Genomic DNA, 72,089 nt, shown 5'->3' with positions numbered 1-72,089 from the left:
ACAGCGGAGGTGGAATTCATTTTCTTGGAAAACGTTCGGACAGCAGACAGGTTTTTTTTAGACAGGTTTTTAGGTACAGTGCCTTCAGAAACGTTTCACACCCTTTGACATTTTCCACATTTTGTTGAGTTAAAACTAACTCTGTGTGCAATAATGGTGTTTAACATGATTTTTTGAATGACTACCTCATCTCTTTACCCAACACATTACAATTATCTGTAAGGTCCCTTAGTCGAGCACTGAATTTCAAGCACAGATTCAACCACAAAGACCAGGGAGGTTTTCCAATACCTTGCAAAGGGCACCTATTGGTAGATGGGTAAAAAAAAAAAAAAGAAGCAGACATTGAATATCCCTTTGAGCATAGTGAAGTTATTCATTACACTTTGGATGAGTCAATACACCCAGTCACTGCAAAGATACAGGCGTCCTTGACGGAGTTGACGGAGAGGAAGGAAAGCGCTCAGGGATTTCACCGTGAGGCTTATGGGGATTTTAAACCAGGTACAGAGTTAAATGGCGCTGCTTGGAGAAAACTGAGGATGGATCAACAACATTGTAGTTACTCCACAATACTAACCTAAATGTCGGAGTGAAAAGAAGGAAGCCTGTACAGAATAAAAAATATTTCAAAACAGTCTCTAAGAGCTTTGCAAACGTGGACTGTACAATATTTTCACATTCTTTTTTAAATTCTTCAAGCTCTGTCAAGTTGGATGTTGATCATTGTCAGACAGACATTTTCAAGTCTTCAAAGTAAAAGACACACAAACAAAACTTAAGAACGGGACGCATAGAAATAGCACACATAGAACAGATCTACCACTTCTTAGAATTGCTTTCAAGTGGAATGATAGATCTAGAACCCATATTTCTAAGTGAATTTGGTCGGCTCGCCCAAAAGTTACATATTGTCACAATCAATTTTAATCCCAATTTGTAACACACCAAAACGTGGAAAAGGTCAAGGGGTGTGAACACTTTCTGAAGGCACTGAGTGCTTTGGGTAAGAGTTTTATGAAAAAGTTTGGGAATGTTGCATAGCAGTGTTTTGCAGTTTTGGCGTATATCACAGAGGAGTTGGACGTTGTTTAGAAATGTTGCTCTTCAGTGGTTGAATGGAGACACTCTGAAATATTATTGACACTTACACTCCTTGGACATGCCCGCGGCGAAGCACCTCTGTAGCCGGCAGTACTGACAGCGGTTCCTGGTGATCTTATTGATGATGCAGTTACTGTCCCGGTGGCACGTGTAAACCATGTTCTTCTGGACACTTCTACGGAAGAAACCCTGGGAGGCACCAACGGAAAGGATAATAATATGTTTTCAATAGAGAAGACATCTCCCTTGTACTTTCAGCTACCAGCAGTTAACATTCTATAGACGTCTGAAAGGAGCTCGAATGACTTTGGAGGTGGTAGTGTTATTACATCACCCTCTGAATACATATATCCTTCTAAAATGAGGACGTTAAAGGGACACTTCGGGAATTTTGGTATCCACGATTTCATCTGACTTTGGGGATGTAGATAAAGGGCCTCATTGCCAAAATCCCCAAGTACCCCTTTAACATCAACATGTGTTTTCCATATGCAAAGAAGAAAAAAAAACGACTTGTAAATACCTCATACCTAATGAATGACTGTTATCACACAATCACAATGAAATTAGAGGAAGAAAAAAAACACAGGCCAAATGGAACCGGAATCATGTTGTGAAACACATCAATAGTGTAGGGTGTAGCAGGGTAACACCACACGTGTTGTGTCTGACGCCTGTCCATAGTCAGTCGATAGTATTGACTGGTGCTGTGTGATCCCGACACATGAGCTGTTTTATCAGGGCCAAGATTCAGGCCCTTTAGTGATACTCGTGTTTGCTCTGGGTAAACACGGCAGTCAAACAGTCCCTAGTGGTCTTGAGTCTACTCTTTAGGGTTAAATACAGTAGGTTGAGTAACGTTACATAGTTATATTGTCATTTGGGTTACTTCTGGGTAACCCCAGGCCCCCGTCCCCGCAGGAGGCCTATTGCCTTTTGGTAGGCCGTCATTGTAAATAAGAATTTGTTCTTAGCTGACTTGACTAGTTAAATAAAGGTTCAATAAAAATGTAAATACATCTATACGCTTTATTTATTTTACAGTTCAAATATATATATTTATTTATTTATTTTACAGTTCAAATATATATATTTATTTATTTATTTTACAGTTCAAATATATATATTTATTTATTTATTTTACAGTTCAAATATATATATTTATTTATTTATTTTACAGTTCAAATATATATATTTATTTATTTATTTTACAGTTCAAATATATATATTTATTTATTTATTTTACAGTTCAAATATATATATTTATTTATTTATTTTACAGTTCAAATATATATATTTATTTATTTATTTTACAGTTCAAATATATATATTTATTTATTTTTTATCTAATTAGATATGCCAGGTCAGATCGACACGTGTATCAACAGACACCAACTGATATTTCTAAAGTATGCCATTTCCACTTTCGACTTGCTACGGTTGAGAAGACGAACAATCGACAAATCTCTTTCATGCTGCTCCAGGGGCAGGCTTGTGAAGGTGATGAGAGAGATGAGCTCCATGCTCACTTTCTGCACTAAACAGTCAGCGAGACGACTCTGTAACTAACGCCACTTCTCGTCTCTAACACAGATGTGATCTCACACTTAATCTATAATTAGGACCATTGCCTTTCATCTTGCTCTGAAAGACGCTGAGGAGAAAATGTCATCTGTAGTCATGGTCTCCTCCACGCTCTTGGTCTTGTTCACTGTGCTGCCCATCAATTATTTACCGTCTCTTTGTGGAGTCTTCTGTTGCCCGAGCGTTCAGCGCAAGCGGAGGGCCAATCGGCCTAACTTTCATGAACAATTGTGTTACACCTGCTCACTACAGCTCACTGCCAAGGACCATCAAAGAGTGGTAGAGGGGGGGACATTTAAGAACCCCAGAGAATAGTGGGAATTGTGTGCGTGTGTGTGTGTGTGTGTGTGTGTGTGTGTGTGTGTGTGTGTGTGTGTGGTGCTTGTTGCAGTTCCTTCCTTTACATATCCATTATCCATATCACAGGTAATTAGATCTGGGATTGAACTCCAAAGTAGAAATGAACATGGTGAACACGTTGAAACCGCTGATGAAAAAAAGGTGGAATTATGCATCATTTGAGCAGTCAGATGTGTTTCTTGGGATATGTACATGATCAGTCTGGCCCCTTACCTTACAGCCCTCACAAGCACTGACGCCATAGTGGTAGCCTGAAGACTTGTCTTGGCACACGAAGCAGGGCTTGTAGGTGCGAGGAGGGGGCGGAGGTGAGAGAGGACTGGCGAACAGGTCCTCTGAGCTGGAGCTCTGCGTTTCCACAGCTGCTGACACACAGGAGGGATAAAGGGAGAGAGGGAGAGAGGGAGGGAGGAAGGAAGAGAGGGAGAGAGGGATGATGAGGCGCTGGGAAGAAAGACAGGCACTGAGTGTTGGGAGTGAGATGAGGGCTGCCACTGTATAAACTCTGAAATGGCCTCCTTTCCTTATCGTCTTTCTATCATAAGCTGTGTCTGAGTTTTCATCATTTTTCTGTCACTTTAATTCGCAAAATTCTCTAACGTGAAGACAAGGAGGAGAGAAAAGTAATATTCGGACAAAGCTGGGTGAAGGAGAAAATTCCAATTGCAGCTGCTGAAAATGCAGTCATACAACAAATTTATGTAGCTTCATGTTCTTCAAACAGTAATGTGTTGAAGTAAAACAGTATTAAATCCCTAAAAACTGTTGAAATGTCAAACATATTGGATTATGTCTTTGGGCCTCCTCTTTTATTCGAGGACCAATAGTTATTTCTATGGTCAGTAAACATTCTGCAAAGCGACTACGCAACATAGCGTTCAATCTTTCTTTTCTTTTTTTTTACCAAACAGAAAAGTGCTTGGGCATCTTTCATCGGAGAACAAGTACTAATTTTCTATGGCCAGTAAACATTGTACTGAGTGACTCAGCAGTAGAACTATCTCTATGGAAATTGACTCACGAATTTAATGCAGATGAGTTTAAAACATATCTAATGTCAGCCCGTGGTTCCAAGTCCACTTGTGTTCCCAAGGACATGTTGAGGCCTTGTGTTGATCGGCGTATCTGACTGAGATAATGTTCCGCTATTCTTTTAAGATTGCTGTGTCGTCCTTTTCACAGAGAGTGCAACGGTGAAGAAGAGGCAAGATACAGTCATACTATTCCAATGCCATACTTTGTGGGAAAATGACGACAGCAGACACTCTTAAGACATCTCTTCAGTTTTATAGAGAGCCTCCACTGCCACAGGGCAAGCATCCCCGCTGGCTTCTTATCGCCTCCACTGCCACAGGGCAAGCATCCCCGCTGGCTTCTTATCGCCTCCACTGCCACAGGGCAAGCATCCCCGCTGGCTTCTTATCGCCTCCACTGCCACAGGACAAGCATCCCCGCTGGCTTCTTATCGCCTCCACTGCCACAGGGCAAGCATCCCCACTGGCTTCTTATCGCCTCCACTGCCACAGGGCAAGCATCCCCGCTGGCTTCTTATCGCCTCCACTGCCACAGGGCAAGCATCCCCGCTGGCTTCTTATCGCCTCCACTGCCACAGGGCAAGCATCCCCGCTGGCTTCTTATCGCCTCCACTGCCACAGGGCAAGCATCCCCGCTGGCTTCTTATCGCCTCCACTGCCACAGGGCAAGCATCCCTGCTGGCTTCTTATCGCCTCCACCGTTAAAGCACACAGGGCCAGTGACAGATAACTTAAAAAGCCAAATTGAGGGGACACAAATATAAAGAGTGCTTATATCCATCCCCTTGAACCCATGACCTCCAGTTGAACCTACCCTCGCCGGGTCAAACAAGAGAACACACCCATTAGCAAGTATTCTCTCCACTGCAAAACAATGGCGGAGGATGCCACAAGATCAACTGACTGAGGATGAAGCAGTGGAATATTAAGCTAGACTCGTTTGGTTTGGAATGGGGAGGGAGGCACTCACCAATATTTAAGAGAGAAACTGGTAAAGAATAAGGTTTTAAGATGTGTGCCACGATCTGCTTCCACTATGTCAAAGGAAAGTCACTTTCTCTGCACGCTATCATAATACTATCACAATGCTATCACAATACTATCACAATGCTATCACAATACTATCACAATGCTATCACAATACTATCACAATACTATCACAATGCTATCACAATACTATCACAATGCTATCACAATACTATCACAATACTATCACAATGCTATCACAATACTATCACAATGCTATCACAATACTATCACAATGCTATCACAATACTATCACAATGCTGTCACACTCTCAACTGAGGTCTTTTGGGGGACTTTTGGGGCTAGATGCTGAAAGTAAAGGCAATCTGTGGTGAGGAAATGTCTGTGGTTCTGAGTAGGCTACTCAACATGTAAACAGGAACAATAATTATAGTTATTAGGATATCATCACTGGCTCATACAACATTAATGTGCTTATAGAATAGCCTAAGTGATGAATAAGGTAAATATATTATTAGGCTTTGCTTGCAGAGTTTCCCAACAACTACTATGCTGTGAGGGAGACAAGCCAAGCAGTCTGGGTCTCGTCTGACCTCCTGTTGGTGACCGTCCAACGAACCCTCGGTGACCCCCAGTGACCGTCCTGACCACTGACCACATTGGCTGGGCTTCGGTCGACATGCTCCTCCATCTCAAAACACTGAGCGCTGCCAGAGAAGGTCTAATGTTGTAACAGGCTTTGGTGCTGCCTTCGATACGCCTTTGATATCGCATATAATTTATAAGGAACATAATGTCCTGTGAAGCCCTTGAGACTGACTGTCAGAAGCACACTGGTGTTAGGCTAAATGAAAACCTCAGAAGAGACAGCTAGATCAACCATCAGATAGAGGAACCAAAGGTATCTGAATGGAATTTGACTTCCTAATCTGATCTGTAAATATCAACAACAAGTTGAGGAAATGGGCTCCCGAGTGGCGCAGCGGCCTAAGACACTGCTTCTCAGTGCTAGAGGTGTCACTACAGACCCTGGTTCGACTCCAGGCTGTATCACAACTGGCCGTGATTAGGAGTCCCATAGGGTGTGGCAGAATTGGCCCAGCGTCGTACGGGTTTGGCCGGGGTAGGCCGTCATTGTAAATAAGAATTTGTTCTTGACTGACACGCCTAGTTAAACAAATAATAGAATAAAGAGGAACAGTGAGTGTAGTAGGTGACAACAGAGTCAAATAAGAGTGCAGATTTTATGGCCAATTCATTATCAATGGGTTCACAGTAATAATCCATGTATTATTGATTTAGGATAACAAGTAAGTATACTGATTGATTGCACAACGGTGAATTCATTCCATAAACTAGGAGGTAGGCTTACGAATATTAAATAAATGCAATCAACAGTTGCAACAAAGCAAACAATGTGCACAACGGTGAATTCATTCCATAAACTAGGAGGTAGGCTTACGAATATTAAATAAATGCAATCAACAGTTGCAACAAAGCAAACAATGTGCACATGTAAAATAACAACAATATTGACCCTATTCCAAAGCTTTAAAGACACAATCTGTCATTCCCTTTTCAGCCAAATGGCAGCCGTGTCACTTGGTTTGCTATAAAGCTGAGGGATCGGGCTGGAGAAAAGTAACCACAGTCCAATTATCAATGAAGCTATGGATGCAAGGACTAACAGTTATATCAACATTATAGTTTTAAACATATTTTGAAGCTATTTATCGTTTACAAAGGCATTATTTACAAACGTAAAAGTAAAAAAAAGAAACCTTATATTTTGGGTTATAGTGGTGTAATACACCTGTACTAAATGCATTAGGCATTTGTAAGTTATTCTTCAAGATTCAATGGGTATCATTAACTGAAATTACCATAAAAAACAGTAATATTGAAGATTGCGCCTTTAACATAAACTTTCATGTGTAGGCCTACATAAATGCTGTTGTGTGTTATTTTTTAGTTTAAGCTTGATTTTACTGTGCAGGCTTATATATTGAATTTGATGTAAGCCCTATATCTGAAATCATATTATAATTTTAGTTCATTTGAACTAGATATATGACATCAATGACATATTCAGAAAGATATATGAAGAAATGCCTTCGAACTACAGCCTCTGAAAAAAAGATGGTAGCCTGCATGCAACATGACCTAAATAAATATGTTACATTGTCTTGGATTAAATACGCAATGACACAGGACTGCACAGCGAACAGTTCAGGCTACAATGTACGAACAATTGACGCAAGGAATAGGCTATATTATAAACAGTGCATCAAAGGTGTGAGAAGAAGATACAACTGGATGTATCATGTCAAGTCCCACGTTCAGTATTTCCTGGTGTAACATGATCACAACAAATATTTCGATTTAGTGTAGAGTAAAACAGTTGGCAAGTGAGGGATAATTACTTCCATCCTCAAATAGACCAAATAAAAATAAAGCTTCACCTACATTGCGCGATCCGATGAATTTGCCAATCCGTTTCTGTTAGTCCAGTGAAGCATGCGGTTACAGATGGTTCCTGGAGCATACAAGGACTTGCAGTATAGAAGTCCAGCGTTTCTCCTGGACCAACTGCGAGAAAATCCATATAGTCAAACATGTTTTTTTAATAACATAGGCGTAAGGCCGAGTCCTTATCAAGACGCGTCAGGATCTAATGACATGTAAAAATGGAACCAATGGAATGCAACTGTCCTTAATTCGCACACCCGAGTAGGATTCTGTTTTCCCTCTCAGTCAAGCGTATGATGGACATTTTTGTTAAAAGTTTGTATTTGACCAAAATTATATTTTATTAATTTGAGTCGATGCAAAAAAATATCTACAGCTGTATGCGCGAGAAGATTTCCATCGACGCATTTATCAAAAAAAATGTGCGTCCATCTCGCGCAGGGAGCACAGCAAAATAGCTTGTGAAAACCCGATACAACAGAATAGTAGGCTATTTTACATAACAACGTTTGTTTTGGAGTTCTTAGCTCCCATTTATTGACGAATGGGTTACGCTGTCTCTACACAACCACTTCATACTAGTTATGTCACAGGGACCGATTGAATTACCTAATATATGCTGGTGAACTTTCCATGAACCTTTTTGGCGGCCGCTAACCTTCAAATGACCCAAACACTGTCTGACATCACCAAGTACAAGGATTCCCTCACCAGACGTGATGGACGTCAATATTTTGTGCGCGCTTGGGTAGAATGTTGGGTAGAATGTTAGGTCAGATGGTGGTAGAAATACAGTGTGCGAGCAAGTTGTAGAATTCTGACTTCTTCATTGATTTCACACTTTTTACTGGCAGTAGAAATGGCATGTATTTTATAAGTCTGATACGATAGAACACAATGAAATAGAACAGAACAGAAACGAATCAAATAAAATAGATACTTGGAAAAACATACTTTCTAAATGTAAGCAATCTAGCAACCATCTACATCTGAATAAGTGGAAGTTAGGCTGTCTTTCATATCTGGAAAGTAGGCCTAATATTAATGACCTAGGCCCTACTCTTTTTTCCACAGTAAAGCCAAATGTGTCATCTATACCTAAAAATGGAACTACAATGTAAATCTTGGGTGGGTGAGATAGATAAGCAGTTCAAATATTGAACAGTGTTATAACAAAGACTTCAAAGGCCATTCTCTAAGCTCTCACATCAGCAGAAAATATATGATAAGAAAATGATAGAGCTTTGAGCTAAAGATAGTGATGGAATGAAATAGAAAGGAAAGGTCTGTATAGGTATGTTGATTCTAATTTGAAACATGTAGAATTCCTCTGCTTTAAGTAAAACCTCAAATAACAAGGCATTCTCAGATAAGGAACCTTAAAGCCCCAGTCTGTAAGATTTCCATTCATTTAAACTGAATAATTATACCCCTTGATTTCAAAGGACAGATATGACACGTTAAACAGTTCAATGAGAGTAGCATCACTGCCTTTCCTAACCAAAAAGACTGCACACCTTTGGCAAAACCTTAACATTATTATGCATCTCACAGTGTGTAACTTTAAAGCTGATTTGCGTAGTTGTTTTTAACTTTTTAAATATATTTTCCCTGACAATGCGTGTTTTTTTAATGCAAAAAGGTGGTTAAAGCAAATTTAGAACCTGTAACTGTCAGAAAAGGCCACTTCAACTGTCGCTTTTAAAGGGACGCTCGGAATTCAATAAAATGACAGGAGTCTAAAATTAAACTAATATGGAGGATGTCACAGTATTAGCATTTTGTTATCTAAACTACCATGTCTCTGGAAAATCGATACTCTTTAGCTTCCATTTTTCTTAATCCATGTCTTCTTCCATTTCTCATTCCTGACATAAGGAAGACAAAATCACTGCTAGAGAGCACCATAATTAAATTTAGTGCAGGAGAGATAAAGTAGGCCATCAAGATGGGGGGGGGGGAAATCTGCTAAATTTCAACATAACAGCACCAACTGCTGCGTACATCAACTGGAAATGAAACCAAAGAAAATAGAAGGAGTGGGGGATTAACTCAGAAATATCAACTGGGAATGTATATAAACCTAATGGGGGGGTTGACTGAGAGAATAAATATTAAAATATTAGAATGAGTTTTTTACACGGTAAATACACTTAATAGTTTCCCTCAATGCCACTGCTAACCCCATTCACGGGACCATAGCTCCAGTGTTAAAGGAAGCTAATTACCCAGTATCTCCCACACTCCAGGGAGGAGGGGTCATTCAGAGGACAGGCATGCAGAGCATTCCTGCAGCCTGCTGGCCCCCATCACCCAGCCCAGGCAGCCTCACTCCCTCTCCCTTTACAGTATCTCTCTTTCTCTCTCTCTCTCTCGAAGTTTAAAGTTTCCCTTTATTTTACCAGGTAAATTGACTGAGAACATATATTTTACAGCAACAACTTGGCTCCCGAGTGTCGCAGTGGTCTAAGGCATTGCATCTCAGTGCAAAAGGCATCACTACAGTCCCTGGTTTGAATCCAGGCTGTATCACATCCTGCCGTGATTGGGAGTCCCATAGGGCGGCACACAATTGGCCCAGAGTCGTCCAGGTTTGGCCGGGGTAGGCCATCATTGTAAATAATAATTTGTTCTTAACTGACTTGCCTAGTTAAATAAAATATAATTAAAAAATAATAAAATAACCTGGGGAAGAGTTACAGTGGGAGGAGAGGGGATGGAGCCAATTGGAAGCTGGGGATGGTTAGGTGGCAATGTTGGTATGAGGACCAGATTGGGAATTTAGCCAGGACACCAGGGTTAACACCCCTACTCTTACAGTAAGTGCCATGGGATCTTTATTGACAACAGATTCAGGACACCCGTTTTAATGTCCCATCCGAAAGACGGCACCTGCCCTATGGCATTGTATGTGACAATAAAACATCTATTATTTGTATTATTGCCTTAGACCTGAAGAAAGAGTGCCCCCTACTGGACCTCCAACACCACTTCCAGCAGCATCTGGTCTCCCATCCAGGGAAAGACTCAGGACCGACCCTGCTTAGCTTCAGAGACCAACAGTGGGATACAGGGTGGTATGCTGCTGGCATGTACTCCCTCGCTTTCAATCTGTTCATTTCCATCATACATCCCCGTTCACTCTCTTTCTCTGTAAAACTGTTTCAGCGCCACCGAACCACGGACATGGTACAGGACCTGAGCTCAGTCTGTCTGTTGGTCATTCAGTCTACCCGTTGGTCTGCCTGTCTGTTCATCTATTCATCACTTATACATTAAAATGCCATATGTTTCTGTGGCATGTTATCTACCAATGGATGAGCGTAAAAAAACAAATGTAATTTCTTTCTACCAAGATAAGCACTGTCTTCCCACGCATGTGAAATAGCTGTGAAATTTCATCTCAAAGGAGTGCAGTAGTGCAGATTACTAGCAAATCCGCACTGATTAGATAAGGATGCCCTAATATGGGAAGCGTCTTTCCATACCTTAACACCATAGTTCGATTGTCACAATGCACCCTCCCCCAGTGCTACTCAGATCCCAGTGAAACATTGATACCACAGTATATTTATTTGTGACGAATCAGTTATTATTGTTGTATAACTATGGTCTTGTATATGACACTGTGACTGTCCTCTTTCTCTTCCCACATTATCCAATATATCTGTTCCAATTACACAAACTCATTACCCACATAAACTACATCATCAATGAACTAGTATAATTGACTAAATATTGACATGTTATTGCTGTTCAACATCAGACTACATTACACCCATCCAGTGGCGATTTTAGCATGTAAATCTTGGTGGGGCAAACTCAAAAGCCACTACACAACACGACACTGAACAATACATTAATTGCACTATAACGGCGACAAGCGGTGCCCACAAACTGTTAGGGCCTACCAACAGCAGAGCTTTCTCTCCAGCACAATGGAGTGAATCCTTACCACTGCTACACTTGGCTATCAGCGGAGCCTTGTCTGGCAGCGAAACAATTCATTCAGCCTCGTTTACTGCCTTTTTCAAAAACATAGCTGATATGGCTGACTTAAACAAATGTGGTTTCTACTGACAATCGAGATGTACAACCTATGGCATAAGGGAACGATGATGGGATAAGAGGCATTCCGTAATTCTGATTAAGACATTAATGAGCGAGCTAAGACTATAACTGTGTGTTCAGCACTTTTGAAATGTACAGCAACAGAATGCAGAACATGGGCTGCTCTTAAAGTATTTTCCCTGTACACCAAGTCAGAACCGTAGGATAAATAAAGGGGGCATGTATAAGAAGACAATGAAAACTCTTACAATGTTAGACGATGATATTTCTCAAAAACAGGTTATAGGCTACATGTGCACCACTGAGTCAGAACAGTAACATTAGGCGAAATTAAGAGGTGAAAATAGATCAAATTATTAGGGTGAGACATGGGCAACTAACCGTTTACTACACAACATACACTTAGTATTACTTTCTTATGTACAGTATACATATCTTCCTGGCATATTACATCATTTATGCAACAGCATATAAGACATGGACTCACCTTGTTGTGCTGTGCTCACTTGAACAGGAAGGTGGTACGGTGGTCCAATTCCGAGTTGGATGACCGTTCAAAATGTATTTTACCAGTCTGAGCTCGTTTATTCTCGACTTCCCAATTGCAATGCTTGCGGTTAGCCACTGTCACGATTCCCTCCAAACCACTCATTGTTGAATTTGGGATTTCCAACTTGTTGTGTAATGTTTATGGCCGATGAGCACCGATACGTTTTATCTATCATTTCTCTTCATATGACAAGGATTAAAAAGGATTTGCCAGTAGATTGTCGACTTGATTCATGATGATGACTGCTAGCTAAGACTTTGAAAGTAAGATGTTGACATGATCAGTCCAATCAAAGCTACTGTACATTTGATTTGACGTCATTTTATCTGTGGCCAATGACCTTGAGCCTTCTTGGAAGGGCACTTGTAATATAACTCTATGGCAGGACCCAAAGGGCTGACATTTTGGATGTCTACCCTTACTAAGGACTTAAACTTCACGATGACGTAGTGTTGAGTGACAAAACACTGAGCCAATCACGGCACAATGCTCCTATACTAAGCAAAAAAAGGAACGTCCCTTTTTCAGGACCCTGTCTTTCAAAGATAATTTGTAAAAATCTAAATAACTTCACAGATCTTCATTGTAAAGGGTTTAAACACTGTTTCCCATGCTTGTTCAATGAACCATAAACAATTAATGAACATGCACTTGTGGAACGGTCGTTAAGTCACTAACAGCTTAAAGACGGTAGGCAATTAAGGTCACAGTTATGAAAACTTAGGACACTAAAGAGGCCTTTCTACTGACTCTGAAAAACACCAAAAGAAAGACGGTCCCTGCTCATCGGCGTGAACTTGCCTTAGGCATGCTGCAAGGAGGCATGAGGACTGTAGATGTGGCCAGGGCAATACATTGCAATGTCTGTACTGTGAGACGCCTAAGGCAGGGAGACAGGACGGACAGCTGATCGTCCTCGCTGTGGCAGACCACGTGTAACAACACCTGCAGAGGATCGGTACATCCGAGCATCACACCTGCAGGACAGGTACAGGATGGCAACAACAACAGCCCGAGTTACACCACGAATGCACAATCCCTCCATCAGTGCTACACTGTCCACAATAGGCTGAGAGAGGCTGGACTGAGGGCTTGTAGGCCTGTTGTAAGGCAGGTCCTCACCAGACAGGACTGGCAAAAAGTGCTCTTCACTGACGAGTCGCGGTTTTGTCTCACCAGGGGTGATGGTCGGAATGAGCGTTACACCGAGGCCTGTACTCTGGAGCGGGAGCGATTTGGAGGTGGAGGGTCCGTCATGGTCTGGGGAGGTGTGTCACAGCATCATCGAACTGAACTTGTTGTCATTGCAGGCTATCTCAATACTGTGCATTACAGGGAAGACATCCTCCTCCCTCATTTGGTACCCTTCCAGCAGGCTCATCTTGACATGACCCTCCAGCATGACAATGCCACCAGCCATACTGCTCATCCTGTGCGTGAGTTCCTGCAAGACAGGAATGTCAGTGTTCTGCCATGGCCAGTGAAGAGCCCGGATCTCCCACTGAGCACGTCTGGGACCTGTTGGATTGGAGGGTGAGGGCTAGGGCCATTCCCCCCATAAATGTCCGGGAACTTGCAGGTGCCTTGGTAGAAGAGTGGGGTAACATCTCACAGCAAGAACTGGCAAATCTAGTGCAGTCCATGAGGAGGAGATGCACTGCAGTACTTAATGCAGCTGGTGGCCACACCAGATAGTGACTGTTACTTTGATTTTGATCCCCCCTTTGTTCAGGGACACATTATTCCATTTCTGTTAGTCACATGTCTGTTGAACTTGTTCAGTTTTTCTCTCAGTTGTTGAATCTTGTTATGTTCATACAAATATTTACACATGTAAATGCTGAAATGTAAATGAAATGAAATGAAATGTCAAATGTAAATCGCTGAAAATAAACGCAGTTGACAATGAGAGGACGTTTCTTTTTTTTGCTGAGTTTATTTTCTGATGGCTTACTCCACCACCACAGAAAGCACTGAGCTAGGCTGAAACACCTGCATATTGGAGCTGCCTTACTCAATAAAACATGTTTGTATGGGGCTTTAGGTTAACTCAATGATATACTGTATATATTTTTGTTACATTGTTTGCAAACTGATATGTGACACGTATTAATGCCAAAATACATGCAATAACATGCACGCCCAAAGACATATATATATATTTATATATGTTATTATTATATTTTGCTAAAAATGTGGGGCTCAAAATGTGGGGCTCTGTGGGACTCTGCCCCACTCGCCCTGAATGATGGGTCACAGCACCCATCCCATTCCAAAGCCTAGGGAATATCCTTGTAGCTTAGTTCTGGAAGGAATGACAGATACTCTTCTTCCCACCCTTAAAAAGGGAAGAATTGGAAAAGAGATACTACGAGTGAAGGCTACATTTTCTTTAACATTAGCTTTGCTTTTTAGCTGTTTACAGCCTGTTGTTAGCCCTCACTCAGCTCATCACATCTTTAAATAGTTATTTATTGGAGTTATATATCTTTTATACGGGCTGTTACACAACCAGCAACAGGATGATAGGGACAAAGTGGCTTTAAAACTGCCGACGTTCAATCAAACTCTTTTGAAATGGGGGTTTGATTTTCTAAAGCGAAAGTGTCAGGCCTATTAAGAAGCGAACAAAGGAAAACCATCTTCTTGATTGATGCATGGTTGCTATGGTTATTCAAAATGGGGCATCTATGGCCAATGGGGATTGAGGACATCCATACTGTCTCTGTTTTGGGACCATGTTGTAACTAATGTGGAATTAAGACTGGAAGCTGACATTCATCTGCACTTGCCCCATATTTGTAAAAGACAATTCATTCAGTTGTAGGATCTAAATTTGACTGGTATTGCCACAGCAAAATAATTCTGCAGCAACAGAATTTGAACGTTTAGTCCATAATGTTGGTTGATGGGTGGTTAGGCTATTAGTCACCTAAAAAGTGCAATACTGTTAATATAACCATGTGTTAGTGCAGGTTTTCAGTGAATGTATGTAAATTATGAAGCCCATCTGCATTTCCTGTGGTGCAGGAAAGAAAAAGACTGATCAAATTAAGATCCTTCACCAGTAGATAGATGAGCTGCATGGATTATACCATGGGTCATGTGACACAGAGCAGAGTATTCAAAGGATGACACAATTGTTTCATTGAAAATGGCTGAGCTATATTATCATTGTCCAACATTGTAATGAAGCAGAAACATTTAAAAAAATATATAAAACATTTACTCAAAATATTAAGTATCTTCAAAGCAGCTGAACAAACTACATAAATCAAATCAAATCAAATTTTATTTGTCACATACACATGGTTAGCAGATGTTAATGCGAGTGTAGCGAAATGCTTGTGCTTCTAGTTCCGGCAATGCAGTAATAACAAGTAATCTAACTAACAATTCCAATTGCATAATTTGCTTACACAAATTATTAAATGCAACACAAATTAACAACAATTTGCAGATTACACTTGAGAAACCACTGCACACATCAATTTTAGTATTTTGATTTTGTTACCAAACCTCTGCACACATTTTGCTTGTTTTATGTATACAGTGAGAAAAACATTATACTCTTACTGTAAAACGATCAATAAAATGAAATTCCTTAAATGTCACACTAGGACATTCAAACCCAACCACAATCCTGTCAAGTCCCAATACAATGTATAATTTCCATAGTGGAAACCATTCCACAGTTGCTGTTGATTTGATGGAACCGTTTGTGTATGGCCCTGACCATCATAGCAGACAAAGGATTTTCGATCACTACAGGGCACATCATTCCAGTCTCTACTACACCCATTTTCCTCTTTATCGTTACACAGTGCTGATCACTATGCTTATTATTCAGGTTGACCAGTCCACCAGTTTAGAAACCTTGGATCTTTCTCACCAGTGCTATTAGCCAATGACCATGTCCAGTTGGTAATGTTATGATACAGTCCTATCCAGGCCAAGTCAGTATAATCAGCTGTAATGTTATTCAGTGTAGTCATATCCCACATGTTGCCTATGGTGGCCAGGTCAATATACTTCTCACTGCAGTAGCTCTGTGCTTAGGCCGAGGTCAATGGTTATTTCCTCTTTTAGTGATAATTAAAATGTAGAAGCGTCTCATTCTAATATTTTGGGGCGTGGTTTGTTCACAGCTCTTTTTGTGCGACGGTGAGTGAGTGTCATTTAAGTTGATCTAATCTGTTGTTTTATGCTAGTACATGTTATTTATGACTACGTTCAGTGACGGTGTCTCCTGAAAGATTCATGTATGGCCTTGTGTCATTTGAGAACGGTTGACTTTCCAGAGCTAGCACACCCGATTCAACTTGTTAATTAACACAATATTAAAACCTACAGAAGTTTTACAATATAATATGGCTATTAAAGCAGAATAAAAGCTTTTGAAAATGCAGGTTTTAATAACGATAAGCATGGTGGAATAATCTCTGTATAATGTACAAATGGATGCACAGACACCAATGGCAAAAAAAATAATGATCACTTGATTTGCTGTAATCTGACTTGATTTCATTTATTTTTCTCCTGCTGCAAGCCACCACGAATAGAAACATCCTCCTCCTCCTCCTGCTCTTCCTCCTCCTCCTCCTTCTACAAAGAACCTTTGAATTTGAGATCGGTTCTATAAAGAACCAATCTCCATAAAGGTTCTATAAATAACCATAAAAAGGGTTCTATATACAGTTGAAGTTTAATGAGGATACATACAGTTGAAGTCTGAAGTTTACATACACCTTAGCCAAATGCATGTAAACTCAGTTTTTCACAATTCCCGACATTTAATCCTAGTACAAATTCCCTGTTTAAGGTCAGTTAGGATCACCACTTTATTTTAAGAATGTGAAATGTCAGAATAATAGGAGAGATAATTATTTATTTCAGCTTTAATTTCTTTCATCACATTCCTAGTGGGTCGGAAGTTTACATGCACTCAATTAGAATTTGGTAGCATTGCCTTTAAATTGTTTAACCTGGGTCAAACGTTTCGGGTAGCCTTCTACAAGCTTCCCACAATAAGTTGGGTGAATTATGGCCCATTCCTCCTGACAGAGCTGGTGTAACTGAGTCCGTTTTGTAGGCCTCCTTGCTCGCACACGCCTTTTCAGTTCTGCCCACAACATTTCTATAGGATTGAGGTCAGGGCTTTGTGATGGCCACTCCAATACCTTGACTTTGTTGTCCTTAAGCCATTTTGCCACAACTTTGGAAGTATCCTTGGGGTCATTGTCCATTTGGAAGACACATTTGAGATGTTGTTTCAATATATCCACATAATTTCCCTCCCTCATGATGCCATCTATTTTGTGACATGCACCAGTCCCTCCTGCAGCAAAGCACCCCCACAACATGATGCTGCCACCCCTGTGCTTCACGGTTGGGATGGTGTTCTTCGGCTTGCAAGCCTCCCCCTTTTTCCTCCAAACATAATGATGGACATTATGGTCAAACAGTTCTATTTTGTTTCATCAGACCAGAGGACATTTCTCCAAAAAGTACGATCTTTGTCCCGTGTGCAGTTGCAAACCGTAGTCTGGCTTTTTATGGCGGTTTTGGAGTAGTGGCTTCTTCCTTGCTGAGCGGTCCTTCAGGTTATGTTGCAATAGGACTCGTTTTACTGTGGATATAGATACTTTTGTACCTGTTTCCTCCAGCATCTTCACAAGGCTTTGCTGTTGTTCTGGGATTGATTTGTACTTTTCGCACCAAAGTACGTTCATCTCTAGGAGACCGACTGCATCTCCTTCCTGAGCGGTATGATGGCTGCGTGGTCCCATGGTGTTTATACTTGTGTACTATTGTTTGTGCAGATGAATGTGGTACCTTCAGGCGTTTGGAAATTGCTCCCAAGGATGAACCAGACTTGTGGAGGTCTACTATTTATTTTCTGAGATCTTGGCTGATTTATTTGGATTTTCCCATGATGTCAAGCAAAGAGGCACTGAGTTTGAAGGTAGGCCTTGAAATACATCCACAGGTACACCTCCAATTGACTCAAATGATGTCAATTAGCCTATCAGAAGCTTCTAAAGCCATGATATAATTTTCTGGAATTTTCCAAGCTGTTTAAAGGCACAGTCAACTTAGTGTATGTAAACTTCTGACCCACTGGAATTGTGATACAGTGAATTATAAGTGAAATAATCTGTCTGTAAACAATTGTTGGAAAAACTACATGTGTCATGAACACAATAGATGTCTTAAATGACTTGCCAAAACTATAGTTCGTTAACAAGAAATTTGTGGAGTGGTTGAAAAACGAGTTTTAATGACTCCAACCTACAGTGCCTTGCGAAAGTATTCGGCCCCCTTGAACTTTGCAACCTTTTGCCACATTTCAGGCTTCAAACATAAAGATATAAAACTGTATTTTTTTGTGAAGAATCAACAACAAGTGGGACACAATCATGAAGAGGAATGACATTTATTGGATATTTCAAAGTTTTTTAACAAATCAAAAACTGAAAAATTGGGCGTGCAAAATTATTCAGCCCCCTTAAGTTAATACTTTGTAGCGCCACCTTTTGCTGCGATTACAGCTGTAAGTCGCTTGGGGTATGTCTCTATCAGTTTTGCCCATCGAGAGACTGACATTTTTTCCCATTTCTCCTTGCAAAACAACTCGAGCTCAGTGAGGTTGGAGGGAGAGCATTTGTGAACAGCAGTTTTCAGTTCTTTCCACAGATTCTCGATTGGATTCAGGTCTGGACTTTGACTTGGCCATTCTAACACCTGGATATGTTTATTTTTGAACCCTTCCATTGTAGATTTTGCTTTATGTTTTGGATCATTGTCTTGTTGGAAGATAAATCTCCGTCCCAGTCTCAGGTCTTTTGCAGACTCCATCAGGTTTTCTTCCAGAATGGTCCTGTATTTGGCTCCATCCATCTTCCCATCAATTTTAACCATCTTCCCTGTCCCTGCTGAAGAAAAGCAGGCCCAAACCATGATGCTGCCACCACCATGTTTGACAGTGGGGATGGTGTGTTCAGGGTGATGAGCTGTGTTGCTTTTACGCCAAACATAACATTTTGCATTGTTGCCAAAAAGTTCAATTTTGGTTTCATCTGACCAGAGCACCTTCTTCCACATGTTTGGTGTGTCTCCCAGGTGGCTTGTGGCAAACTTTAAACAACACTTTTTATGGATATCTTTAAGAAATGGCTTTTTTCTTGCCACTCTTCCATAAAGGCCAGATTTGTGCAATATACGACTGATTGTTGTCCTATGGACAGAGTCTCCCACCTCAGCTGTAGATCTCTGCAGTTCATCCAGAGTGATCATGGGCCTCTTGGCTGCATCTCTGATCAGTCTTCTCCTTGTATGAGCTGAAAGTTTAGAGGGACGGCCAGGTCTTGGTAGATTTGCAGTGGTCTGATACTCCTTCCATTTCAATATTATCGCTTGCACAGTGCTCCTTGGGATGTTTAAAGCTTGAGAAATCTTTTTGTATCCAAATCCGGCTTTAAACTTCTTCACAACAGTATCTCGGACCTGCCTGGTGTGTTCCTTGTTCTTCATGATGCTCTCTGCGCTTTTGACGGACCTCTGAGACTATCACAGTGCAGGTGCATTTATACGGAGACTTGATTACACACAGGTGGATTGTATTTATCATCATTAGTCATTTAGGTCAACATTGGATCATTCAGAGATCCTCACTGAACTTCTGGAGAGAGTTTGCTGCACTGAAAGTAAAGGTGCTGAATAATTTTGCACGCCCAATTTTTCAGTTTTTGATTTGTTAAAAAAGTTTGAAATATCCAATAAATGTCGTTCCACTTCATGATTGTGTCCCACTTGTTGTTGATTCTTCACAAAAAAATACAGTTTTATATCTTTATGTTTGAAGCCTGAAATGTGGCAAAAGGTCGCAAAGTTCAAGGGGGCCGAATACTTTCGCAAGGCACTGTAAGTGTTTGTAAACTTCTGACTTCAACTGTAGCCCCAGAAAGGGTTAGACCCATAGCGGAACCCTTTTTTGGTGCTTTAAAGAACCTTTTTTATGTTTCTTTATAGAACCATAGGAACAGGTTCTTTATAGCACCATACAGGTTCCATTGAGAATCTGATGAATATGGTACTTTATAGAACCTTGAATTTGTTTTCCATATAGCACCAAAATGGGTTCTTAGAAGAGTTCTTTGAAAACCAGAATTCTATACAGTGCCAAATAAGGGTTATTTGGCTTGTAGCCAAAGCAGATCCTTTTTTTGTGCTACGTATAACCTTTTTTTTAAAGGTTCTATTAAGAACTTTGTTCATTTAGTATTTAGTAGGATCTCCATTAGCTGCCGCCAAGGCAGCAGCTGACCTTCCTGGGATCCCACAGGGTTAAAACAGTTACAGCTCAACAAAACACAACAACCGCCATATATAAAACAATACATCATACAATACAGTATTACTCTCTTATTACACATTTACAATATAAAATCCACAATACCACAATAGAATGTATGTTAGAGTGTGAGTGCGTTTGTGTGTGTCTCTTCACAGTCCACGTTGTGCTGTGAGGTGTTGTTTGATCTGTTTTTACTGCTCACTTGAGTTACTTTATGTGGAAGAGAGTTCCATGTAGTCATGGCTCTATGTAGTACTGTGTGTTTCCCGGAGTCTTTTTTGGACTTGGGGGGCTGTGAAGAGACCCCTGGTGGCATGTCTTGTGGGGTATGTATGGGTGTCTGAGCTGTGTGTTAGCTGTTTGAACATGTGCTTTCAACATGTCAATGCCTCTCACAAAGACAAGTCGTGATGCAGTCAATCTCTCCTCTACTTTGAGCCGGGAGAGATTGACATGCATGTTATTGATATTTAGCCTTGTACATTTCAGGGCCAGTCGTGCTGCTCTGTTCTAGGTCATCTGTAATTTGCCTGTGTTCTTCTTTGTGGCACTTGACCATGCAACTACAATGTTTCAAGATGCTTTGAGGTTGTAACATACATTGTTTTCGCCCAATAATGCCAATGCCGGTATTTGTTTTTCTTTAAGTATCCCTTTAATTCAACAGTGGTGAGGGGAAACTCTAGGAAGGCCTGTATGTCCATGATCTAGCTAGCTGGTACTGGACAACTATTCAGGACACCAAACAAAGGAAAAACCAAAGTCAACCAATAGCGCTCTAGAATTTGATAGACCTTTACACTAAAAACTGTATGGAGTCTTTCAGCACTTGCCTTTTGTTTGATGAGACAGTGTTGGTTTAATCTTTATTTGATAAGGCAAGTCAATTAAGTACACATTCGTACTTACGGTGGCAGACTGACTGATGGTGTGTGTGTGTGTGGGAGGGCACAATCCCTGTTGATACTATGTGTTAAACATAATTCTCTGAGCACTGAAATGAAATGTGTTATTCTAGGAAGGAATTGATGCTCATTGTGCCGGAGTCTGGCGTAATGGTTGGCCTCCCAAACTCCGAAACACATATTTCCCTGGCGACTTGGGTATGAATCCCATCTCAGCTCTTCCTGTCTCCCTTCTACATTCTAACTATCACTGTCCATAAAACTATACAAATAGTAAATGTAAAAAAAAGATTTGTGCTCATTATTGCTTCTTCGGGGCATTTTAATGCACGGTCTTACATCCATTAAGATACAAGCTATAACTTATTCATAATTCAGAACTGTATTGAATTGAGTGTACTTTGCTACTTACCCTCAGGCATTCGTTAACCTGGCTAGCATATAAACCAGCTACAAAGACTCCACTTCTGTCGGTCACTGGGCAGCTCCTCTGCTGAAATAAACATCTGCACATTTCTACACTGTATTAAAATCAGTTTCCACCATGGAAATAGTGGTACGACATAAAAATGTGGACAGGGCACCCTTGTGGAGGAACCTTAGTCATTGCATTTCAGGTCTACATTTTGGTTACAGAGTTGGGTGGTCACTTTAAGCGAGGGTTGTTAAACTCATTCCATGGAGGGCCTAGTGTCTGCAGGTTGTTGGTTCTTCCTTTCAATTAAGCCCTAGACAAATAGATGTGTAGAGTTCCTTACTAATTAGTGACCTTAATTCATCAATCACCCGCAGACACTCGGCCCTCCTTGGAATGAGTTTGACACCTGTGCTTTAAGCCACTTAATTGGACCTGGTTTGTAATAAGGAAAATCACTGCACAATACAGTACCCCCTACAAATGATATCGCAATGTAACTAACCACAAACCTACAGTTCTTAATGCTTTACCCCTCATAGACGCTCATATTATCTCACCAAATGAGTTCAAACATATTGCACACAAAAAACTCAAGACCGTAAATAATTTCACTTGTATTTATTTATACTACTTATATATATATATATATATATATATATGTATATATGATAGATATAGCATAACTATTTATTTACAAACTGCAATCTTGTCCGTAAAAGGAGACAAATACAGACATTCCCCAAAAAACAACAGATGGGAAACAATATCAGTTTTAAAAGTCAGTGCTGTGCTGAAATGCCAGGAGGTAAAGTCAAAACCCCCCAGTAACTCCTCACTGTGAGGAAGGTGGGGAATCAGTGAAGGAACACTTTAGTATCATCGTGTTCACATCATGCGCACATGATGTGGGTCTGTGGTGGCATGTGAGATTTTGGAGGTTGACGGTCCACAACACAATGTGCAAAGTTGTGTTGCTGAAAAAGTGCACTATCAACAAGTCCCCAGAAGGAGGCGTGGTAGAGGCAGCTGAGACAAAGACAGGCAAAAAATTAAATATTCAAAATATTCAGACAAATGAAATACCCTATGTACACAAAGGACAGTAAACATGACAATGCAGTTGAACAATTCAAAAATAAAGAAATGACTCCTTCCTCGGAGGGTTGGGAGCGACAACGTCAAGTTGTTCACCTAAGGATAGCCATGCAATTGCAGCAATTATCTGATTAATCAAGCATTATTTTTGATATAGATGTTTACATTGAGTCTTGAGGGCTTTTATCAAACATATTGGGTCGAAAACAGTGACCAATTGATATTGCGCGTCGTTTGAAACATCCAAAAGAGAGCATAATCATCACATTCACATTGCTCGTGAGCAATACACTTTGGAATTAAACGGCTTTAACAAACAAAACCAAGTAGTTCTGCACTTCATCATTTCCAGGACCAAGGTCTCCCCTTGGTCCTGGTATAGGAGTGGCAGAGGAAGTCAGTCCTGGTTTTAAAGTGTGGAAGGAGGGTATTAGGAGTCAGATGAGCCCCATTACGAGTGCACTTTGAAGGCTAGCAGTTCTTCAGAGTGTATGTTGTTGAGGGAGCGCAGCTCGGGCAGCTTCAGCAGCAGCTTGGTGAAGGTGGTAGTCTCGTTGGCGTGGTTCGTCATGATCAGACTCCGCAGCGCTCGGATCAGCGTGTCCTGCAGCGCCTCCACTGACTTCAAGTCCTGGATCCCCGAACGATCTGATCACAGAACAGAGCATAAGAACAGTGAGTATCAAAGAAGGCTTTAATTTTAATCGTACACATAAGTATTGTGTGTTAACACCAGTGGCTGAATGGTATGTACAGGACTGCGATTTAAATGGCACTTTTGACCAAAGTAGTGCACTATATAGGGAATAGGGTGCCATTTTAGACACAGAACCATAATACAGTCAGCCAACCAGCCAACCAGTCAGACAGAGGACAGCCAGCCAGCTAGAGGACAGCCAGCCAACCAGTCAGCTAGAGGACAGCCAGCCAGCCAACCAGTGTGTTTACAATTACAGTGTGTTAAAAAGGACACTGTGTTTTACAAGGACACTGTGTTTTACAAGGACACTGTGTTTTACAAGGACACTGTGTTTTACAAGGACACTGTTTACAGGGACAGTGTTATTTACCGGCGGAGACGAGGACGACAGCAATGAAGAGGCTCATCTCATCCTTGTCCAGCTGCAGAGCGGCCAGCTTCTCGCTGAAGTCACACATGGAGGTGAGCAGCTGCCCGGCCCGCAGCGAGTGCAGCAGCTCCAAGCTGTAACACTTCCCCGTCAGGAAGGTCACGGTGCGCTCGGCCACGTCGAACAGAGAAGCGAAGCACACCATAAGCACCTGGAGAGAGAGAGGTGGGAGAGAGGGTGTGTTAGAACAGGGGTTTATGGTGACTAGCACCGGGCAACACACTGGCAGAATTCAACAGTGATAATGCAGAGAATTCAATGTTGAGTTCAAATACACTGATACTCTGTCATAACATATCTACAGATTGTAATATATTTAGCCAATTCAACACTCAGAGTTAAAGAGAGTGCAATGTTCAGTTGGAACACGACAGCCAGAGTTGGGAAATATCTATTTTTGAAATCAGAGAGTCCAGGGATTCTTACCTCAAATGTTCCGTTTTTGAGCAGGCTGACTTGGTCGTACTCGGAGAGGTCGCGGAAGCCCGGGATCCTCTTGGCAAACCCCACCACCTCGCGCACGGCCGGGATGAAACTCAGGGAGAACTCCTCCCAGATCTCCTGGCTGCGCTGGCTGGGGTCCACATAGAGACTAGGAGTGACCTGGGGTGACAAGAGTCGAGAACAGGGCCCTCAGTTATGGAAAACAGAATACTGGAGTAATAATGCAGAAGAAACAAAATGGAGGGGATTTAGAGGATAGGCCTTTTTAGGTCTTTTCCATGTGTCCTTTAGGCATGGTTATGGGGTCATTTCAGGTGTGCAGTATACAATGTATTTCTACTGTAACATTTTGTAAAGAGACCTTCAATCTCTTCAATGTTTCAACGAAGGCTAATTAAATGATAAACGGACACTCACCATGTTTGTCTTGTGGTCCTGTAGGCTGTATGATGGTCTACTGTAACCATTGGAGACGGTCTGTATGTTGTGCATTATGTTGTGGCTCCTGTGATGGAGGCTGTAGGAATCTTCTGGCATTCTACCACTGGGGGCGCCGTTTAGCTGCGCAGGCTGCTGCTGGTAAACAACTCTCTCTTCCCGGTAGGGACCGTTGGTGACGTGTTGATGGCTGTTGCAACTAGGTTGGTAACCCCTGGTGTCTTGGTCGCAGCGTTTCCAGCTCTCCTGCAGTTCCTCCATGCGGCTGTCTCTCCTGTCTTTTACAGTTTCCCTGGCGACCGGCGAAGGTGACTCCTCCGGTTCCTCTTTGATGGACTGTTGCTGCTCACGGCGGTACGTGAATGTGCCCTGGTGACACACCCTGGAAGGAGGAACCTCGTCATCGCCGCTATCCGATGAACAGGAAGAGGCGGAGCTAGAGCTGGTCTCCATGGAGTCTTGAGCGGAACAGGGTGAGGAAGGGTTGGAGCCTGATGAAGACGAGATAGAGGAGGAAGAAGAGGCAGATGAAGAGGAGCTGCCGTCATTGGGGAGCCCTTCCATGGGGCAGGGTGGACTCTGGGTGCCGTGGAGCATACTGTGGTGCTGGCTGTTGTTGTTCATCATCATGTTGTTCATGGCGTTCTGCATCTCCAGCAGCATGCGCTGCTTCTCTCTTTTTGGGATGCGGCCAAACCTAACAGCTGGAGAAGGAAATCCAATATAACACACATGAGTACATATATCACTAATAAGGGCTCAGATATCCCTACAGTCAGTCAATCCATCCAACTTGTAAAAGGAAACCCCTCACACCATTAACCATTGTATTTCCCTATGGGAAAAAATGCCGTTATTATTTAAAAGTGAAGACTCACAGTCTCTAGACATGCCCACAGCCAGACACTTCTTGAAGCGGCACTGCTGACAGCGGTTCCTGTTGATCCTTATGACGGTGCAGTTCTCCATCTTCAGGCACTTCTTATACCGGATGCTATGCTGGATGCTCCTCCTGAAGAAACCCTGAGAACAATCACAGAGAACATTGTTTGTGCGCGGTTATTACCTAGTTAAAACGCGAACGACACTGTCAAAACACTTACGACACAGAGCCATTGAACAACATGAATGAAACCTTGGACTGGCAGTGTGGCATTCCGTGAGAAGCAGTCAGGACTAGTCTTACCTTGCAGCCCTCGCAGGCGTGGACGCCATAGTGGAACCCCGAGGCCACGTCGCCGCACACCTTACACAACAACACCATGCCGTTGATCTCTGTAAGGAGAAACGCACAGCAATGTTACTACTAATTCACACCTCTCTAACCAATGTGCTATTCCACCTGTACACGATGATGACTCATGTAGACTTGAGAATACAAAATGCACCTATTACCTGGATTATTAGTGTGGCAACTCATACAATGCATTTCCTATCCTTTGTCATTCTGAATAAATCTAGTATCCTTGCCATACTGAATGTATTTCTAGGGCTGAAATGCACTCACTGGTGATGCTGCTCTTGGTGGAGGTGGATCGCCCAGTCTTGTCTGTGCTGTGGCTACGTGGGTGCTTGGCTGTGGTAGGGCTGGCGATGTCCACCATGATTCCTACTGCCCGGCTTGGCAGTGAGGGATGAGGCGGAGAGGAGCACAGGTAGCCGCTGCTGCAGCTGTCACTCAAACAGCACTCCGGGCTGGAGGCGGAGCCAGAAGAGATGTAGGCTATGACACCACCTGAGGGGAGAAGGGGGAAAAAGACAAAAGGTTAGTGGAATATAAGTCAAATATACTTCATATCAAAAACATAATATTGACGTCATAATCTTGATGTCGTAATATTTTGTTACAACTAAGAGGGACACAAAATAATATTATAAGTTTTTACCCCATTGTAAGTCAGGGTAAGGTTATAATAGTGATGGAAACTAGGTCAAAAGTAAATAATAAATCATATATAAACATAATATAAGCCATACAATCTGATAAAACATCTGCCCGTTTGCCCTTGCCACACCCAATATAGAGCAGGACTTATGCCAGACCGTTTCCCCCCTTCGTTCATTCATCCTGGTGTTTGACCTGTTTTTACTACCTCATTCAGGTGGCATTTGAATAACACCACTGTTACATAACAAGTTGGCTCAATGGGTGTGTACAGTTATATCAAAAAGTACAGCAAAGCCTGCAGTCCAAGTCAGGGTCATACATGTCACCACTGTTGAAGAAAATGTTTGAACCAAAACACTAATAATCACAAAAATACTTGATTTAAAGACTTTTGGGCACAGGGTGATAAGGTGTGTTACATGATACCCCGAAACCTAATCAAAATCGCAAATATCTTCCATTTGACCTAAATTACAATTGCATCTCTTCAGTAGATCCTATGATTGAGTGTAGTTTGGCCCAGGTGTGTGAAGGTGAACAGAAAGGCACTGGAGCAATGAACCACCCTTGCTGTCTCTGCCTGGCCGGTTCCCCTCTCTCCACTGGGATTATCCGTCTCTAACACTATTACAGGGGCTGAGTCACTGGCTTACTGGTCCTCTTCCATGCCGTCCCTAGGAGGAGTGCGTCACTTGAGTGGGTTGAGTCACTGACGTGATCTTCCTGTACAGGTTGGTGGCCCCCTTGGGTTCGTGCCGTGGAGATCTTCGTGGGCTATACTTGGCCTTGTCTCAGGATAGTAAGTTGGTGGTTGAAGATATCCCTCTAGTGGTGTGGGGGCTGTGCTTTGGCAAAGTGGGTGGGGTTACATCCTGCCTGTTTGGCCCTGTCCGGGGGTATCGTCGGACGGGGCCACAGTGTCTCCCGACCCCTCCTGTCTCAGCCTCCAGTATTTATGCTGCAATAGTTTGTGTCGGGGGGCTAGGGTCAGCCTGTATATCTGGAGTATTTCCCCTGTCTTATCCGGTGTCCTGTGAGAATTTAATATACTCTCTCTAATTCTCTCTCTCTTTCTTTCTTTCTTTCTCTTGGAGGACTTGAACCCTAGGACCATGCCTCAGGGCTACCTGGCCAGATGACTCCTTGCTGTCCCCAGTCCACCTGGTTGTGCTGCTGCTCCAGTTTCAACTGTTCTGCCTGCGGCTATGGAACCTTGACCTGTTCACCGGACGTGCTACCTTGTCCCAGACCTGCTGTTTTCAACTCACTAGAGACAGCAGGATTGGTAGAGATAGTCTGAATGATTGGCTATGAAAAGCCAACTGACATTTACTCCTGAGGTGCTGACTTGTTGCACCCTCTACAACCACTGTGATTATTATTATTTGACCCTGCTGGTCATCTATGAACATTTGAACATCTTGGCCATGTTCTGTTATAATCTCCACCCGGCACAGCCAGAAGAGGACTAGCCACACCTCATAGCCTGAATCCTCTCTAGGTTTATTCCTGGGTTCCGGCCTTTCTAGGGAGTTTTTCCTAGCCACCGTGCACCTGCATTGCTTGCTGTTTGGGGTTTTAGGCTGTGTCACGCCCTGACCTTAGTATTCTTTGTTTTCTTTATTGTTTTGGTTAAGTCAGGGTGTAACATGGGGGATGTATGTGTTTTTGTACTGTCTAGGGATTTTGTAGGTTTATGGGGTCGTTTACTATCTAGGTGTTTATGTATGTCTATGGTTGCCTAGATTCGTTCTCAATTAGAGGCAGCTGTTTATCGTTGTCTCTAATTGGGAACCATATTTAGGCAGCCATCTTCTTTGGGTATTTCGTGGGTTGTTGTCTATGTCTAGTTGCCTGTGTATGCACATTTATAGTATAGCGTCACGGTCGTTTTGTTATTTTGTATAGTTTGTTTAAGTGTTCTTCATTAAATATAGAAGATGTATTCATATCACGCTGCGCCTTGACCTCCTCTTTACGATGAACGTGACAGGCTGGGTTTCTGTTCAGCACTTCGTGACATCAGCTGACGTAAGAAGGGCTTTAGAAATAAATGTGATTGAGGTGAATACAAAATAAACATCTCCAATGATCTGACTACAATTAATTTGGCTCGACAATTAAACGCTGAAGTCATTTTTCAAAGTTTCCATTTATGAGCAGTTACTGCTCTTTTGCTTGAAAGGGCAGAATAATATCGTCTTTTAGTTTCTGTCAAAAGCAAAGTTGTTCTTGTAGTCATTTGGTGTTAAATCACGTTATTCCATAAGCATGTTGACATTATTAAACCAAATGCTTAAATATGGGCTAAATTAACCCAGCTAGGAAAATAATTCACCTGTTGCTTGGTGTACAGGAGGCTCAGACACAAAATCAACATAAATTAATATATTGTACTATACTATGTAGCCCTAAATGTAGTTAATGCTCTCGAAGACATGGCCATGATTACCTAACCAGCTATGACAATTCGCTTCCAAAACCCACCCACATGTGGACCTGTCATGTCTAAGAGAGCAAATCTAGGTCACCAAAATTGTCTCCTTCAGTTTCACGTGGACCTGCATTCAGCCCTCGAGCTTGGACCCAGAGCAGAATTATGCAATGATTGCGTCACAGCTTGTTCTCGGCCAATGATCAGTGAGAGTCGAGAAGCATTGGCACATGGCTAGGCAGCTTGGTCCATGTGAGGTGAAGCAAAGCAGAACATTGTAGTGTCAAAACAAAAAAAAAACGTAGCACAATGGCATTCCTAATCAACATACATGGCTTGACAATAAGCAGACCAGAAAATCTAAATCATCTATTAGGTTTCTAATTGTGGTCCATATATAACTTGTAAAAATCACACAACTAAATAAAATGTGAACAGATAATAGCCAGATTTTACTAGCTTTTTCTAGAACAGATGCTTAGAACGACACATTAATTCTTGACAGCAACAGTAACACCAGATTTGTAACAAAGTAACTGGTCAATGTAGCGAGAGGTGGACACTTTAAATTACATGACAAGATACATTGTAACATTGTAATAGCACGGATAATAAAGCCGGTCTTACCAGGCTTGATTGAGCCCATGTCTGCAGGCACCTCGATTCTGAAAATCTTTAGAGAAAGCAACCTATGCTGACTAAATGTCTTGTCAATAACTCGCCTGTTTCACAATGTCAACTGGATGTTTTCTGTAAGGATTGCAAGGTGCTATTATCCTTAGTAGCACAGCGGTTAAACTCAAATTCAAAGCGTCGATCATCTAAAACTCAACACTGTTTCTTATTTTAATCTCAACTACATTACTGTAGTAAATATTAGTGGCATTAATATAATTATCTGCACTCCACTGTCAGTATCCTGAACAAAACAAATTCTGCTCTTCTTTCAGCCAAAATGTTCCCGCGACTTTTCAATGGCATCTATTACAACCCGAATAGTTTTTGTATATTTAAAGATCTCTAACAAGATGAGAAACGCTGGACGAACTCCCTTGTTGGATGACTCTTCTGTACGATGACTCTTCTGTACTCAATGTTCTAAATAGTGTGTTAACCATGTGATCCAGTTGTCAGCCACTCCCACTTGCGTGGGCGCTTGAAAGTCACTTTAACCCAGTGACACACTTTTACAGACCAGAGGCAGACTTAAAGGCTCAGTGCAATCAAAAACGTGAATTGCCTGTGTTATACACACAAACACTGTATATCCACACTATGAGCATGGAATAATACTGTGAAAATGATAATGCTCTTTTAGTGTAAGAGCTGTTTGAAAAGACCACCTGACATTTCAGCCTGTTTTGGTGGGATAGACTTTTGGCCTGCCTGGTGACATCACCAGGCGGTAAATTAGTTAATATACAAATAAGAGTTTCAAACCTCGCCAATAACAACTAGTTTTCCATTTTCATCTCCCCACTTAGACCACACCCAAACAGTCCTAGCAAAATTACTGCTTGAGAAATTGCGATTTTCTGAGTTGTTTGTTTTTCATTTGTAATGGACAAAAACAATCACAGTAAGGTACTTAATTGTTAACCAGAAATGATTTGATAGAGACAAACAAATAATGGCTGCATTGGACCTTTAACACAATGATAAACCTAATCGTGACTGCTCCAAGCCAATCTCTGGACTGCTCTCACATTGACTGCCTCGCAATAACGTGAATCCATAGGCAGTGCATTGTGATATATCCATTGGATTACATTGAGGTTGTACAGAAGTAATGCAACATGTAGTTCAGAAATATAACTGAAACGCTACACAAACTCATAACGGTACATAGAGGGTCTACTATTAAGGTCTTATGTCAATAATTAACAATATGCTAGAAAGCTTTGTCCCTACTGGAAAGTTACAATCTGTGTGTGTACAAATTTGAGCACTGACGTCATTAACATTAAAAAGCCTGTATCATTCCTATCATAGACCTACTGCTCTAGTAGTTAAGTACCACACTGCAGGTAAAAGTCTGTCAACCTCAAATGCCAGATGTATTTTGACAGGCAAGAGTTCATTTGATTAAAAGTCATGCGGCTTATACTACTGATGAGTGAGTGTACTTGGACTTTAAATGACTGTCTAGGGTCCATGTGAGACGGAAATATATATGTTGTTATTATTGGAATTACTTGCATAAGTAGTAATATTTTGGTAAATATACATTTTTATGTATATTCATGCAGCTTAAAATCATTGTCCAAAAGAGCATCTAAAACACTGTCCAACAGAGATTGCTTCTAAAATTATTACGTCCATTTTCAACAAAAATAATAAATACAAAACCTAGTTATTCCTAATCAGATATTGCCATACCTGTTATTCATTTCATGGTTTAAACCTCAGGGCCCAAGTTACTGTAGTTTCATTCAAATCATTTCACGTCCATTTAGAACAGCTGTTCTTTGTAAAGGGTAAAACAGACAATTATTGGACTGCTGCAAAGCCACATTGGCATGTTGTACATACAGTGCATTCGGAAAGTATTTCAGACCACTTTACTTTTTCAACATTATGTTACATTACAGCCTTATTCTATAATGGATTTTTTTTTTTTTTTATCCTCAAATCTACACACAATACCCCATAATGACAATGTGAAAACAGGTTGTTAGACATTTTTGCAAATTTATACAAAAGAAAAAACTGAAATACCTAAGTATTCAGTCCCTTTTCTATGACTCAAGTGCATCCTGTTTCCATTGATCATCCTTGAGATACAGGTTATAGAAGTGAGTCCACCTGTAATAAATTCAATTGATTGGACATGATTTGGAAAGGCACACACCTGTCTATACAAAAGATCCCACAGTTGACAGTGCATGTCAGAGCAAAAACCAAGCCATGAGGTCGAAGGAATTGTCTGACGAGGTCCGAGACAGGATTGTGTCGAGGCACAGATCTAGGGAAGGGTACCAAAAAATGTCTGCAGCATCGAAGGTCCCCAAGAACACAGTGGACTCCATCATCCTTAAATGTAAGAAGTTTGGAAGCACCAAGACTCTTCCTAGAGCTGGCCCGCCCGGTCAAACTGAGCAATCTGGGGAGAAGGGTCTTGGTCAGGTAGGTGACCAAGAGCCTGATTGTCACTATGACAAAGTTCCAGAGATCCTCTGTGGAGCTGGTTGTTCTTCTGGAATGTTCTCCCATCTCTGCAGCACTCCACCAATAAGGCCTTTATGGTAGAGTGGCCAGACAGAAACCACTCCTGAGTAAGGCACATAACAGCCCGCTTGGAGTATGCCAAAAGGATCCTGAAGGACTCTCAGACCATGACAAACAAGATTTTCTGGTCTGATGAAACCAAGATTGAACTCTTTGGCCTGAATGCCAAGCTTTACATCCGGAGGAAACCTGGCTCCCTATGGTGAAGCATGGTGGTGGGAGCATCATGCTGTGGGGATGTTTTTCAGGGGCAAGGACTAGGAGACTAGTCAGGATTGAGGGAAAGATGAGCGGCGCAAAGTAGAGAGGTCCTTGATGAAAACCTGCTCAGGACCTCACACTGGGTTGAAAGTTCCCCTAACAGGACAACCCTAAGCACACAGCCAAGACAATGCAGGAGTGGCTTCGGGACAAGTCTCTGAATGTCCTTCAGTTGCCCAGCCAGAGCCCGGACTTGAACCCGATCGAACATCTCTGGAGACCTGAAAATAGCTGTGCAGTGATGCTCCCCATCCAATCTGACTGAGCTTGAGAGGATCTGCAGAGAATGGGAGAAACTCCCCATAAACATGTGCCAAGCGTGTAGCATCATACCCAAGAAGAACCGAGGCTGTAATCACTTCCAAAAGGTACTTCAACAAAGTACTGAGTAAAGGGTCTGAATACTGATATAAATGGGATTTATTTTTTAAAAGTTTTAGAAATGTCTAGAAACCTGTTTTTACTTTGACAATATGGGGTATTATGTATCGATCGATGAGGGTGGGAAAAAAACATTGTAATCCATTTTAGAATAAGGCTGTAACGTAACAAAATGGGGGAAAAGTCAAGGGGGTCTGAATACTTTCTGAATGCACTGTAGTAGAGGCAATTTATCACTAATCCTTCATCTGACCATAACCAAGCACCCTTGATATGTATATGCGCTTGCACTGTTCCTTTAGCACCAAATTCCATTGGTTTTTCAAATGAGAGATTAGTTATTGCAAAATAACATGGTAAACGCTATTCAAAGTATAAGCATGGACAACAGAACTGTGTAAAAAAGTACTTAGATTTGTAGCTATTGTGGTACAACTGTACTGTAGTTCCATATTAAAAGTTGAATTGGCAAAAGGTGAAATCCATGTTTTTATGGCACTGTTTATGCATTATATTTGAGGGATAGCCTACTAAATTTCAGGAGATTAGCTAAGCAGTGGAGAATCCTACAGAGTAATAAAATATATGACATTACATATTGTTTCATTGTTTTTCTTTATTTTCACAGATAACTTAATCAGGAACCCCAAAAATATACCAGACAATAAAGTACTAAAAATCTGAAATAGAAACCCCCCCCCACACGGCTGTGCTCTATGGGCCTATGTGGCGTACCGCTTCGTCCACTGTTTGGCTGTTCTATCATGCTCGGCTCTGTTTGTCGTGTACTGGGTGGCGATGCTTCCAACCAGGGGATCAGCTGAAAGTGAAAATCAACATGAGAGAATTAACAGTTAGAGGGTGGTGAATTTTGAAACAATTACTCTGCTTCAAGTGATGAATTCTAAGCCTTTTATAACTACTTATGAGTTATGCCAACTTAGTGGTATCATAAGGAATTATAAATGCAATATAAAAGGCATTGTGTGTGGGCCTCAAAGTGATACCCATAATAAAAAGTAATCCACATCTGAGCACAAAATTACACCAAAGAAATGGACCGGTATTTGGTATTTACCATGTTACCTGCAGATTTAATTTGACCCTTCTCAGGAGTCAGGAATACTAATATTTGTTCTGGTATCATATTTCCAGTCTGGGACAGGTGCAGATCTGAAGAGAAACAAGTAAAAGGGGACAAAGAAGCCAGTTAGGCTCCCTGATGGATATCTTACCTGGGTTACAGTCTGTGAGCAGAGAGCAGATGGACAGCAGCACCTTGGAGATGGTGAGGGCGGGGCTCCAGTTGTCCTTCAGGATGTCCAGACAGATCACCCCTTGACTGTTGATGTTACAGTGGTAGATCCTCGTCCGAAACGTTACCTTGAGGAAAAACAAAAGTAGAAAATATACATGCTATAGGCATATTTAACATAACAAGGCTAGAGACTCTATATCAACATCTATACTGAACATAAATATAAACGCAACATGTAAGGGGTGAAATAAAAGATCCCAGACATTCTCCACAGGCACAAAAGCTTATTTTGTTGATAATCAATCCACCTGACAGGTGTGGCATATCAAGAAGCTGACTAAACAGCATGATCATTATTACACAGGTGCACCTTGTGCTGGGGACAATAAAAGGCTTCTAAAATGTGCAGTTGTCACAATACCACAAATACGTTTTGAGGGAGTGTGCAATTGGCATGCTGACTGCAGGAATGTTCACCAGAGCTGTTGCCAGAGAATTGAATGTTCATTTCTCTACCATAAACTGTCTCCAATGTCGTTTTAGAGAATTTGGCAGTACGTCCAACCGGGCCTCACAACCACATGTAACCATGCCAGCCCAGGGCCACCACATCCTGCTTCTTAAAAATAAAACATGTATTTAACCACTCGGGAGCCCTGTGGGATCATCTGAGACTAGCCACCAGGACAGCTGATGAAACTGAGAAGTATCTCTAATGAGGCCCTTTGTGGGGAAAAACTTACTCTGATTGGCTGCGCCCCTGCCAGGTCATGTGAAATTCATAGATTTAAGGTCTAATGATTTTATTTCAATTGACTGATTTCCTTATATGAACTGTAACTCAGTAAAATCATTGGAGTTGTTGCATGTTGAGTTTATATTTTTGTTCAGTATAACTATTTATTAAAGTGGATGAACATTTATTGGGGCAGAAGACAAAGCATGTAGGGCCGGGATGATACCGGTATTGCAATACTTGTTAGTATCGTGGCAAGGAAACAAAACACAAAGAAGATTTTTACTTCTTGAGGAAAACAGCTCTAATGTTGGAAACAAACATTATGTTGTCCTCCAGAGTCACATTTATTTATTTTCCATGCTATATCACACAACATTTTACATACAGCAGGTTTATTGGTTACATTTTCTGTTTGTAATCAAGATATTACGATCTTGCCTCATCGCTGCAACTCTCTAACGGGCTCGGGAGAGGTGAAGGTCGAGTCATGCGTCCTCCGAAACATGACCCACCAAACCTCGCTTCTTAACACCCGCCTACTTAACTGGGAAGCCAGACGCACCAATGTGTCGGAAGGAAACGCCATTCAACTGACAACTGAGTGTCAGCCTGCAGGCGCACTGCCTGCCACAAGGAATTGCTAGAGTGCGATGAGCCAAGTGGAGGTGTCAAATGCCCTCTGTTGGTTAATGAGAGTACTTCAACATGTTAACAGGGAAATCCTGGCAAAACGCAGGGATTGTAAGTACTGTACATATGCTGCCTGCTGTGTTCTAGAAACTGGAGGAAATTCAGTCATCCTCATTTCACCATTCTCAAAAAGAAATTCCATATTGTAATGAAATTGTCAAATGTGACAAAACAATCCAAATATAATAGAATTTCATTTGAGCACATTTTTATGAAACGTTTGGATTTGTTTTTAGCACATGGAATTAAACTAGCACACTAACAAGTGAGCTAACTAGCCAAGCTACAAGCTGTGTTTCAAATTTGATATTTAGTTAGTGTTGTTATGGATGAAATTGCATAGGCTACCTTCTCTGGCAATGACCCGACTCGCGCACACACACAAAACAGAGGCACACATGTAAATAGCTCTCTAGCATCTGGAAAGCGAGTCTCGTTTTTTGTTTTCTTTTTTGCGGTGGTGGCAACAATTTAGCAGCAGCACAATATGACAAACACTGTGATCATCGCCGGTCGCATTTTTCGCTGTGTATACCCTGAAGAACACGAAAATGAACACTAAGTAAATCTGTGCCATTTATTGCGTGGGACTAAACCAAGATGACCGTTTTATAGTGTAGAGGGTAAAAAGTGACTGGTAGCTGACGATTGCCCAGTACCTTGGGTGGTTTGAAGGGGTAGTCGGGTGTGAAGGCGATGTCGAGGAAAAAGACCCCTCCCTCGTAAACAGAGCCCGGTGGTCCCAGGATGGTTGACCTCCACTCGTAAATGTTGTCTCCTTTTGGACCAGCGCTGGAATTAAATGAGATAAAATTACAGATTATGTTATACTATTAGCCTGGCCACAGATCTGTACTTTAGCCAACTCCTTTGTCGTTACCCACCTGGAAAACCAAAGGAGAACAGTCTCCCTAATTGGTGTTAACTGGACCACGTTCTTTGTTATTGTTATGGCTCAGGTCACTTGTGTGTGTACTTCGTCTCATTGCCACAAGGGACAAATACCTTAAAGCATTCTCCTCACCCATTTACGCAAAAAGCTGAGGGATAGGGCTAGAGAAATGTAACCACTTAAATTCATAGACCATCCATGATTTAAAAAAAATTGTTTTAACCATGTTTTGAGGCTATATAGTACTTGTTAACATTTACTTTGTTTACAAACGGAGAGAAACAAGCTTATATATTATTATTTTTTTTTTGGGGGGGGGGGGGGGGGTTATGATGAGGTACAACAGTTGAACTAAGCTCATAAGGTTATAGAATAAGTTATGGGTACATTTATTTAATTTAGAAGTCCCAAAATGGATGAATCGATTGTTCCTTTAAAGCTTACTGCACTTGCAAAAAACTTGTCTGAAACTGTTTAGAGCCTATTATCCCTTGGGTTGGTACCCACGTGGTGAACACACAGCTTTATATTGCTTGAGAGAACAGTACATTCTCTCTCAAGCTTCAAAGAAGCCTCCATTCGCAACCAATCCCGTGATACGTGCCTCTGTATCACGACCCATATTGACTTCCTCAGAGCAGATCAGCCTTCATCCTTGGTACATGCTAGAGTGATGACTACAAGGTTGATCCAACAATGTTGGAGACGTAAAATTATGCTTCATGTAGATTTTTTAATTTTTTAAAAAATTTTACCCCTTTCTCTCCCCAATTTCATGGTATCCAATTGTTGTAGTAGCTACTATCTTGTCTCATTGCTACAACTCCAGTACGGGCTCGGGAGAGACGAAGGCTGAATGTCATGCGTCCTCCGATACACAACCCAACCAGCCGTACTGCTTCTTAACGCGCATCCAACCCGGAAGCCAGCCGCACCAATGTGTCGGAGGCAACACCGTGCACCTGGAGTCGCTGGTGCGCGATGAGACAAGGAGATCCCTACCGACCAATCCCTCCCTAACCCGGACGACGCTAGGCCAATTATGCGTCGCCCCACGGACCTCCCGGTCGCGGCCGGTTACGACAGAGCCTGGGCGCGAACCTAGGGACTCTGATGGCACAGCTGGCGCTGCAGTACAGCGCCCTTAACCACCCGGGAGGCCCCCCTTCATGTAGATTTCTAAACACCACCAGCAGTCAAAACATTTTGATCAAAATAGGTGCAGCTTTATTTTGTCAGCATATGGGACAACATGAGAAATCAGAAAGTAACGCAATCCTTTATGAATAAGTGGTAAAATAATTATTGTTTGGAGAGTCGCCTGTAGGTATTGACCATGGCAATACGCAAAACACTGGGGGCGGATTGGAAAAGAGAAGATGAGCTCAAATAAAACCAACCTGCAGTTTGGCGGAGGGTCCAGCGTGATATCTGCCAGCTCTTTCTGAATCCTACAGAAACAAACATGCCTTCAGATCAATCACTGATTGCCCAGCCATACCTTACACATCTTTGTTTTCTCAGCCATGAACTTCCAAAGGTAAAGAAATGGCACAGATATTTTGGTCCAATACAGTGAGGCTAGAATATTTTTAAACAAATAAAGTACAGAGAACATTTTAGTGCTAGCTACAATCATCTAGGAGATTAACCCACCCCTCTGACTAAATGTCACATTGTTGGTGTTGTGTGACAACCAGCCAATATTTAATGAGGTTTGGGTGTGTTACCTCTTTGCGCTGGTGGATAGCAGCTTGGAGGTCTTGCTCATACTGGCTTTGCTCTCCCGTTTCTTGCAAGGTGTGTCTTTCGGTTTGTTTTGATTGGAGGAGGAAGAAGACGAAGAGCTGGTGCTGACACACGAATCCTTATCCGACATACCGGTTTGGACAAGAAATTAGAAGGAACCTACAATGTGATTGTGATGCAGCAGTTGAAGAAAAAAAGCAGTAGCTTTGACAAATGAAATTGCTTTCAAGCCATTGCAAAATTAAGTAATGTTACAGTTATGACAGAGCACCTTCAACATTCTAGGAAATATGGCTACCTCAACATAGCTTGGTGAGATTAACAAAAAACAAGCCACTTCAACACAGCTATGACTGGAAGTGACTTTTCGTAGTAGGTTAGGAGAAGGTACACAGTAGGTTAGGATAATTAACATATCTGGTTAGGAGAATTAGGTTAAGGTTAGGAAAAGGTTTAGTGAAAATGCTCTCCTAACTTGCTAGGAAGAGTTACTTCCGGTCGTAGCAGTGTCGAAGTGGCATGTTTTTAGGGAGTCCCTAGGCTTAGCGGCGATGCCAACAACCTGATGCATCTGGTTTACGGGGATACAGCTTATTCAAACTAGCTTCCTTTTCTGCTGAAAACTAGATGTGGGAAGTGCACTCAGGCGTTTTTTACACCTGCTACGTTAGGTTATGGCAGAGGTTTCCAACAATTTTCAGTTACTGTACCACCGACGGAATTTTGCTTTGCCCAGAGTACCCCCTCATGTACATTTCACCAGTAGGCCTATGGTCTCATGAGTCTTCAAGTACCCTCTGTGGATAGGCCAAGTATCCCTGGTTGGAAACCACTGGGTTAGGGAGTCCGATACAGCTTGCTGCTTGGCTAGTGCTCAGTTGAAATAAAGGTAATTGGCTAGCTGCCACCCCCATCCCTCCTCTGGCAATAATGTTGTGATTATGGATGGTTGAGCAAACAATGTTTGACAGCCCTGATATGGCAAGCCTCCATTATTCCCCAAATGTAATAGATCATGAATATTATGAAATTGTAGCTAACTTACCGTCAGCTAATACTAAAGGCGCCCAGAAGGAACAAATGGATCCATGGTGGTGAACAACAGCTAGTTAGTTAGTCTTTGTGGCCAACCATTTGATGGGAACATTCTCGGGCCTTCTTCACAGTAATTAATGTTAGCTTGCTAGCTAATATCTCTGGTCTGGAGTTACTTGCTATGGCCTCTTCGCTCCTGGAGTCCTGAAACGTTAAGACAATGATCTAACACATTCATTTGTGTGTAAATTACAGGTCTCCTGGAGCAAAGAGGCTATAGCAGTTTGCTAGCGAGTTCGCCTACAGTAGTTTACGTTTGCAATTGCTTGTGACAAGTCAATCTGGTTGGACTAGGTTTGGTTAACTAAGTGGACATTAACAGCTGGCTAGCATAACCATCTAGCTAGCTAGTTAACGCTAGTCACAAACGTCCGACCTGCTGATTTTCTCGCCCCCCGTTATTAGCCGACCGTTTGACTGCCCAGACCTTAGCCAACGTTAAGCTAGAAAGTTCGGAAAAATACTGTAGTTACATCAACGTTTACGCCCACCTCAACCTTTCAACATTCTGAGATATTTAACTTAGCTAACGTTAGTTGGCAAACAAGGTTACACCATAGTGAAACTAGTTTAGTTACTAACGTTACTAGCTTGAGCTAGCTAACGTTAATATTTATTTCCTGAGCCAGGCAGTGTCACCACAAATGTGTCTGTTGAGTCGTTAACTAGCCGTCTTTTCCAATACAAAACAAGTTGAATACACTCAGAGAACTTCAATATATTTTATAACTCATGAGGCATATTCAATATTAAAAGTAACGTCAGCCAAGTAGCAAATCACCTCCTTTGTGTCTGGATCTCTCCACTGCCTGTGCTCGTGCAAATCGCCTTCTGTGGAACGGAAGTGCCGCGGGTGCAGTGGATTCATATCGCGCACTCACAATAATGAAGGCAAATCGGCGCACAAGGATCATTCAACATTAGGTCTTCGTAGACTGATCTGACATTTTGATATCACACATTAAACAAAAGATGCACGAAAAAGCACATGTCGAATGAGGGCCAAAATAAAATTTGGAGCATCACTGAATATGGTGTAACCAAGTCAAGGTGAAAGAGAGGTTCATATATGGTCTATGGTTCATGCCCACCCCTAACCTAGACCTGTGATGCAGTTTCTTCTGCTGTAGTCTATTTGACCCTGGTTTCACTGATTCCCTGGGTTTCCCAGTTCATTATATGCTCAGGCACAGGTGTGTGTGTGTGTGTCAGTCATGAGGCAGAAGGCTGATAGGTGTTAAGATGTTAATCTCTGGACCTGTCACAGAGGGTTCACAGTTACAGAAGAGTATCTCACAAGCCAACCAGTGTTTTATTGGGTGCTTCATTAATACAAGTGCACAACAAACCACCCTGCCATGCCAGAGTAGCCGGTAAATGTACAAGTCCTGCCTCTTTCACAAGCAGACCTATATTTCTGTGGTCTGCCTCAAAAGCGTTTGAAAAAATACATACAGTACAAACAAAACCAGAAAGCGTAGAAGACAAGTCATTTGATGCAAATCTTCCTTCTGTTCCATGCAGATACCATTGATGACTGGAATAGGAAATTAAAAAATACACAAGAACCTAAAGTAAAAAGAGTATATAATCTGCATTTTGTTCCTGGAGCCACTATGAAAACAAGGATACATACTGTATAGTTGAGGGACAATGCTTATTAGAATAATTGTCTTTTTTCAATACATTAATTCCAACATTCAGATATTGGAAAATAAAATCCCAATCTACTCTTTGTATAAAAAAAGAAGCTTTCAAGTCAACAAGGAACAAAGGACAGTTCTTTACAAAGAAAAGGTAGATACAAAGTTTTGGGTGGGGGGGATTACAGGTATAACATTGCACTTAGTGAGTGTGCTTTGAAAGGCTGGGGAGAGAGGTAGAGAAGTACAGTGGGGGTGGGGTGGGGGGGGGGGTGACAGTGGAAAAGTCAGACAGGGGGCTCTATGTGGCGTATCTCTTCGTCCACTGCTTGGCTATTCTGTCATGTTCCGTTCTGTTTGTCAGGTATTGTGTGGCAATGCTCCCCACCAGAGGGTCCGCTGCAATGACAAAAAAAAAGGATGCAGATCAGAGCATGCATTAATGAATAGCATTTCACCGGTGTATGGTTTTTTGGAGTTTAGAGCATATTATTACATTGTATTAAAATATGAATAAGATCATTTAAATTCCATCAACAGGTTCAACAGCAACAGAGCTACTGTCCCTGGGGAAGGGAATGCTGGAACACCACTAGAAGAGCTGCAGACAGTTATCAAAGTATGAAACATTATCACCATCTCTGTGTGTAGATGTTTCCTGCTGAGAGTTTACATTATCTACACACAGAGATGGTGATAATCCTTCATGCTGTGAGTCTACATTATCTACACAGAGATGGTGATAATTCGTCATGTGGTGAGTTTACACTACCGCCATCTGTGTGTGTAGATAGTGTCAACTCAAATGTAATTTAAAATCAGTCATGAATTACCAACTGAAATGAGAACACTGCAGCTCATGATGTGGACATTGACAGGTCTCTTACCTGGGTTACAGTCTGTGAGCAGAGAGCAGATGGACAGCAGCACCTTGGAGATGGTGAGGGCAGGGCTCCAGTTGTCCTTCAGGATGTCCAGACAGATCACCCCCTGACTGTTGATGTTACAGTGGTAGATCCTCGTCCGAAATGTTACCTGGCGATTATAGGAAAATAAAGCATTTATAGTTTAGAAACATGCTTCAGCGGCAATACTGGCAGTGGAATAGTCTAAATTTGACAAAATAAAAATGTAAGAAACAGAATTATGTAATTTCTTTGTTGAGAAGATGGTGACAACCCTTACAACACAGCTGCAGAGTTTTGATATACCATAAAAAATACCAGAATTTTAATTTGCCTTCTAATTTCCTTAGGCTTTGATATGGCCAACAGGGTGCAGCATGGTGCATTTACCAATATGCAGAAAACCTTTATAATTGTCATGAAATTCCCCAGAAAAAAAACCCATGCCTATCTCTAATCTCACTATAACCGTTACATATTAGTTTGAGAGGAAAACAATAATTCCTATAAGACTTTAACAGGGAATCAAATAATGGGTCAAAATTACTTTATTTGGTTTCATATGTGCTTAGGTCAAACCTTTGTACAACAAACATCCACACAAAAGTCCCTGTTAAGTTTACTACCGTGTTTCTGATTGACAGTGAGTCTGACATCTGTTTAGGCCTGACACCTGACACCGGCCCAGTACTCCAATCACCAACATCTGGACAGACTGACCCTGACCTTGCAGAGGAAACTTCTAATGAGCCTTGGCATTTTGAACACACCAAGAATAAGACATGATAAATAACCCCACAATGGTGCACTCTCTGCCCCACTAACCCTAACAACCAAATCGTATACTTCCAATCTGTCCAACAAGCTTGTCAAACTGGAGTTTCAGTTAGGGGCTTGAAAAAAGCTCTGGTAAGAGTCTATAGTATACAGCAAAAGTCCAATGGAGCATGTATTGTGCGCTACAGTGACGGAAGAACTGGCTACAGATCACAGTGGGACAAAACACTTGAGCCCTCTGGCTACACTGAGCAGAGCTTGAGCCTGTGGATTTGTTTGAGTCTGCTGTCAAACAGTAGAGCCGGTTCTTACACAGCTCAGAGAGAAACAGAGACAAAAAGAGAGAATGAAAGAATGGGGGGAGGAAACAGACAAAATGAGAGAGAGAGAGAGAGAGAGAGAGAGAGAGAGAGAGAGAGTCAGAACTCAAAATGAAAGCAAGTGAGAGGAAAATTGGGTTCTAAGAAGCACAAAGAGATATCCAAAAGCACATTTCATACACTTGATAATGACATCCACTCAACAACCGAAAATACTCCACAGGGTACATTTCATGAAAAGGCTAATAAAGAATGAATTTAAAATATGGACAGTGAACTGGTAAAGGCTTGAAGGAGCACACCAGATTTCCAGAAAATCATGTTAGCTGTTGAAATTACATTAAAGCAAGAGTTTTCCACAGAGGAAGAAAGCAGCACAATGGCACTAAAGCTATAAAACATTTGTGGTCAGTGTGGCAAGGGGTGCTGACCTTGGGTGGTTTGAAGGGGTAGTCGGGTGTGAAGGCGATGTCGAGGAAAAAGACCCCTCCCTCGTAAACAGAGCCCGGTGGTCCCAGGATGGTTGACCTCCACTCGTAGATGTTGTCTCCTTTGGGGCCGGCGCTGAAACAGAAACATGTCAATATGTTTAGGGGCATTGGGATCGACAACCGGCTACTGACAGGGTAGCCTAAAGTAGACAAAGTCTGAGTCCAAGTGAGCAAGAGAGTGAGGAGGAAATGCTTGTTTCTGACAAGTTAAAGAAGCAGAGATTGGAGATTCTCAGTCTGCTCTTTTTAGCCCGAGGTTTAGTTCTGTTCAATGATTATCACTCAAGCCATCTAGGTTGTGCTGCCAAAGCAAATCTGAAACATTATTAAACCCCCCCAAAATGTGCAACATTCAATGGCTAATATCACCATCCATCCATTGAAATAAACAGTTTGTCAGTTGGATTGAGGAATCTCATTTCACAAATAGAGAACAATAAAACAAATGGTCAATTCATACACAAAAATATAATTGTCTCTTGAAGGTCCTTTATTAGATGAGTAGTTATGTTGAATGGGGTGAGGGTCACATCTGTTGGATAGTCTGGTAATTAATGTAATTTCCATATTAAGTCTCCACCCTCCCCCAACAGAAGACTGTCTGGAACACCGACCAGATCTGAAAGCCCAGGACAATGAGGAATTCCTCAGATTTCATGGCATTTCTGTACATGAACTTTAACATCGACTAAACCCACAGGCGCACACAAATGACTACACACACACACACAGACGACTGCTCACAGACACTTACACATACTTAGAGATTGGGAGCAGGATTGCAGTAGCACAGAAAATGCTTGACTATCAAAGTCACCAATAGCTTTGCTCATGTTGACAAGCTCCAATAATCTGTGACTGATGTTTCCAAATGGCTATGTCAGAATGAAATGACAAGCAAGTTATGCTTTCTCCGCAACATAATAATCTCAAATAGCACGACTTGAGTATCAAACATGTGTCTGGCTCAATGCATGCCCATGAGAATGGATCAGTCTCCACAAATAGAATGAAAGGACTAGACACTTCCTCTTTCCTGTAGTGTCAACACATGCAGATTTCACTTATCTTGTTCGAAGCCTTCTTTAATTAGTTCATTATGATCCATTCTTCCCCAGGGACTTGAATATTTTTCAATAGCTGTGTTGTGCCCATAAGAGCAATGCGAATCTGGACTTATCTTGATGAGGCACAAAGGAAATCTGTTTTATACTGGTATGATTTGGAAATTACCTAAGCATAGCATCTGGAGACCATGTTGGGCAATATTCATTGTCAGTGCATTGCAACAGGCCAGATGTGGCCTATTAATAGCTAGCTGTAATGAATCTGAGAAATATTCTGATGTTGCTTAGGTGGGTGAGGTAACCCCTGCACTGTTCATGGAGAAAATGAGTTGCAACCAGACACAGGGAGAACTGTTTTTATGTGGGTGGGGGAAATAAGTTATTTACTCATCAACACATCCCTGCACCAGAGGTAATCTGCAGAATTAATGTGTCATGTTCATAAGGCCCGAAACGGAAGAAAGATTAGTAAAATGGGAAGGTTGTATGCGAAATTATCCAATGAGAACTCCTTGTTTTCACTTTCCATTGAAAATGGTTTTGCCACAGTGTGCCATTTTGAACACCACACTTTGGCTGTAGGCAATTTCCTTTTCAATACTTACGGAAAAATGCTAATTTAATCAAGCGTCTACATTCAACATGATTCAAGGTGAAAAACTCAATGTAGCTTGATGCAATATAAAAATATATATTTTTCCTCCCACTGTGCCAGATGTGTGATCCTTTTCAAAGCTGCACAGATACAGGGACTCTTTCATGTCCTTTGAGGCCAATCACTTTTGAGCTCAGAAGAGATAGATGAGACGGCATGGCAGAGGATCCACTCTACACAATCTCTGTGTAGATCTGACAACACACGGACCTCTGGGTAAAGGCTAAGTCAATAGTTTAAAGTACATGCCACGACTGGAGGTTGCCCGGCAACCCCCACCCCACCAGCAGCAGGGGTTGTGGTGCTTTGTGACGGCTGCCTGAGCGCTGGCTGGGCATTCAAGACTTGACTGACAGTCTCTCATTAGACTAGTGGAGTGGGAGAGCAGGGGAGCACGGTCGAGGCCACAGCATCGGACTGAGACGGAGAGAGGCTGTCTAGGTTTAGGATATCGACTGAATCAGCATCCTGAATGGCTGAGAGAGAAAGGGAGATACTGCTCATCCTTACATCCTGCTTTGGTCATGGGATGAATAGGGATGTTTTATAGCAGATCCTATTCACCTAGCAAGGGGTATGATCATTACTGAGCAACTTTAAAATGCACAATGATTTTAATGCTAGTCAGAGGATTGCAATTTAGGATGCTTAAACATTTATAGGAAAATAAAGTGCCTGCTCAAAATCTTACGTCAAGTCGCTAGACGTTAGAAGACTGACAGTGCACTAAAATATCTGTTTTTGTCATGTGGCATAATCTAACCCCAGACAGTACTTTCACTACACCTAGGCCTATAGCTGAATACTGCGATTTCGCAACTGTAATAGAGCTCTCCTCGCTCTACTATGGGAAAACTCTTATCCATTAATGCAGACATATCTAGTTAAGTTCAATACACATGACATTAAACATGAATTCGCTACGGTTTGCAATAATATCCTCTGTGTGACTTGAGAGTTATAATAAATCTGTTGTACATCGGTAGATTTCTTTGAGTCACTGAGTATTTGGGTCATTTCTTCCAAGAATCTGGGATACATTAGTGTGCGGGTGTCCGTGAGAATCTACCACTAGCCATCCTCTGCGATTACACTCATGTGGGAATGGCTCCAACAGCTGGAGTGCTGCCTCTGCAACAGAATGCAACCAAACAGAATCCCCAAATAAAACCCTTCAGGCCCGATTTACTCTGCTTTCAAACCGCGGTGGAACTCACTTATCTTGATCGAATCCAAATAAAAAAACAATGCCAAGCTAAAACATGTCATGCTCGTCAGTTAGCTAGGCATGGTCAATTCCTTTTTAACATGATACAACACGTATCTGATGTTTTATCCTTTGATCATGCAATATTCTAAATGGAATAATACACTGGTAAATCTGGCATACATATGGAAACTGTCAATTCACGGAAGATGGCTATTCATATGACCGCAGACACCAAACCACTGACAAGATCATCTACATGATGTTGAACGACGACATGGACAAACCACATACATGTCATAATGAACCATGTTCATTTCATGTATGCTCTTACATGCACAGAGGACAAAGAATCTATTCTGAAATACGTCTCATTACTGCCTTCATTTTGTTCAACCCCAGAAAGAGTACCTGCTGCCAAGGCAGCAGCTAATGGGGATCCATAATAAATACAAATGACACCATTACAATATAAAATATGCTAGGCTGGCTGACACAAAGAAACTCTTAGAAAATGTCATTTTTATGGCGGCCGTGTACTGCACGCCTTCTCAATGTATACACCGTTACACACACACACACGCACACCAAAGTTGTAGTTACTAGAAACTATCCATGTAACAAGCTGTGATCCACAAAGTAACAGAGACCAGACATAATTTCCATATATTATTGAATAACCTTTCCTTGCAGTGGCTGTGAGAGACTAGTGCACCCTGTGCCCCATTTACCATGGTCAATATTACATGATTCCAGACAATCTAGAGATTGTGCCAACATGCCATAACCTTTATCATATGGTATGGCGATTACAGTAATCTCTGGCAAATTGGCGACCTTCCCTCCCCGGGCTATCTACAGCTCTGGTAGTATCAACAGCTCTGGTGATTCTCCCTGACATTAGGGAAGAGGTTGAGTTGACAAGCTGATGCAGACAGGTGATCAGCCTGCGTCATTTATCTTACTCATGATGACAGAGACAAGCCCATGACAGTGTTCTACCGCTGCGGACCTCAGTTACAGGGAACATTGTTTGATTGCGTGTGCGCGCGACAAAATCCCTCAAGTCAGACCATTCTGGGAGGGCCCATGCCGTTCACTTTCAATATTTATGGAATTTAGTGGGGTGTTTTCTGGCAAGCACTCGCTGTGTGTAGGAGTGTGTCTGTTCAGCAGAATGTCTAAAATGTTCTCTCTATTCCACCTTTGACATCCGCTGTGCAGCCAGAGACAAGAGAGCACAAAAGGTTATGGGAGTGTAATTTATTCCTCATCTTATTAGCTTGTTGACACAACAAGCTAATAACTGCAGAAGACAGACAGAACCGAGCACAGAGACAGAAACTATGCCAGCATTTGTGGTTCAGTTCAAGGTCAAACAAACTGTCAATGAGTACAAAATAATAATTCAAATATATGTTGCCAGAAGCCAAATTACCAACAACCATATTAAAATCAAAAATGAAAAGGCATTTGGGAAAATGTTCATGTGTTGAGTTGTTAACATACAAGGCCAGGGAACCTTATGGATGTAGAGTTTAGAGAATGTACCTTCTTTTACAGTACCAATTGAACATGTGCTTGGTGCAAGTGGCCCAATCCTCCAGAACTACAATTCCTTAAAATAATTGAGCAAAAACCTTTCACACCTCAAGCTGTTCAGGATGTTGCTGTATAAAAATGGTCTCAAAATTGACCGCCACAGCAAAGGTGTTATATAAAAGACTAACGGAACCCGTAATTGAATGTGATTCAGTCTTTTTAATTGCTGCCATGTGCAAATAGAGCTATTATCTTAATTATTCACCATTCCAGTTCATTCCCTTTAACCACTTTTCTTTACTAATGGCATAGCCATTCAGTTAAGATCTTCTGTTCCATTGGCGCGGCGGCTGTGGCGGTTATCAGAAAGGGAACTTAATGAAGCAATCTTCGTTTCCCCTGACCGTGAAAGCAAAGCCCCGACAACCAATTACCATGTAGCTCAGCAGCAGAGGTGACACCTCCCTCCGCGGCCTTTCGTCTTTATTTGCACAAATGACATGGTTTGTTTTTAAATCAAGCCTTTTTATTGTTCATCCTTACTATGAATACTGTAATTATTTGCCTGTGATTTATCCTGAAACAAGCATTTATGGCAGAAATGGTTGAATATGTGCACGGTTTCCTCGAGTCCAAGTGAACCACATACCAATATTTACCCCATTTCACATGCTGGTTCAATCAATTTAAAACTACCTTCCATTTGGTCTTGATGAGAATGTGTACTTCGGAAGGTACTTCAGATACTTTTATGACATCAATAGGTAATCAAATATGTTCTATTCCCATTCCTCCATTCTAATTTCTGAAGATTGTTCTGAAAAACAGGGACTTTGGTAGGTAAACATTATCTCCTCTCAGCATTGCTGGTGGGTCCCTGAAGCAAGCTTCTTATGCATTGCAAATGTTTGTCTCAGGACTCAATAAATAATGTAGAGCATATATCATTATCATAATACACAGGCTTCGCATACATTAATGACTCAAAAATGATGAGTCATTAAAATGTTGTTTTTTTTTTATCACTTAATCCACAGAGTTTGTGTGTACTGAAGTATGTCACAACAAACAAAAGAGGCCATACTTGAAGTAGCTACATCAGAAAAGCACTGCTGCTCTCACTCCAAACCCTTAACCATTCAGCCACGACCAGAGTATTTTTCAGTACACATAACCCTCCCACAAAGCTTCAGCGCCCGGGGCAGTTGCTTGGCCTTGTGGCCAAGGAAATGGACTCGTTACCAGAAGGTTACTGGCAGAGATGAGTGGTGCGGTGTTATTCGTTGGTGAAGCACGATATGTAGCCTGGCTCCCATCTCTATTCAGCTATTACATTCCACTCCTTCGGCAATTCTATCGTTAAAGAGCTTGAGAAGATCAAAGGATTTGATCCGGATTCGTTAACCCTCACAGCTATCATCCAATCACAGCGTTTATGCAAATGCAACTGATAGCAAAAGGTTCCAATTTACTTCATAAATTTGATTGGAAACACTCTAACATTGGGTATTCTGATGTAATACATTTCATTGTAAACATAAACATTGGGTGTTGGAAGAACAGAGGATTCCCCATTTAATGCATTTTTACCACCAGCCAATGTGATCACATAACATCAGAGAAGCTGAACAACAACACAAACACAACATGCAACAATTTCAAAGATTTTACTGAGTTATAGTAAGGAAATCAGTCAATATAAATTAATTAGGCCCTAATCTATGGATTTCACATGTTGGTCACAGATACCTTAAAAAAAAAAAAAAAGTAGGGGCGTGGATCATAAAACCAGTCAGTATCTGGTGTAACCATTATTTCCCATTTCTCCTTCGCATAGACTTGATCAGGCTGTTGATTGTGGCCTGTGGAATGTTGTCCCACTCCCCATCAATGGCTGTGCGAAGTTGCTGGATATTGGCAGTAACTGGAACACGCTGTCGTACACGTTGATCCAGAGCATCCCAAACATGCTCTATGGGTGCCATTACTGGTGGGTATGCAGGCCATGGAAGAACTGGGTCATTTTCAGCTTCCAGGAATTGTATACAGATCTTTGCAACATCGGGTCATACATTATCATGCTCAAACGGCAGCGGATGAATGGCACAACAATGGGCATCAGGATCTCATCACAGTATCTCTATGCATTCAAATTGCAATCGATAAAATGTAATTGTGTTCGTTGTCTGTAGTTTATGACTGTCCATACCATAACCCCACAGCCACCATGGGGCATTCTATTCACAATGCGGACATCAGCAAATCACTCACCCATAAGACCGGTACAGTTGAAACCGGGATTCATCCATGAAGAGCACACTTTTTCAACATGCCAGTGGCCATCGAATGTGAGCATTTGCCCACTGAAGTCGGTTACGACACCGAACTGCAGTCAGGTCAAGACCCTGTTGAGGACGACGAGCACACAAATGAGCTTCCCTAGGTGGTTTCTGAAAGTTACTGCAGAAATGGTTTGGTTGTGCAACCCCACAGTTTCATCACTGTCCAAGGTGATTCGCCTCAGACCATCCAGCAGGTAAAGAAGCTGAATGTGGAGGTCCTGGGCTGGCGTGGTTACACGTGGTCTGCGGTTGTTGTGAGGCAGTTGGACATATTCTCAAAAATGACATTGAGGCAACTTATGGTAGAGAAATTAACATTAAATTCTCTGGCAACAGCTCTGGTTGACATTCCTGCAGTCAGCATGCCAATTGCATGCATCTGTGGCATTGTGTTGTGCGACAAAACTGCACATTTTAGAGTGGCCTTTTATAGTCTCCAGTACAAGGTGCACCTGTGTAATGATAATTTTGTTCAATCAACTTCTTGATATGCCACACCTATAAGGTCAATGGATTATCTTGGCAAGGAGAAATGCTCACTAACAGGGATATAAACACATTTGTGCACAAAATTTGGGAGAAACATGTTTTTAGTACGCATGAAACATTCCTGGGATCTTTCATTTGAGCTCATGAAACATGGAACCAACACTTTACATGTTGCGTTTATATTTTTGTGAAGTATGTTTTTTAATTACTCAAAATAAGTTACCAAAATATATTTCTACTTCTGGAAAACGCATCAGGCTAGGCTACTGGTTCAGGAGTATTAAGAGACATACAGAGTGGATGGAAAAGAGAGGCCAGTGGAGATGCCAACAGAGATGCATGCATTGCGCAAAAATTGAACAGTGAAGACAGAGAAGTTAGAAGTTAATTCACAGGCTGGGGCATTAACAGTGGTGTGGGAAAAAGTACCCAATTGTCATACTTGAGTAAACGTAAAGATACCTTAATAGAAAATGACTCAAGTAAAAGTCACCAAGTAAAACACTACTTGAAGTAAAACACTACTTGAGTACAAATCTAAAAGTATTGGGTTTCAAATATACTTAAGCATCAAAAATAAAAAGTATTCATAATGTTTTATTCCTTATTTTGAGCAAACCAGACGCCACCATTGGCGCCACTGATAGCCGGGGCGGGGGGACGACGACGACAAACTACAACACCCAGACATCATTTACAAACAAAGCTTGTGTGTGCAGTGAGTCCGTCAGATCAGAGGCAGTAGTGATGACTAGGGATGCTCTCTTGATAAGTGCATGGATTTGACAAATTTTCCTGTCCTGCTAAGCATTCAAAAATGTAACGAGTACTTTTGGGTGTCAGGGAAAATGTATGGAGAAAAAATACATTATTTTCTTGAAATAAAAGTAAAAGCTGTCAGAAATGTAAATAGTAAACTAAAGTAGAGATACTTAAGTTACTTTAGTAGTACTTTAAAGTATTTTTCCTTAATTACTTTACACCACTAGGCATTAATCTACCATTTGTATGCTAGTCTACATATTAGGCCTTGCCTATTGTAGTGAATTTAGGTGATGTGATGAAACGGTGTTGCCCTTTGCTTAAACATGAATAGAATGGGCTGGTAATTTGACTGGTAAATTCATGGGTACACTCGTAATGGCCGTCTGGTGTTGTGATGCAATAATTTCCATAGTAATGTAGAATGTTCATTCAAATGACGATGCTCATGCATTGGAATGTAATTTTGGTTCTCTCAGTTGAGTTAAATCAATAAATCACAGCACATCTTGATGGGTTCTAGGGATTCAAACTGACCCTCATTAAACCAGTCAACAACCGGTTACATTTTTTTCACAAACAATAAAATGACTGACCAACAGAAAATATTATCAGAGATCTGTATACAATGACGAGATGCTTATGTTTCCGCCCTAACAATGGTAGTCGACCCAAGGCGGGAAGGCAGGCAACTAGCTTAGGCCCAAAATAAGCCCATAGAAACGCATTGGGCTTATTTTGGACAGATCTTGGCGAGAGTAAAACCTCTCACTTCGCCTCTTCCTCTCTGATACTATGTAAGCATACAAGGACCGAACATTTTTCATTAAGTGCATGGAAACATGCAGGAATAGCAAGCCGAAGGCTATATATAGCCTATTATTGAACATGCAACTCATGTAATGAAGCAGCTAACAAAACATCCTTTTCAAACATTTGCCCAACTGCAATTAGCGGAAAACAGTTCTAAACTGTGCACTTAATGCGAGCAGTTCCATATGTGACAGAGATGAAAATATCAGGTAGAAACTTAGAAAGAGGGGGAATCTAATAGCAACTACTATGATGGGTTGCTAAAATGACTAGGATTGTGCTTTTGGCTTCTGCACAACGATAGAAAGTTTATATGAAAACCAATAGAACAAGAGATAAATGCTGGTTAATGGCATGAGGAAATCTATAAAATAATTGCCTCCACGGCTTGATTTTCGCATGGCTACTTTGAAGCAAGGTAAGACGTGCCTCATTATTTGAAGTAATGTAAAACGTTCAGGTTTCAAACAATTATACCACCTCAAGCTCACATGGCAAAGTAGTGGGTGACCTTTGATAGTCAACGGTAGGCAGGCTATAGCATATGCGTCCGAATGGCGATTGGGAGGGCGCGAGTTGAGATTGACAAATAAAAATAGCTACTTTTCAATTAATCGTGGCCACCAAAGTTATCACGCGATTGCATTTAGAATTGTTATTTGTGCCGCAATGACTGAGCTTACAAAAGCAGGTTTCACTCCAGTAGCCTACAGGCTTTTGAGGAGAAACTCTTGCGCTGTCTGATAGGTGGTTGGCTATTCCACTCCTCAAACTAGGCTCTGTATGCTGTGCGCGTGTGATAAACTGCATGACGATTTACGAAAATACACACGCACCAATTAAAATTCCACAAAATTATGCAAATTCACCTATAGACCAATAAGCATGACAGGTCAAATGTATTTTCCGGCAGTTAGCCAACTAACAGTTAACATCCCTAAAGTGTTCAATTCCTGCTTTTACCCTATGGGTACACTTGCAATGGCCGCCAGTCTTCCCATGCGATCATTGATTTGAATGGGGATGCCTGTTCTATTCATTCTATTTCTATGGCAGCACATGCAGTCCGGAGCTGGGAAAGGAGAAAATGTGGAAAGGAAAAATGTGCCCCCCCCCAAACAAATATGTACATTTATTTTTGTTTTATTACAGAGACCGCGTCATTTGGCTGGCCAATTACCAGCATCCAAAATTCCATGACTGTCACAGCCCTATCTGTATCCGGTATTACCTCATTAAAAAGTTTGTCCAACTGATTAAATATTTTAGGCCTAAGCCACATTTCTGTGCCAACATGGCAGAAGTTATTATTCATTTACATACATTCTCAGGTTATTACTCATCTAATAATGACACTTAATTTACAAGTTGTCACCACCAGAAATCTCTGTCGATTATGATGAACACATTGTATATTTGTGTCTGTACAATAGAAATAACTGAGATGGTAAAATAGAGCCTAATTCCTCTTGGAACGAACGGTCTATTGTTTGTAATTCGTTGAAACCCATTCAACTTTGAGATGGTATCCCTGCCAAAATGGTAATGGAATCGAAGAGCAACTCTTTACTTTGGAGTTATTTGTTCCTTTGTCAAGATTTCACTGTTTGCTTACTGTGGATTACCATCCTGTCCGTCTCAATGTCCTGAACAGCTTCGGTGAACCAATTGTGTAATGGCTAGACTTCACCATAGAGTGGCCACGTGATGTGTTACACTTGGTGTCCCCTAGAAAACATTAATAACATTTGGGACAAATGTTTGTGGGAAGCGCTGCACAAACGAGGACATTGAGAATCCAATGATACGCATGAATCAAGGCAGGCGGAGTTAGTTTTCAAACAAGTGCCTTGGTGAAGGGCAATAAGGATACATTAACGTGAGATGATGTCTGAGGTCTGGAACAGAGCATGCTACCTTTAGTCACAAAACAAAATGACCCCACTTCATTAGAACATGCCTAGTTCAACAGATGCTATACTATTGTCAATAGCAGATGAGGTGAAACATTTGAAATCATGTACTGCATGTACAAGTGTAGGATCTCAGTTTGACCTATATTGTCACAGCAAAATAATCCTGCTGCAAAAGGATTTTAACTTTTAGTACATAATGTTGCTTGATGAGTGGTTAGGCTATTAGCTGGCCAAAAGTAGGCTACATGAAAAGTGCAATACTGTTAATATAACCATGTGTTCGTTTATGTAAATAAATTCTCAGCAACAAAAGACTGATCAAATTAAGATCCTGTATTCGTACTAGGGTTTAATATGTTCCCTGTATTTTACAAAATGTTCCATCCCAAGATTAAATCACTTTTCTCCCAAGTAACCCGGAATTTCCCGCCAAAATCAGAAGTGTCATTATAAAGCATATAAATATGTCTGGATTTGATTAAAGCTTAAAGCATGAAAATTCAAACCTGATGCTACCTGAGCCAGATGATGAGCTCTACATTAAACACATTTTAGGAGCCCTAACCCCAAAAAGCACCAATGATTGTGCCGTTATCCAATAGGTATACATATGATAGGCTATCGCACGACAGAAAAACAGAAAAGCCCATAGATGTTTGCTCTCTTGGGTAAATAAATTAAACAAGCTCCAGTAATCTTGGACTGTATTACTGTACTGTATTATTGTACTGTATTATATGGACTGGAACTATGCACCTCGTTCGAACCATGAAGCTGGGAGAGAACACGTAATGCTGGTGGAAGACATGCACGCAGAAACCCCAAAATAAAATAAAACAAATCCCACCCCAGACATTGGTTATGATAGTGAAACTGATCAGCGATGTGTTTATGTTGTAATGCCATGGATGTTTATCACTAAACCACCAATACACAACAGGCCACACCCACATTGTAAAAACCAAACCCAGACATTATGATAGGGAATTTGATCATTGATGTTTATGTTGTAATCCTACGGATGTTGGGCCATCAGGACATGCCAGTTTTACACTAAAAGGATTTTGATTTTGAAATATAATAGGGTCCATTTACAATTTGTATAATTAGCCGTGCTTGACTGGGATGAAAGAATGCAGGCGCTGTCTTTTCCCAAGTTGGTCCATTAGACGTTTCTCATCTAAAATCACAAAATGACATTATGCTATTGAGACCTCCGATTGTTCTCTGTTAAGGGTTTATACACTTTTAACCAAATTTCCATTACTATAGCCTACATGAAAAAGTAAGCATTATTGACTGGAAGGCTGCCGTGTCTGATCCCATGTAGACCTACCATATCCTGCCGTTGTGCCCATGATCAAGGCGCTTAACCCCCCACAAAGTAGAACTCCACTGTCAGTCAAGTTGTCAACACGTGGTCAACCTTTCTTCTGGAGAGCTCCTGGGTGTGCAGGCTTGGCTTTTGATTCAGCCCTGAACCACCCAAGTCTACTTATCAAGATCATGTTGAGCAGTCAATGTGGCGGTTAGGCCAGGGCTTGAACAAAAGCCTGCACACCCAGTAGCTATCCTGGAGGATGGTTGCCACTATTTCAACATTACAAACCAATACCTTTGTCATCTAACTAGACATGTTTATATTCGGCTAAAATATTCATGTTTCAGGGGAGATAGATGCACATTATTTGTCGCAATTATATGGCTACTGTTAAATAGAGGGCAATTCCAGCAGATTTATTTTAGGCTATCCACAGTGCCTGTGGAAAGGGAACAATGACAATAAAGCTTAGTTAGTTAACTAGCGAGATAGCAGTTATGTTTTAAATTGGCTACAAGTTATGTAGTATGTCTGTTGTCTGTCATTTTATACCTGCTGCTGAAATCTCTATCCTTGGGAAACGGCCCCCTCGCACTGGCATACACACAGACACGCACTGAAGGGTCATTCCAATGATGGTTGATATGTAAATTTTTAAGTGAGTGATTGATAATATTTAAACGTGTGCCTTGAGGAATTACATTAACAAAACATTCTGGAACAAATTTTGATGACCTTACAAACCCTCATTTGATCATTTGGAGCAGCGCATGTGCATTTATGTCGGCGCATTTTCAATCGGCGCAATCTCAAAACAGCCCACTGTCACCCAGAGATTCACAGACAAGCAGCAAATAAACTTGAACAAAGCAGAATCAGAAAGGAATGTCCATTCTCCATTGCTATTCAATGCAGATCCCGCCGTCATTCCACTTTGATTAGCCTCGATGTGTGAATCTGGGCCAGCGATAGGATACTTTGTTTTAAAGAGGAGCTGGTATGCAATTCCCCCAAAAATGACAGGTGCGTGTACATTGCTCCGTACAGCTCCAGCCCAAGTCAAGCACTGATCATTTGTAGGCTGATGCATTAGCCTACCTTTCATAATATTTCCCCTAACGCTGTATTACCTTCTCTTTCACGCTCAATTGTTCCTTTATTCCTTCGTCGCTCTCAACAGTTAAATGAAATACGCTTGGTTCTCCCCTCATCATCATCATTGTAATGACATGCTTGAACAATGACTAAGATGCAGACGGCGTTCGCTTCTCTTCACAAACATAGAATGGTTATGAAGAAATAACCGCTAAAGCCTATCGCCATCAAGAGTGCTCGTTCTCCTTTCAAACTCCCCAGAAGTTATTTTGGCTGCTGTATTTAACTTTCAGCAAATAAGAGCAAGCCTGCATCCCTCTTCGAATGATCCATTAGAACTGCACAAAACAAATGTCCAACAAGCTATTCTAGTCTAGCTTTTCCTGGGGCTCCACAAGAGCTAAGGAGAAGCCATTGGAGAGCTAATACTCCATTGAATGTATTGCCTAAAAGAGGCAGGCTAGGACATCATATACAGTGCCTTGCAAAATTACAACCTGTAATTTAAATGGATTTTATTTGTATTTCATGGACATACACAAAATAGTCCAAATTGGTGAAGTTAAAAAAAATAAAAACAGAAAAAAAGAGGTGCCTGCATATGTATTCACCCCATTTGAAATGAAGCCCCTAAATAAGACCTGGTGCAAACAACTACCTTCAGAAGTCACATAATTAGTTAAAGTCCACCTGTGTGCAATCTAAGTATAAATACACACACACACACCTTTCAGAACAGATTAGGCCCCAGAGTCTGCAACACCACTAAGCAGGGGGCACCACAAAGCCCAAGGAGCTCTCCAAACAGGTCAGGGTGGGGTTATAAAAAAATATGAAACTTTGAACATTCCACTGAGCACCATTAAATCCATTATTTTAAAAAATGGAAAGAATATGGCACCACAACAAACCTGCCAAGAGAGGGCCACCCACCAAAACTCACAGACCAGGCAAGCAGGGCATTAATCAGAGGCAACAAAAAGACCAAAGATAACCTTAAAGGATCTGCAAAGCTCGACAGCGGCGATTGGAGTATCTGTCCATAGGACCACTTTAAGGCATACACTCTACAGAGCTGGGCTTAAGCCATTGCTTAAAGAAAAAAATAAGCAAACACGTTTGGTGTGTGTCAAAAGGCATGTGGGAGACTCTCCAAACATATGGAAAAAGGTGCTCTGGTCAGATGAGACTAAAATTGAGCTTTTTGGCCATCAAGGAAAACACTATGTCTGGCACAAACCCAACACCTCCCATCAACCCTGAGAACACATCCCCACAGTGAAGCATGGTGGTGATAGCATGTTGTAGGGATGTTTTTCATGAGTAGGGACTGGGAAACTGGTCAGAATTGAAGGAATGGATGGCCCTAAATACAGGGAAATTCTTGAGGGAAACCGGTTTCAGTCTTCCAGAGATTTGAGACTGGGATGGAGGTTCACCTTCCAGCAGGACAATTACCCTAAGCATACTGCTAAAGCAACACTTGAGTGGTTTAAGGGGAAACATTTAAATGTCTTGGAATGGCCTAGTCAAAGCCCAGACCTCAATCCAATTGAGAGAATCTGTGGTGTGACTTAAAGATTGCTGTACACCAGCGGAACAAATCCAACTTGAAGAGGCTGGAGCAGTTTTGATTTGATCCCAGTGGCTAGATGTGCCAAGTTTATAGAGACATACCCCAATGGACTTGTAAGGCAACAACATAGGAAAATGCCAAGGAGGTGAATACTTTCCCAAGCCACTGAATATAAAGTGATCTCAAAGTATTGTAAGAGTGACATTTTTGTTTTGCTTTGCCTCATTACTCCAGCACTCTCTATTTGAAATTAACAATGACTATGAGGTTAAAATGCAGACTGTCAGCTTTAATTTGAGGGTATTTTCATTCATATTGGGTGAACCATTTAGAAACTACAGCACTTTTTGTACACCAGGTAAAAAAAATAATAATATGTCATGACATTTTTCAGTGACAAAACCAAATACGCTAGACAAGGTGAGATCTTTTGTGTCTGTAAAATTAATTGTGCGGCAAATGTCGGTGGAAATGCTTTTCTACTCAAAAATTGATATAAACCTTCATATCGACGTAAACTTGGAGTAATGCGATGACGTGTGTTACTCCCACTACGACTTGTCGGGAAAGCATGCAATTTATTAGGCTACTGATGGCTGATGAAATAAATTATGATGAACTTCACATGGTGGTGAAAGTGCAAGGTGATGAGCTTGATGATCCTTTCCAATAAACGTCTAGGGTCTTATTCTGGTGACATGATGATCACTGCTTGGCTGCGGTTTGTTAAATAAAAATTATCTTGCCCCTTTGTCTATAATAATCTCACCATGTAGTCTATATAGTGCGTTCGGAAACTATTCAGACCCCTTCACTTTTTTATGTTAGCGCCTTATACTAAAACTGATGAAATATTCCACCCCCCCCCCCCCCCCCCCCCCCCCTCGAGGCACAGATCTGGGGAAGGGTACCAAAAAATGTCTGCAGCATTGAAGGTCCCCAAGAACACAGTGGCCTCCACCATTCTTAAATGGAAGATGTTTGGAACCACCAAGACTCTTCCTAGAGCTGGCCTCCCTGCCAAACTGAGGAGTCGGGGGAGAAGGGCCTAGGCCAGGGAGGTGACCAAGGACCCGATTGTCACTCTGACAGAGCTCCATAGTTCCTCTGTGCAGATAGAACCTTCCAGAAGGAAAACCATCTCTGCAGCACTCCACCAATCAAGCCTATATGGTAGAGTGGCCAGACGGATGCCACTCCTCCGTAAAAGGCAGATAACAGCCCGCTTGGAGTTTGCCAAAAAGGCACCTAAAAGACCCTCTCAGACCAGATTCACTGGATTGAAGAAACCAAGATTGAACTCTTGGCCTGAATGCCAAGCGTCACATCTGGAGGAAACCTGGCACCAGCCCTACAGTAAAGCTTGCTGGTGGCAGCAGCATAATGCTGCGGGGATGTTTTTCAGTGCCAGGGACTGGGAGACAAGTCAAGCGAGGGAAAGATGAACAGAGCTAAGTACAGAGCGATCCTTGATGAAAACCTGCACATTTACAGAAGTATTCTGCCCCTTTACTCAGTACGTTGTTGAAGCACATTTGGCAGTGATTATTTATATTATATACACACACACACTTGCAAAATTTTTTTTTTTTTTGCTTCGTCATTATGGGGTATTGTGTGTAGATTGATGAGGGGGGCTAGAGCGCACCTCTAGAGAAAACCATCAAAGTTAAATGCAATTATTATTATTTTTTGGTACATGGGAATTTCACCGTAAAATGTTTTTTTTTTTATGTGCACTACGTCACTATGCACAGCCTTTAATCTGAAATAAGTCAATTTGATGGAAATCTCTGGTGAGAAATTGCACATATTGCTTTTATGATTTTCTTTTGAATATTTGCATGAAAACTTGTCACCAATTGGAAAGAAACCCAGCTATTGTCCCAATACTTTTGGAGCTCACTGTAGATATCAATCGAGAACAGGATTATTTATGTTGGATTCCATTTGAATGGAATTGATGAAGAGAGAGAGTGCTTGCATGCACACTGATTTAAAGCAACGATAGGCTATTAATCTTTACAATAAAAAAATAAGTGACCCCCAAAAGCCCGATGGAGATTAGACATTCAGATATTAGTTCTAATATTTACTGTAGAACAGGTTATGTATGAGACGCATGGTCTGTCCCTACCCTGAGCATTGACGATTGATCATGCAGATAGCAGAACAGAGAAAGCATATAATTTAAAGGAGCTGCATCTGATGTCTGGCCGTGCAGCATTTAGGGTGATAAGTCCTATGCAGAAGTCAGGCATTCATACTTCTTGCGCTTCGTAGAGCAGCGCAGAGCTGTTGTGAAGAAAGTGAGTTTGTGTTATTGCAGGACCTCCCGCCAACCAACCATGTCAATGCAGAGCTATACGGAGCCCTTCGCATTGTTACAACATTTGGCCGGGCGCACAGCGATGCAGTAAGGAGCTCAATGGCCTCTGGCATGCCTCGGAGGCTCCGCAATTGCGTCACACCATCCATATGGCGTCTCCGACCACATTTTCGGATCAAGCATAAATGAGCTTTTAGGCCGTAGCTATGAATACGGAGTCTTCGCCCATGCCCCGCTCCAGCAAACCCTCTTTCTCAAAGCTAAGGAGCCTGATCATGTTTTGCGCATGTGTTATTTTACGCAAATATTCATTTTTCTAACGTAGCTGCTCACACTACCCCCTCTCTTGATGTTTCGCTCTTTACTCACCCTCTTCTTACATCCATGTTGATGTAGCCCGTCTCTACCTCATATTTCTGAACAGTTGAAATAAAAACCCTGCTGCAATTTGAACAAACATTCGAAAACATATATGATGAAGGCTATAACCTTCTCTGTCTGTCAGAACGGATATTGCAGTTGCACAAGCAGGAAGCAGTCCCTACACTTTGGAAAAAAACAATCAGCGCTGTGTGTGACGATGGCTAATCTTTAACTGCTGCCATATTGTAGTTCCTGTCTGCCTCCTGGTGAGTTTAGCATTGTTTCCACTGCAGTCATTAAGCTGTGGCGCTGAGGCCACAGCAAAGAAATATGGAACATGAAAAAAAGATTCTACCGAGGTGCACTTTGAACATGATAGAACAGTCCTCTGCAAACAAAAAATGTAATGAATAAAACATTTCAGACAACCCCATAGTAGAATGGTTTCTATTTACCTAGTCGGCTTGTTGTTGTGTGTTCTATGCAAGATAAATATTCCTCTCGAGGCACATTCAAATTATGGGAACATGGGGAAACATGCATTTTGACAAGTAGTCAATGCACAACAATTCTTGCAATAGCTGGTAAAACAGCAGCTTTAATGGCATTTGTTAAATAGAGGGGGATCCCAGCCTTCCATTCCTACTTGTATTTTGCAACTTCTAAATATGCGAACTGCACCATTTTAAAAAGTTCAGCACATGAATGCTAAATGTAACTCGGGTAATAATAATAATAATGTTTGGGGAGTGACTTTGTGTGATAATGGTGATAATGCTTTTTGCTAATAGCATACCTGATAATATGGACATTCCCTCACAACATTTCCCCCCCACTTCGCATTTTTGCAGAGGAAACACTGCAGCTTAGCCAATATTCACTATGATGATGAAAAAATAACATGAAATTGCTAATTAGACTGCGTGTCGGTGTCTTGCTGCGTTCCACCTCTGGGCAGCCGAGCATGTATCTGGACCGGTGAAAATAGTCTGACAATGGGCGAGTTTGTTTATGCCGATATCATGGAGTGACTAACTAGCTGCATGCAACTCAGCAGATAACTGGCTAGCCTGACTGTTGGTGTCGCGCTATCCTGACAGTTGTGTACAACATGAAGTTTGTAGGCTACACCAGTGACCAGACAAAGGCGATCAAGGGGGGGGGGAGCGGCAGCGGAGCACCCAGCACAGCAACTACGTAGGAAGCGGAGTGGCTACATTGAAAATGATCTTGCACATGGGCAGAAATATCTGTATTTTTAGCCTGGGCAAATTGGGATACAGAAACTCTGTATCCATAACCACTCTGTATAATTTAACAGTTCTATTTCACATCATGCTGTTCATTCATTATAATTTACCACTTTCTCGCAGTTATTTATCCCGGGAAATGGGACTGGGTTTGAATGGGAAATCCTGATAACTTGGTTCCCGTTATTAAACCCTAATCTGTAAACATACAGTATTTTGCACCACTGGGAAACAACCATTATCAGAAGGTCATGAACAGGCTGCATGAGAACAAATGTCGTAAACCATCAACGATCTACACAAATTAGTTTTCAAATAAATGTTCTGTTCCAGAGTCTTTCTCACGAATCTTGGATATATGCGCTGAAATTCTTGAAAGTTCAGCCGCAAATGACAATGATCAAGTATATTTCACAGAGGCGACTGTGGCGTACATTCCCTCCCCCTCATGAATATTGATAACTTCACTGCTGTAGCCTTGTAGACATTAAGTCCCCTGGTAAAGCCTGTGAAAAATGGCTCCGAGTTTGTCACTCCCACAGAACCCCAGAGGGACCCAACGCAACAGTAATAAGCAGCAGTCACTCAGTCACAGTAGTGGAGATGATCTCATCGATTAAAGGGGGATGGAGATCAGTGGGGGTATTATTGATCAACAATGTCATGTTATAAATCCTGCTGAGTGCAGACACTTCCTATTGGGCCTGTCTGCCTGACATCATCAAAAAGTGACACGGTTTGGTTTGGGCATCTTAAGGGCATTACATTATGCCATTTGGATTCAGAGGCCAGCAGAAGCTATTTGTGCTGAAGACTGACAGTGTTAATCAACCAAATTAGTGTGCATCTGGCCTCAAGAGAGACATGTCCAGTGCTACAGTAGGCTATACATCAATGGCAACATTCAGTCAGAATAAATGCTATTCTGTTCCAGACCCCTTTCATTGTTTCATCACATAAACATTGCTGTTTGCAATACTTGAAATATCTACAGCAATACTTGAAATATCTGACAGTTAGAGAAATCACAATGCCCAAAGCCTATTTGGTTAAAAACTGGTTTCACATCACCACCCTGGACGGTTCTGACCTAGAATATGTGGACAACTATAAATACCTAGGTGCCTGGCTAGACTGTAAACTCTCCTTCCAGACTCATATCAAACATCTCCAATCCAAAATCAAATCTAGAATCGGCTTTCTATTTCGCAACAAAGCCTCCTTCACTCACGCCGCCAAACTTACCCTAGTAAAACTGACTATCCTACAGATCTGACTTCGGTGATGTCATCTACAAAATAGCTTCCAATACTCTACTCGGCAAACTGGATGCAGTCTATCACAGTGCTATCCGTTTTGTTACCGAATCACCTTATATCACCCACCACTGTGACCTGTATGCTCTAGTCAGCTGGCCCTCGCTACATATTCGTCGCCAGACCCACTGGCTCCAGGTCATCTATAAGTCTATGCTAGGTAAAGTTCCGTCTTATCTCAGTTCACTGGTCACGATAACAACACCCACCCGTAGCACACGTTCCAGCAGGTATATCTCACTGATCATCCCCAAAGCAAACACCTCATTTGGCCACCTTTTCTTCCAGTTCTCTGCTGTCAGTGACTGGAACGAATTGCAGCTGAAGCTGGAGACTTATATTTCCCTCACCAACTTTAAACATCAGCTATCTTGAGCAGCTAATCGATCACTGCAGCTGTACATAGTCCATCTGTAAATAGCCCACCCAATCTACCTCTCTCATCCCCATACTGTTTTTATTTACTTTTCTGCTCTTTTGCACACCAGTATCTCTACTTGCACATCACACATCATCATTTATCACTCCAGTGTTAATCTGCTAAATTGTAATTCTTCGCTACTATGGCCTATTTATTGCCTACCTCCTCATGCTTTTTGGACACACTGTATATATACTTAATTTTTTTCTACTGTGTCATTGACTTGTTTGTGTTATTGGCTTGTTCATTGTTTATTCCATGTTATTCCATGTGTAACTCATTGTTGTTGTCTGTGTCACACTGCTTTGCTTTATCTTGGCCAGGTCGCAGTTGTAAATGAGAATTTGTTCTCAACTAGCCTACCTGGTTAAATAAATTTAAAAAATAAAAAAAATTGTTTGATGAGTGACAATGACAAGGTGAGAGAGCTGTCACAATAATGACAGTAAACTGGAGCTGGGAATGACATCTTACTGCCCTCGTGTTCACATGCTGAAAAAACACAAAAAACAGGCTCCAAAACGCTTGGAACAAATGCAATTTCTAACAAATATTTAGTAACAGCACTGATGAAAGACAATGTCATATCATGGATGCTTAGGACTGTTATAAAGCAGAGCACTAGAAAGTAATTAGACAGTAGCCAACGACACATCAACCATTACTTTCAACATTCTACGATCACCTCATGATTCAATTTGCAGGCCATCTCCAGAGATGTTCTTTTACAGGATGATAAGGCTGGGAGACTCTCCCCTGCTTAAACAAAGAGGATGTCTGACTGCAGGCCTCTCAGTGGGGTGAGCGACGAGAGGAAATAAATCTGCCGGCCCCGGCTCTGTGTGTAATGTGCCGAGCGAGGTGATCTTTTCAATACAACACACACTGTCTTCTGAAGGGGCCAATAGACAGTGACACCACTTGCAGTGTGAAATAAAATGAATAACCTTTGAGACTAACTTGGTCGGTAGTGAGCATAAGGCATAAATGATGACATTGACTTTGTCAAGCCTCTTTTTCATGCAAAGCAAATGTTTTTTTTTTAGCCCTTATCGACATTCACTTTAAAAAAAGGGGTGTGTGGGAGTGATCTACTAAGCTTAAATATGGAATAATTTTAAGATGGTCATACCATGGATCATTTAGCTATTTGATTTGTAATTTTAGGAACCTTTTAGGCACCAAAAATATCTCTAAAAATTATTTGATAATATATTGAATTTGGCCTTAACTACCATAAACCATAGAAATGCACTGTATAACACATTCATAAATGGCAAAAAAGACAGTAAAAAAAATCTTACAGAATAAGGTTCAAGTGTCTGTCCTATATCTAGGAGATATAAGAAAGCTCAGGAAATATTTTAGTTTGACACATATTTAACCCCTTATTTTTGTTGTCACTAAACTACCTCCATTCATTTGTATGGGTTAGCGTCAAACAAGTCCCATGATAGAACCAAACCTCCGTAGAACAAAACCGCTTTCGTGAGAAGACTGATTTTCTGGATGCCTCATGGTCTGACAAACAGTGCTATAGCTCGGCCACCCTGTACTGCAGATACGGAAGACCGACATAGGCAGATGCGGATTGAGACGCAGCCCATGTAAAAAAATAAAAAAAACATATCTAGTTTACAGTGACCGATTTTTGTATTTTGTTACTTACGCACGGGTGCATCAATAGACTTAAGGATTATCGAAATTGTCTGTTATACATATTCTATAACCCTAATCAGACCATTATAACAGTGGAAGAACATTTTTAATTAGGATGTGTTATAAAAGCCATTTTATTTTAGTTGTTATTGGGGCTGGGACGATACCAGTATCGCGATACTCATTAGTATCGTGGCAAGGAAACAAAACACAAATGGGATTTAACTTCTTTAGGAAAACAGCCCTGATGTTGAAAACAAACATGATGTTGTCATTTAGTCACATGTATTTACTTTCAAGCTATAGCACATAATATTTTACATACAGCAGGTTTTTAAAAAAGGACCAAAGAGTCTGGTCTGCTTCGTTTTTTCATTTTTGTGTACAGAAAAACATATTGCTATACTGGTATCGTCCCGGCCCTAGTTGTTATGGGATTAGCATGAATATGCAGCCCCGGGATACACAGAGAGGATAATCTTTAAAACACCTAATGGTTTTCCAGACAACTAGTTATTTTTATGGCTGTGTACATTTCTGTTAGTGATTATTTTACTTTAAAATTATGCCGCCTTTAATCACTCTGCCTGTGTAGCCTCAAGCAAAATAATTTCCAACGTGACAACCTCATTTTTCAGAGTCCATTTTAACAAATTATTTGAAGTCCTTGAGTAAAGAGCCAATACTCAATATCTCATTTACCCTTCAGTGACTACATTTTGAATTAGAATGAAAAGGTTACCTATATATATATTAACCATTTCAGCAAGGGTGTTACATGAAACTCAGTTAAAGTGATAAGTTCACAGTACCACACATACAACTGTCTGTTTAGCACTGGATGAGTCAGTCAGGGCCATCTCTCTTTGCCGTTTATCAGGTGCATATAAAATGAACACAACCAATCTAAAATGGCCAAAAAGCAGCAGTTGCCTTGTGCCTGGCCTCCATTTTCTCTGGTAATTTGCATTTGAATGCTGAGACTGAGGTAATTACTGTGCTGTTATAAACAGGGGAGGATAATCAATGACAACGTCACTTTGTGTTCTTTAAGTTAATAAGGCCTCTGCACAACATCCCCCAGGGATGCCTTTTGTCATTCAGCGGCTGATGCACGTGGTCGGTCTGCCACTCGCTAGCTGGCCACCATATCTCTCCCTTTAAGGACAGGCAGCAGAACACAATAACCATTGTCTGTTTGTGACAATCAAAACTTTTTAAAATCACATGTTCTCTTTTAAACTTTAAACTGAAATTGTATGATCTAAAATGGTACGTTTCCTATACGGTTAGATAAGTAGGCCTACATCTTGTGTTAGGTAGAAGAGAACAAACTATAGAAATGTTGTGAAAAGTACTAGCGTAAATCACTCTTACGTGTATGATTAACATCTTTATCATAACAAGGATATACCACTGTAATACCTGACCGCCTATGTAAAACCAGAAAGACTGAAGTCCATCCTTCATTCTTAGAACCAACAATCCTTAACAGAAATACAGTATATCCTGAAATCCCAAGGCCACAACATGAGCAAGGTGAATAAACATAAATGCTGGTAGAGAGCAATCTTTCCTTACCTGCAGTTTGGAGGTGGGTCGAGTGTAATTTCTGCAAGTTCTTTCTGAATCCTGAAAAACAATGATACTCTGTTTTAATCTTTGTGGCAATGAATATCTCGAATCACATAACTGAAAAAGCTCCCAGAATGCATTTGACCCCATGTGATAATGAAATGCACAAATATCATGTTGTTAATAAATCCACAGAACATGATGATACAGGTAGACCAGACCACAAATTGCAGTCATGAGTTAACATATAAAAATCTCAATTTACCAAATGTCAAGGCAATCCATTGTAGGCTTATTATGTCTAGGGTTGGGCCGATATATGATTCAATCGAAAATAGTGATATTTGACATTGACGATATATTGTGATGTGCAAGACTTGAAAACTGTGCAGTTATATCAGTTTGGCTGTATCAATGTGTTTAAAATGTCTAAATAAATTAACAAAGCCCCCCCCAAAAAATGGTTATTTAATGAGAATGCCACTATATTATAAATATGCACAAACATTACAGTCTGGAATGATTTAGTAATTAACGGCGCAAAACTATTATATCAGATATCACGATATTTAGATTAGCATATCGTAGAAGAGGTCTCCCCAAATATCACCCAACTCTAATGGTGTCACACAGTGCCATACTGTTGTTAAACTGACTTTTCCATGAGGAAGCAGCATCGGGCACATTACAAACATGATGAGGCAACCTCTGTTTATCAGCGTGTGTGTGTTTTTACAATAGGCCTGTACAAATGTCAACATCTCTCAATTACTCTTACAAATTCAACCCTGCAGCAGTCACCTGCGGAGGGAAGGGTTAATAACATCATATAAACATCTCCGTATAAAAAGGATGACATGTAATGATTCACACACACAACAGTGCAATTTAACCCATCAGTCATAATGTTGTGTCACATCCATCTGTGTTGAACCAGGCATGGGGGAAAACGCCATGGAAACACATTATACCATCACTGACATAACTGCAGCCCATTTAATCAACAGAGAGCTGTGGTGTCCAGTGTTGCGGTCGTAATACTAAAACCCTGGGTTTGAGCACAGCGGACTGTCTTATAAAAGTGTGCTACACATCAGGAAGATGTTCCAAATATCAGGGGTAGTTATAAAAAAGCGCTGTAGTCTCAGCCAATCCCTGGCTCAGCTGGTTGCATAATTCTATCATCACCTCGCATCAATCGGTGTTTCCACTGGCAAGGCTAGGTGGGCGGAAGTGGGAATGCTGTTTGTGACAACACTAACCACACAGATATGTGTGATGAATGAAAGTATGGTCATCATCGTTACGGCTCAGGCCACCTGACCTTGCTAAGGAAAGCGCTATGAAAATGCTATAACCAAGGATAACCAGGGCAAGTCCAGACTGCTTCCTGGTCAGCTCTTATCATCACACGGCCAGGAAAGACTCAGGGGTATAGTCATCATAGTAATCTGCCTGTCAGATGAATGACAGGCATTACAGTGTCATGATGCGATAGATGCAACAGGGTGACCTTTCATTACATATGTTGTATGGATTAAATCTAATGGATATATTAATAGCATGAGTGTTACTATAATACTAATGTCCATTGGACCGGTTAGCGTTATATACAATGAGCCTACAAAACGTTAGGAACACCTGCTCTGTCCATGACAGACTGACCAGGTAAATCCAGGTGAAAGCTATGATCCCTTATTGATGTCACTTGTTAAATACACTTCAATCAGCATAGATGAAGGGGAGGAGACCGGTTAAAGAACGATTTTTAAGCCTTGAGACAATTGAGACATGGATTGTGTACCATTCAGACAGTGAATGGGCAAGACAAAAGATTTTAAGTGCCTTTGAACGGGGTATGGTAGTAGGTGCCAGGCACACCGGCTTGAGTGCATCAAGAAATGCAACGTTGCTGGGTTTTTCACACTCAACAGTTTCTTAGGTGTATCAAGAATGGTCCACCATCCAAAGGACATCCAGCTTGACAACTGTGGGAAGCACTGGTGTCAACATGGGCCAGCATCCCTGTGGAATGCTTTCCACACCTTGTACAGTCCATGCCCTGTCGAATTGAGGCTGTTCTGGGGGCAAAAGGGTTAGAACTCAATATTAGGATGGTGTTATTAATGTTTTGTACACTCAGTGTAACTCACCACCCTGAGGATAGGAAGGTGCTCAAACCTGCCCCACTTAAATACCACTGAACTGAGCCAGATTCAAGGTTTACCTCTTGGCACTGGTTGAGAGTTTGGCAGCTGTTTTACTGGAGATCTTGGTCTCCTTCTTTTTGGGCTGTGCTTGTTCCCGCTCCTGTTCTGGGGGTACTGATGATTCTCTTTGTTCGATATCCGAGCTCCCCCCACTGGTGCTGGGGCTGTCGTCTGGTCTCTGCACCTCACTGGACATCCTGGCCCTGGCAAACAGACACCAAACAGCACAGCTTTATCTTTCATTATGTTTTCTATGCTAAATAAATGAGTGGTGTAATGGTATGTTAGCCTTCCCAGGCCTTTTCAAATAAATTACTTTGGGGGGACTGCCAGGGTTCCAAGGTTGCACAGTCTATCATTTTATTAGTCATTGTGCTGTTTTGCATGTTAAGATTAAGATGCCATTGTGCCCTTGAGCAAGGTACTTTGGTCAATTGACTGTATTGGTCAATTGCACACAAGGTCCAACCGAAATTTGATTTCCGCTTTTAACCCAACCCCTCCGAAAGACACACATACAGGTTTTTTTTTTGGGGGGGGGGCTGCCACACTGGGCGCCCAGGGTGCTGTTGTTGTGGGGGTTAAATGCCTTGCTCAAGGGCACAACAGCAGGCAATGGCATCTAGGATTTGATTTGATACCAGCAACACACCAGTTGCCAGCTCACTTTCCGCTGGACCCCAGATACAAACTGGCAACCCTCCAGTTTCTGGCTCATCTCTCTAACCACACAACAGCAGTTACCTGCCTCCACAGCGTGGTTGAGTACAACCGAATACTTGATTGTCCTAGCAGGCAGACATTATTTTCACAACAGGGTAATTATGTAAGTTTCACTTTTCTGGTTAATGTGTTGAAGGCAAGGTGGTGAAGCTATTTGCGGTTCATCAATATTTTGACAAACTACTAAGATCTCAAACTCATTCATGAAGATCCAATATTACTGTGTTAACAAACCACCTACACATTTTTGGAGTATGAAAGAACAATGCTTTTAAGATGTCTTGACTTGAAGAGTCAAGTGTCACAGGCCTACTGACAATATCGTATGTAAAACATACGTTTGACAAAGTCGTATGTAAAACAATTAATTCAATATCACCACATGAACCTTTTGAGTAGTTGACCACATCGATTGATTGAACATAGACCGAAAGAGCACTAGCCGATAAAACTCAACTAATCAGGGAGTTGAGTTCAGTAGGCTAAAGAGACACTAGAACAGTAGGCCTGTGCCTCGACAAAGGGCATCAGATGACTGAGATATCGCCTTAGGCTTTGATGACAATAATGTGAGGTAATTTTTTTTAATCTGTCACGGTCAGTGATATCGGTTTATATTGTTTCGAATAAAAGCCTGGGGAATAGGATTTAACGTTACGGTGAAAGATGCAACCGGTTAGTAGTGCTTTACCACTATCTTTCCCGGGGGTGTTATGATAAGGACATCAACGCTATTTGTGTATCCACTCGCCAGACATGTATCAACTTGCAAAACAGGTGTGAGCTGGCAACGTTGGGGATATTATACCAATTCTGAAAATTGATAGTTACATTCATCAAATATGACGCGCATGTTGACTATGGGCCTCAATAAATAGGACACAACAATGTATCACTTTCTTCTGTCGTTGTTTCGGACCCAGCTGAGCAATTGGTCAACACAATTTGAAAGCCTCCCCCGGTCGACTGAAAAGAAAATAAACAAATAGCATGTGCCCGCGACACAAATAGGGCTGTCAAAAAAACAATGCATAACAAACATCAATAACACTGCAGGGAAAAAGTAACACCCGCTGTGTCATGTCCTGCCATGGGGAATTTAAATGAAGAGGCCTGCGCGTTTAAAACTCGGAAAAATATGCAGAGTACATCACGTTTTAGAGATTCTTCGACATGGCATCAAGGGCTCGTCAAGGCCAGTCGACGCGAGGGCCAAATGAACAGCTTGGAAATGTGTGAATCCAACGTTTCTCAAGTGTCCACAATAAGCTTTGAGCTGCTCAGGCACAAAGGGAGGCACGTCCCACACCCCCTCATCGGAAAATGCCACTTTCACGGGACATTTACTTAGTTTCTGTACACATACCATGGACAGTAACATGCGTGCAAAAATATTACCTGGCAGCTGACCGTCGATGCTGTATTTAGAATTAAAATCCCAGGTGAAAAGTATATCCACACACTCGGCCGTCTGCTCGCACTCGTGTCCTTGCTATTTAACTGAAGGTAGCAACCGAAAAACGATTACAGAAAACTGAAGAAGCCGGACCGCCTCCACGCGCGCTCTCATATTGCGCGCGCCGCTCGTGCACGTATGACGGTCCCAGTCGCCCGAGATGAAACAAATCTGTATGCTTTATCACAAAACAGTTGTAATATTCAAAACAGCAAAGGTAGAATTGAACTAGTCAAACTACTCAATGTTGGATGTCGGCTATCTAAAAATGATGGAACCTGCAGGTCGAATGAGCAAGGTAGGCTA

The 72,089-nt window shown here is 41.5% G+C and overlaps 4 protein-coding genes across 7 annotated transcripts in view; all 4 read right to left on the bottom strand.

Moving 5' to 3' along the window:
- LOC110488056 (retinoic acid receptor beta) overlaps positions 1-8,108 on the bottom strand; it is a 16,071-nt gene extending 7,963 nt beyond the window's left edge. Inside the window, exons 1-3 of the mRNA XM_036946627.1 lie at positions 7,536-8,108; positions 3,262-3,410; positions 1,152-1,293 (exon numbers count right to left, since the gene is read on the bottom strand). Of these exons, the coding sequence (XP_036802522.1) occupies positions 1,152-1,293; positions 3,262-3,410; positions 7,536-7,686 (442 nt within the window). The 5' untranslated portion in view covers positions 7,687-8,108. The remainder of the gene's footprint in view (positions 1-1,151; positions 1,294-3,261; positions 3,411-7,535) is intronic.
- Positions 8,109-22,454: 14,346 nt separating this feature from the next.
- On the bottom strand, positions 22,455-30,376 carry nr1d2a (nuclear receptor subfamily 1, group D, member 2a). The gene is made up of 8 exons (XM_021560024.2): positions 29,895-30,376; positions 26,453-26,680; positions 26,132-26,220; positions 25,824-25,968; positions 24,925-25,649; positions 24,490-24,666; positions 24,004-24,214; positions 22,455-23,581 (listed from the first exon to the last, which is right to left on the bottom strand). The coding sequence occupies exons 1-8, from the start codon at positions 29,911-29,913 to the stop codon at positions 23,385-23,387; spliced, it is 1,791 nt and encodes a 596-aa protein (XP_021415699.2). The 5' UTR covers positions 29,914-30,376; the 3' UTR covers positions 22,455-23,384.
- Positions 30,377-33,733: 3,357 nt separating this feature from the next.
- Positions 33,734-40,718, bottom strand: LOC110488035 (ubiquitin-conjugating enzyme E2 E1). 3 transcript variants are annotated; one of them, XM_021560013.2, is made up of 7 exons: positions 40,342-40,449; positions 39,511-39,704; positions 38,447-38,624; positions 38,117-38,167; positions 36,484-36,616; positions 34,373-34,520; positions 33,734-33,957 (listed from the first exon to the last, which is right to left on the bottom strand). In XM_021560013.2, the coding sequence occupies exons 3-7, from the start codon at positions 38,593-38,595 to the stop codon at positions 33,860-33,862; spliced, it is 579 nt and encodes a 192-aa protein (XP_021415688.1). In that variant the 5' UTR covers positions 38,596-38,624; positions 39,511-39,704; positions 40,342-40,449; the 3' UTR covers positions 33,734-33,859. The 3 variants fall into 3 exon arrangements, with proteins under 3 accessions (XP_021415688.1, XP_021415679.1, XP_021415671.1); XM_021560004.2 differs by lacking the exon at positions 39,511-39,704 and having other exon boundaries at positions 40,342-40,718; XM_021559996.2 differs by lacking the exon at positions 39,511-39,704 and having other exon boundaries at positions 38,447-38,583; positions 40,342-40,666.
- A 133-nt stretch (positions 40,719-40,851) lies between these two features.
- On the bottom strand, positions 40,852-71,876 carry ube2e2 (ubiquitin-conjugating enzyme E2E 2). Of its 2 annotated transcripts, XM_021559979.2 has the most exons (6): positions 71,726-71,876; positions 69,622-69,807; positions 67,401-67,451; positions 43,637-43,769; positions 42,091-42,238; positions 40,852-41,602 (listed from the first exon to the last, which is right to left on the bottom strand). In XM_021559979.2, the coding sequence occupies exons 2-6, from the start codon at positions 69,798-69,800 to the stop codon at positions 41,505-41,507; spliced, it is 609 nt and encodes a 202-aa protein (XP_021415654.1). In that variant the 5' UTR covers positions 69,801-69,807; positions 71,726-71,876; the 3' UTR covers positions 40,852-41,504. The 2 variants fall into 2 exon arrangements, with proteins under 2 accessions (XP_021415654.1, XP_021415660.1); XM_021559985.2 differs by lacking the exons at positions 67,401-67,451; positions 69,622-69,807; positions 71,726-71,876 and adding an exon at positions 61,180-61,330.
- Positions 71,877-72,089: the final 213 nt, after the last annotated feature.

This window comes from Oncorhynchus mykiss, chromosome 2 (genome assembly GCF_013265735.2).
Source record: "Oncorhynchus mykiss isolate Arlee chromosome 2, USDA_OmykA_1.1, whole genome shotgun sequence".
NCBI lineage: Eukaryota > Metazoa > Chordata > Actinopteri > Salmoniformes > Salmonidae > Oncorhynchus > Oncorhynchus mykiss.
Note: the sequence above shows the minus strand (reverse complement) of the source record. Positions and strands in the feature narration are given on the sequence as shown.

Bases quoted from the DNA above. Each gene is read 5' to 3' on its own strand.
- nr1d2a (XM_021560024.2), bottom strand. The intron at 25,650-25,823 runs GTGAGTCTTCAC...TTCCTTCTCCAG, and splicing joins TGTGGGCATGTCTAGAGACT to CTGTTAGGTTTGGCCGCATC. The intron at 23,582-24,003 runs GTAAATAACACT...TTCTGTGATCAG, and splicing joins TGTCGTCCTCGTCTCCGCCG to ATCGTTCGGGGATCCAGGAC.
- LOC110488035 (XM_021559996.2), bottom strand. From the start codon at position 40,428: ATGAATCCACTGCACCCGCGGCACTTCCGTTCCACAGAAGGCGATTTG. The intron at 38,168-38,446 runs GTAACACACCCA...TTGTTTCTGTAG, and splicing joins CTATCCACCAGCGCAAAGAG to GATTCAGAAAGAGCTGGCAG. The intron at 34,521-36,483 runs GTACTGGGCAAT...TTTTTCCTCAAG, and splicing joins ACCCCTTCAAACCACCCAAG to GTAACGTTTCGGACGAGGAT.
- ube2e2 (XM_021559979.2), bottom strand. From the start codon at position 69,800: ATGTCCAGTGAGGTGCAGAGACCAGACGACAGCCCCAGCACCAGTGGG. The intron at 67,452-69,621 runs GTAAACCTTGAA...ATTGTTTTTCAG, and splicing joins CTCTCAACCAGTGCCAAGAG to GATTCAGAAAGAACTTGCAG. The intron at 41,603-42,090 runs GTAAGAGACCTG...TTGTCATTGCAG, and splicing joins GCTCACAGACTGTAACCCAG to CGGACCCTCTGGTGGGGAGC.